Below are 72089 nucleotides of genomic sequence, written 5' to 3'. Positions count from 1 at the left end.
GCGGGCAGCCCACCCTAAGGGAAGAATCATGGGAAAGGGGCCAGCCTAAAAAGTCCTAGGATCAAGGTTAAACACGGCACTTGACTTTCACATGCCTGCCTGGGTTTCTTCCAAGGATACTTTCCTTTCTTTCCTGTTCTAAAGCCTTTTTAAATAAACTTCCACTCCTGCTCTAAAACTTGCCTCGGTCTCTTTTTCTGCCTTATGCCCCTCAGTCGAATTCTTTCTTCTGAGGAGGCAAGAATTGAGGTTGCTGCAGACCTATAGGGATTCCCCACTGGTGACTTGGTTATCTTCTGCCAGTAACATATTTGGTGCTGTGAGAGTTTGATACTTGCCACTTATAACATTCTCATCATCTTAAAACCTTTAAGAATAATTTGAACGTCTAATTAGATAAAATTTCTGGTCTTGTCTTCTAGGTTCTATTGTTCACCCTCAAGTTTGACCTTGCCAGTGACCTCTGGGAAGGTTTTTGGTTTTTATTGGTTCTATTTGTAGGTAGCTACCTGCCTCTCTCAGATATTCTAATTGACCTCATTTGGGTTTGGATTTGTTCCCACTAGTGCAACAGTGGCAGGATCATCTGGCAAGGCCCCAAGCTCTTGTGAGCCTGAGACCAAGGCTTTAGCATGTTGATTGGCTGCAGACCCCAGCAGAGCCCAGGTGCATTGGATGGGCATTTTTAAATTTCTTTTTTCATTCATTTATTTATTTATTTTTTGAGATGGAGTCTCACTCTGTCACCCTGGCTGGAGTGCAGGGGCACGATCTCAGCTCACTGCAAGCTCCGCTTCCCGGGTTCACACCATTCTCCTGCTTCAGCCTCCCAAGTAGCTGGGACTACAGGCGCCCGCCACGATGCCTGGCTATTTTTTTGTATTTTTGGTAGAGACGGAGTTTCACCATGTTAGCCAGGATGGTCTCGATCTCCTGACCTCGTGATCCGCCCGCCTCGGCCTCCCAAAGTGCTGGGATTACAGGCATGAGCCACCACGCCCAGCCTTAAATTTCTTTAATAGTTTGCTGATCTCCTCAGGGATCTTGCAAGGGATAGGAATGAGATATTCCAGCCCTTTAATCTGAGTCGTTAAGTCATTGGTCACTGAGCATCAGGAGTTAGACCCTCAGTAACCCATAGAGTTAGGGAGCAAAGAACAATAGCAACAGAAAAGGCAGCAGCAATGGGATGGCAGATCCCGACAGCATACCCTTTATGAGGTATCACGACTCCCTAGTTAGTGGGGACACCCCTCTTTCTAAGTAGGGCCTTTGTAAATCGTTCCCAATACCATCCACAGATACAGCAGAATGGGGGGTAAAGGAGTTGTCCTCTCCATATATATATATATGTATTTTTTTTTTGAAATGAAGTCTCACTCTGTCGTCCAGGCTGGAGTCCAGTGGTGCGATCTCAGCTCACTGCACCCTTCGCCTCCCAGGTTCACGCAATTGTCCTGCCTCAGCTTCCTAAGCAGCTGGGACTACAAGCACCCACCACCACACCTGGCTAACTTTTGTATTTTTAGTAGAGACAGGCTTTCGCCATGTTGTCCAGGCTGGTCTCGAACTCCTGGCCTCAGGTAATCCACCTGTCCCGGCCTCCCAATGTGCTGAGATTACAGACCTGAGCCACTGTGCCCGGCCCATCTCCATATATTTCCAAACACTAACTCAATATCTTGCCTAACAGCTTCAAGCCAGTGGGAGCTGTACACCACCTGTCCCCTAAAATATCTTGCTAGCTTGCAAGGACCTTTCATTACTCTGCAACCAATGTGACTCAGAACCATTTACTCCCAGGAGTGATGGAGGAGGTCCTCCCATTTTTCTGGGTCATAGCTGGCCAAATATACTCTGATTTTCAAATCCACAATTTAAGATAGGAGTCTTGCTAGCACTCTACGTAAGCAGCACCCAGCAGCACACAGCAGTGTGGTCCTAGGCCAGCAAGTGATTGAGCCTTCCTAGATGGTCATAGCCACTCTGGTCAGCCAGTTTGTCAGCCAAGAGCAGTCAAAAGGACTTCGAGGGTGTCCCTCACCAACAGTGAGGCCAGTTGTTACAAATTTTAAAATAATTTAAGTTAGATTTGGTACAGTCACGTGTGGCACAGTGAGGAATACTCAGACTGAAATGGCCAAAAGATAAGTTTATTACTCAGTTCAGCAAAGAGGGCAGCATGCCTCACAGGGCCAGTGGGAAAAGCGGGGCTGTCTTGGACCCACATGCTCAACTAGCGGGTGGGAAGCAAGAGAGATAAAGAGGAATCTGTAAGCTGAAGACTTTATTGGGGTCCAGGTTATTACCTAGGTGGGTTTCCTGCAACAAGGGTTGATTGATTAATTTGAAGGGAATGGAAAAGCTCAGTGCAGAAACAGGGGGATATATTATCAGGGTCACCAGGCTTAAAGCAGAAGTAAGGTGTTCAAACAGTTTATGTTATGGAGCCTTATGTATCTAGAACACAAAAATGGGAAAAATGTGGAGACTGCCTCAAAAAATGTAGCTCAAGGGCGACAAGTCAGAGACAGGACAAGCTGAATACTGAGGCAGTATTGACATGAACAAGCTATGACACTCAATTTCTTAACCCCTTATCATGCAGCATAAGATGTATTGACCGATTATCATAGTATTTAAGTATTGTTCACTTTACATCCAGCATTTAAGTTACAGAATGTCATGGAGAAGAATAAACATCACTCAAGGATTATATCTCAACTTCTGAGGAAGGGATTAATGCATTTTCAGGGTATTCAGTGTAGTTGCATCATATTTGCTGGAGGTATGACCTGTTATTGCCTTCATTTGGAGATTAAATATGATTTAAGGAGATGTGTATGAGTGGCAAGTTGGCAAGAGGTGGATGGTTAAATTTTATGTGTCAACTTGACTCAGCCATGGAGTGCCCAGCTATTTGGTTAAATATTTTACGGGATGTTTCTGGATGAAATTAACATTTTGTCTGTTGACAAGATAAAGCAGAGAACACTCTCCAGTGTGGCTGGGTCTTATCCAGACTGCTGGAGTTCTGAATAGAACAAAAGGCAGGGTAAGGGAGACTTTGCCCTGTTCATTTTTGAGCCTGGACTTCCATCTTCTCCTGTACTCAGATTGGGATTTACACCACTGGCTCTCCCAGCTTCAGGACTTCACACTTGGATGGAACTACACCACCAGCTTTCCTGGATTTCCAGCTTGCAGAAGGAAAATCATGAGACTTCTCAGCTTTTATAATTGTGTGAGCCAATTTATTGTAAGAAATCATTTATTATAGGTTCTGGTTCTGTAATCAGCCCAATTGTCCCATAGAACTGATATTTACAGGATTTTTGAATAAATATTGAAACTGTCCCTCCCTCGTCTTCAAACTTGAAACTTACCTTTGTCTCATCTGAGTTTCTTCCTCAGGAAACCAACCCACAGGCAAAGAATTGACAGATCACTGCATCCAGACAATGAGAGGCCAGACCCCTCATCCATTATGATTGCTTCCTTACTCCTCTCTAATTCCTGTTTTTCCACCTTCCTCACTACATAAACTCAATTTTAGTCGGTCAAGGAGATGGATTTGAGATTTCATCTCTAGCTCTCCTTGGCTGTACCATCTGATTAAAGCCTCCTTCCCTGGCGATATTGTCTCAGTGATTGGCTTTCTGGGTGGTGAGCAGCAGAACCTAGACCAAACCCCTAGCATTTTGGTAACAGATTTTGGTTCCCTGATCTGGAATGCATTGCTGTTGCTCATGGCTCAGCTGCTGCCAAGGGCTGGGAGTCTCAGAAGCCCTCCTAAGAAGCTGCCTGCCATTTTATGGCTGGAGGTGAGTTTTAGTCTCTCTCTCTGGCATCGCCAGTGCCGGCCTCAACCACATTCCTGATTGCCTAGGAAGAACAGCCTTTGAAATTTGACATCTGCATCTGGACAGGTGAGTGTCTTTTGTGGGCCCAGACGGTGGGGTCTGCTCCGCTCAAGTTGGGAAATTCCAAAGGCATTTTGCAGGTTTAAAAAGCCCAACTGACGGAGAGAGAAAACACCCGATTGTTTCAGTTTGGACACTCTTGGGGGCTTGTTAGTAACTGTTTGTGTGTCAGGGCAAGTATCTTTTGTGGGTACCAGAGAGCAGGTTGGGCTTCTCTCAATTTGGAAAATTGCAAAATAATTTCTGTTTGCAGGTTGAACAAGTCCATCTGATCGAGAGAGGAAATACTGTTTCAGTTTGGACACTTTGGAGGCTTGTTCATTGCTGCAGCAGTTGGATTGTATTTTCTTTGTTGTTGTTGTTTGTTTTTCTTTTCTTTTCTTTCTTTCTGTTTTTTTTTTTTTTTTTTTTTTTTTTTGAGACGGAGTCTTGCGCTGTTGCCCAGGCTGGAGTGCAGTGATCTCGACTCACTGCAAGCTCCACCTCCGGGGCTCACGCCATTCTCCTGCCTCAGCCTCTCGAGTATCTTGGACTACAGGCGCCCGCCACCCGGCCCAGCTAATTTTTTTTTTTTTTTTTTTTAGAGATGGGGTTTGACTGTGTTGGCCAGGATGGTCTCGATCTCTTGACCTCGTGATCCGCCTGTCTCAGCCTCCCAAAGTGCTGGGGTTACAGGCGTAAGCCACCGCGCCCGGCCGTTTGTTTTTTTGAGACAGAGTCTCGCTCTGTCACCCAGGCTGGGGTGCAGTGGTGTGATATCGGCTCACTGCAATCTCCGCCTCCCAGGTTCAAGCGAATGGTATTTTCTTGATTGTGTGGTTGTTGATGTAGTTGTGGGAGGTTGAGGTTCAATCCCAGGATGCAGCCCCCTCTAGTTGCACTCACTGGGGTTGATGTGAATGTAGATGTGGGCTGATGGCTAAGGCCATACGGGAACTCTGAACATGCGCTATCTTGTCTGATCTCAGAAAGTCTTTGAATTGTAGTGCTGTCTTCGTTTTGCTGTTGAATAGGAAAGCAGGATAGAGTCTCATGTATCCTGGATTTTATACTGCTGTTGTAAGCAGAGTTAGACCTGCTTAGTATGTGATGCTCTTCTGTGGTATGTTTGTCTCCAGTGTTCTCTGGGGTCTAGGAAGGTTTGGCCTTTAAAATTAAGCTACCACTGCTTTACCCAAAATGTTGTTTCACAGCTTTCATCAAATTACCTATCAGGGCAAAGTTTATCCATGTGAATAATAGAGACAGGAGGTGGCCAGGGGTCCCTGGTGAAACCCTGCCTTCAAGCCTAAAACCCTGAAGGCTGAAAAACCGGACCGCTGGTCCCAGATGAAGCCCACCATTTCCCCACTGATTCTCTCTGAGTAATGCCCACCTGAGCACTGGGAGGGCGGGGTGGAGCCTCGGGACTTTCCTGCTGTTTGCAGCGGGGAGAAGCCTGGCCTCTTCACTTCCCCTGTGGGGACCTGGGATTCAATCTATGAGGTGGAGGGCCAGTTAGCAGGACTCCATGTCCCTATGCTGAGTTCTTTTTCTTTTTCCTTTTCACCCAGTAAATTCTGCTCCTAACCCTTCTATGTATCCGTGAGCCTAATCTTTCCTGGTTATGTGACAAGAACCTGGTTTTAGCTGAACTAAGGAGAACGTTCTGCAAAATGAATATGTATGTAAACTGGTGAGTTTGTATTCTTATCTAATGGTTAGAGTTCTGAGGTAAAAGCTATTGGATCTTTGTTTATGGGTGTGTGTATGTCTAGATGAGTTTATGTGTATGAACATTTATTTTGTTTTGTGTTGTTTTAACTGGGTACCAAATTGGCTTATAAGTAAAAGAGTGCTCATAAATTCAGTCAGTCCAAGTATTTTTCAAATTGATGTGACTTAAGTAAATATTGAATCAATAAGCTGGCTTTAAGATTATTGATAAAATAAAAATTCAAATGTCTTTGAAATTGTCAGCACACATTTTTGTCCAGATTTTATATTTGTCTGTGCTAGCTATTTTAATGGGTCAGGGTATGGCACAAAAAGGTGTAAGACTGTAAACCCAGGCAAGAACAAAATAATTTTTGTGTGATTTTTAAGTAAGACTAATTTAATGTTGTTGGTTTAATGAAAACAGCTGAATCTTCTGAGTTATTGGTGAAAAGATCCATGTATTTCACTTTAAGTTTCTTTCTTAGGTGAACACCTGATATTCACACATTATAAAAATGGTTAACAAGGAAATAATGGCTAGCTCTAATATCTATATTCTTGTAAGTAATCTGAATAAATTGCTAAAAATGAATGAAATATAAATAGGGTAAATGCTGTAGGTGATCTCCTTGTGTAAGTTTAAATATTGCACATGTACCCTAAAACTTAAAGTATAATAAAAAAAAAGAAATTATCTTAGATGCTTGTTGAATGTCTGTGTTATTTTCCATTCAAAAGGATTATGGACTAGGAATGGTAGCTCACACCTGTGATCCCAGCAATTTGGGAGATCAAGGCAGAAGGATTGCTTGACCCTAGGAGTTTGAGACCAGCCTGCAACACAGAGGGAACTTGTGTCTACAAAAAATAAAAATAAAAATTAGCTGGGTGTGGCAGCACACACCTGTAGTCCCAGCTACTCGGGAGACTGAGACGGGAGGATCACTTGAGCCCAGGAATTCAAGGCTGCAGTGAGTCATGACACTGTTACTGCACCCAGCCTGAGCAACAGAGTGAATCTGAGAGACAGTCCAAGATCTCTTGCTTCCTAGGTTTTCACTAAAATTTAAGGTTACTAAGAATACAAATTCTAGTTATTATATAATTTTGCATATAAAATGTGCTGAAGAAGATGTGTTCTTATTGAGAAAGATAATTTTGTATAATTCAGAAGTTATCTAAAGGTTGATTCAAGTTATGTACTTGGAAAAGTTATTTATGAAACAAGGAAGAAAGGAACCAGTAAGTATAGGAGAGAGATGTGAAAACAGAAATTGTGGATATTAATATGTATTAGCTGGTGTGGTGACACACACCTGTAGTCCCAGCTACTCAACAGGCTGAGATGGGAGGATCACTTGAGCCCAGGTGATCCAGGTAGGAAAGGTTATAAGGAAAAGAGAATAATTTTGTATGGGAAGCAGTTTTGTGCAAGAGGTTTTGATTTTGATTCTATAATCTACTTCTTTTTAAAACTTCTCAGATTCATAGCTCAGAAGTGCAACTGTGTTGTGTCTTGCTGCTTTCAGCTTTTATGCTCTACTTGAAAAAGACTGAGATGATCATTCTCTCCAACTTTTTCATCAACTCCTGTAATTATTTTTTTCTGTCAAGTTCTAAGTGCTGTTGTGACCCGATGCTGAAATGTTTATCTTGAGGGTCTAGAAAAGCAAGCCTTTCCTCCAGTATAACTTGATTCTGTACTCAGGAGAATTAAAAAAGCCTTTTTCTTTATGTTTACATTGTTCATCAGGTTTGACTTTCAGGTTGTCTAAGTGGGCTTCTCATAAGGAGAAGCAATCACACTGCAGAAGGTCTTTCTTTGCCTTCTGGTAACTCGTTGGGCAGCAGATGTAGGGTCTAGTCCTATGGGGCTTAGTGAGTGTTTTTTTGTGTGTGTGGAGATGAGAGATTGTAATAAATAAAGATATAAGACAAAGAGATAAAGAGAAAACAGTTGGGCCCGGGGGACAACTACTATTAAGATGTGGAGACCAGTAGTGGCCCCGAACGGCTGGGCTCGCTGATATTTATTGTATATAAGACAAGGGGTAGGGTAAGAAGGGTGAATCTTTTAAGTGATTGACAAGGTGAAGTAAGTCACGTGATTATAGGATTAGGGGCCCTTTTCTTTTAGGTAGCCGAAGCAGAGAGAGAAGGCAGTATATGTCAGATGGTTTCTATTGTTTGTTTGTTTTTTTTTTTTGCACTTATAAGAAAGATTAAAGATTTTAAGACTTTTATTTTGTCACTATTTATTATGAACTTTGAGGAGGAACTAGGAGTATGGGAGGAACATGAAAGTGGACAAGGAGCGTGACTATTGAAGCACAGTACTATAGGGAGGGGTTTAGGCCTCTGGATGACTGTGGGCAGGCCTGGATAATATTTAGCCTTTTATAAGAAGTTGGTGGAGTAGAGTTTTTTGAGTTTTTTAAGGAAAGAAGACTCTCTTTTGTGGTTTGTTAAGTAATGGGTGCCTTTTTAGACACTGGCGTTATCGCTTGACTAAGGAGCTCACAAGCGGACCTTATGTGGGTGTGACAGAAGGCTCACCTCTTGTTTTTTAGGTCACGTTTTATAATGTCTCTTTAGTACTTGACCTTATATTTGCCGGTTATTTTTACGTTATATTAGTAATGTAACAAAGAGTAATATTAAAAACTAATGATTAATAATGTTTATAATAATGATTGGTAATTGTTCATGATCATCTTTATATTTAATTTGTATTATGACTATTTTTATTTTAACTATTTTTTTATTATATTGAAACAGTTTGTGCTTTTAGTCTCTTGCCTCAGCACCTAGGTAATCCTCCGCCCACAGTAACTGGCCTAAGAAACAGGTTTTACATTTTATCAAGATAATTACTATGTCATTGTTATTAGTTGTTTTTAATCATTTACGAAAACTGAGATTAAAAGAACGTTTTTACATCCATATAACTTTCTTTACTGTTTTATAATCTTTGTGCTATTAAATTACTGGGCTTTGATTCCTGGGTCTGAAAAAGGCACCAACTTCTTCTCAATCTTGAACATTGACACAACTCAAAACTTTGCCTTCAGACCAGGGAGAAAGCAACAAACAAAATGAGCTGCTTTTGTGAGACACAGGTTCAGAAATTAATATTATTCCGTCTCTCTAGGCCCAGAGACTGTCATGGAAGATGTGGGTGCATGAGATGTTGAAAGCCAATTTTGAGAGATAATTCAGAGTTTTTCTGTGAATTAAACATTAATGTCGAAAGCACAATAATGCAAAGCCAGCATCTGGGCCCCTGTATTGGAATAGCAGGGTTTTCTTGGAGCACTGATCTGCGCTATTTATTTATTTATTTATTTATTTTGAGATAAGGTCTCATTCTGTCTGCCCAGGCTGGAGTGCAGTGACACAATCCTGGCTCACTGCAGCCTTGACATCGCAGGCTCAAGTGATCATCCCACCTTAGCCTCTTGAGTGGCTGGGATTACAGGCATATACCACCAGGCCCAGCTAATTTTGTCCAAGCTGGTCTCAAACTCCTGGGCTCAAGTAATCCTCCTGCCTTGGCTTCCCAGAATGTCAGTATGAAAGGCATGAGCCACCAGAGCAGACCTGATCTATTTAATATAAAATTGTAAAATGTTATAAAAGGTTTATGGCAAATTTATCTTATGGTCAAACTGATTAAAATTAGATAGATATATTTATAAATTTGTATTAAAATTAGCTTTAACACTAATAATATACAAAGAATGTATAGAAAACAAAACAACAAAATTGTTTTTTTCTTTTGAACAAAGTTTTCATGTAATATTAGTAAGAAATAATGAAAGATTTTTGTTTAACTTTTGAGTAAACATCAGGAAAAAAAGGAGAGAGAGAGAGACTGAGTTGGTTTCATGCTGTCTTTATTAGGGCTTACTGTTTGGGAAACTATCAAAGAGTAAAAGTGTGTTTTTAAATATTTTGTCATTTTGGCTAAATGAATGACATTTGGTAGTGACCTATGATCCTATTTTGTGATATCAAGTGTTTTATACATTTGATATTTGACAAACTTTTCAAAAGCAAAATGTCAAGTTCTAACTTCAGTCTTTCTGACCTCAAACTAACTTTTTAGATATTATGGCCTCCTGAAGTCCAAGAGGCTTACACAGTATGTTAAAATTATATAGGAAGCATTGTCATGTAGGAAATGGTGTTTAACTTTCCTTCAGTTATATTTATATAAATGTGTTAGAAATGTGTTCCAAAATTGCATGAGATTCCTAAAATTCTGATATGTCTTAGTTTATGTTATCATTAATAATTATGATTATTATGATAAATTGTTGTATGCTGCAGAAATAACCACATTTCCTTGTCAATTTGTTACCAGTGCAACTCTGATGAAGTAGCTGGGAAAGTTCTTTTTCTTACTATTTTTCTTTAGTGCCTTATATATAGGCACAGCTATTTCAAGAAATCAGATGGTGCCAGAGCTTCATAACCATTAACCAGATACCAGAGGGAGATAAGACCCCAAACCTGTCCAAGCTGGAGCAGAAGACCCCCTAGTTACCTTTAAAGCATTAACATATTATTATAATGCTAAAGTTCCCTCTCCTGCAAAAAAAACCCTCCATTGTATATTTAAGTTGTATGGGCCGGGCACAGTGGCTCACGCCTGTAATCCCAGCACTTTGGGAGGGCAAGGCAGGTGGATCACCTAATGTCAGGAGTTCAAGATCACCCTGGCCAACATAGTGAAACACCGTCTTTACTAAAAGTACAAAAATTAGTCGGGGTGTGGTAGCAGGTGCCTGTAATCCCAGCTACTCGGGAGGCTAAGGCAGGAGAATCACTTGAACCCGGGAGGCGGAAGTTGCAGTGAGCCAAGATTGTGCCACTGCACTCCAGCCTGAGTGACAGAGCAAGACTGCGTCTTAAAAAAACAAAAAAAAAGATGTATGCTTATGAATGGAGCCTGTGGGTCTGGACTCCAACCCCAAATGTGCTTACATTCCTCTCCTTCTCTGTACCCAGTCCTTAAAAAACCCTTGTCTTCTATTGTTCTGGAGAAGGGGCATATTGAGTGAGAGCTTGTCTCCTCTCTTCCTGGCCAGAAATAAAAACCGCTTGCCTTTGTTTCTAATTGGGTGTTCTTTCTTTGTGGTACAAAGTAGGGAAAGAACTCACTCAACAGTGACAATTTCTGGATGCTTGTCCAGGATGGCCATGGCCTCCCTCAGCTGGGGACTGAGTGGCACCTCCTAACCAGTGACTCCCAGCAGCTGGAGCAGTGGGAAGTAGCAGCTTATCTTGGGCCAACACCCAAGTCAAATTGTCATGGCTTGGAGTGTCTGCTGGGAGTGTCTGCAGGTGGGGCTTGAGCCCATGACCATGCTACTCTGTATCGAAGCCCATCACCCTGTCAGTCCTCTCCTCATCAGGCCAGTGGCCACAACCCTGAGAGGACTGCGATAGCTGGTAACATGGGCATTTATCAAATTGGGAAAAGGCATCAGGAAAGGGCAAATCTCACTTTTGGGGCATTGGAAGATATCTCCATTGTGAGGTTTATGGATCACATTCTGGGAATTGAAAGAATACCCATGGTTTAATTGAGGCATCTAGGGAAGACCATCTGAAACAGATGGACCAGACTGGGAGACTGGGGATGCCTGATTGGACCTCAGGAAAGTGCCAGGCATGCCTGAGCTCAATGGTGTTAGTCCTGTGCATGGTTTAAATCATCTTTCTTCTCTTTTTCTGTCTCTGCTGCTGCAGCCTCTGCCTCCCTCCTGGTGCCTGTGTCCCACTGCTTCAACCACTGCCATGTCTGCCTTCCTGCCGCTGCCCATGGCTGTGCTCTCTACCCTGCCTACTCACCTCTCTTCCCTTGCTTTGGCCTATCATCACCCTGTCTGTAAAGCAATACATTTTTTCTTCCTTCCCATTTTTTCCTTCCTTCCCTCAACACCCTTAAGGACGACTTATCCCCTCCACATTGCAGCTTCTCTCACTGAGGCAGGGATACTCCAAATTCCCATCTGCACTGGCAAACATGCCCTGGGCCCCATTAGTTAGGCTCGCCTTATTTGGAGAAGATCTGCAGTGGTATCTGCGGCCCAAGGTAGCCCAAGGCCTAGGAATCATCTGGAAACTTCATATAGCATGGAGACCCCAATCCTCAGGAGAAGTGGAAAGAGCCAACGAAAGCTTAAAGAGAACCCTGGCTAAACTGTACCAAGAAACAGGAAAACTCACTCTCTTACTCATGGCTCTTCGTAGAATGAGGACTGCCCCAAAAGGCGAACTTAGAAACTGAGTACATTTGAACTGATGTGTGGGCGACCAATCCCAGAGGCAGCCACAGGGAAGGGGCTGAGTCCACAGGAACAGGAACAACTAAAATATGCATTACATATCAGGGAGATGGCCTATGTTTTTGAAGCTTACAGAAACTAGGCTTCTCTGTCATTGACAGATCTGGTTCTGCATCCTTATGTCCATGGAGATTGGGCGTATCTGAAAACCTGGAAGGTCCAAAGCCCAGAGAGGCAATTAGGTCCAAAACGGATGCGACCATACTTAGTGACTGTGACCACACATTCTGCCTTAAAACTTAAGGGCGTCACCCCACAGATTCACCACACATGAGTGAAACAGGTGGATGCACCAGTGCAGGAAACTCCCTCATACTGGGCTGTACTGGGCTGAACCCATCTCGGATTTAAAATGGCTGTTCTGAAAACCCGACCTGGACTCCCAAAAGATAAGAATACTTAGACCCATCTAAAGAGGTCACTGCTATAAAACTTACACGTCTCTACCTTCCAGGAGAGTTCTTGGTGTCACTTTAGTGCTGTCTGCTTCTGATTGCATTAGGACTTGTTCTGTAGTCCACACAGGTGGTCCCTGGCTTAGGGCGCTGTTTCCTTTTGTATTGGAACATATTGACCATGCTAGTCCTGATTGATATCCCTCTGGCATCTTGATAAAACACTGCATATAGCTCAACCACAATCCCTCAAGCACTCCCTGAAAGCCCCATGGTGTTTCCTTAAACTAGTGACCCTTCGCCTAATACCATCCTCATCTCTGAGCCACCTCTGAGTGCTTAGTCTAGATAAATACAAATGTATTCTTTCTTTTTTTCTTATGCTCTTTGGTGATTTTGATCTCAGCAGCCAAAGAACTCTGGGGCACAAAGGCAATAGTCAACTTCTACCACATTATAGCCAGCCAGAACAATCTGTCTTAATGCCGGACATATCACAGGCACCTCCAGACTTGAGGAACATTGCACACTGTGTGTCCTTGGGGAGGTGATTTCAACCTTACACAGGTGCCATGAAAATCTAAAGTCCAACCCACACCTGTTCTGTGCGATTCCCTGTCTATGGGTTGCATGGATCTTACTCCAAGAGTCAAAGACTCATACGGTCCAGCACCTACCTCAGCCAACAAGGGATACTGGGGACTCCACTACCCACCTCCAGCAATAGCTTCAGTAATAAAAATAAATTTCACCTGGACTCAAAAAGGCCCCCTGTGCCCTCATTGTCAGAAGATTCACCCTCCCCTTCAGGGCTCTTAATTACTTCATTGGCTAAACTTCCCCATTCCCACAAGGGTGTGTGCATCCGCAGGGTGTGTGTTCATTTGTGGCTCTCCCCACCACCACCTCCCTAATAGCTCCTCTGCTGCTACCTTTTCTTTTCCATCGCTAGTGGTAGTTCACCCTTGTGTAGATAATGTAATACACACAGGACAATATATAATAGGTGTTTTGGGACCCAATGGAATAACCATTCATACCAAAACCTGCCATTGCAATTAAGTCTAAGAGGGCTCTTGGGCTGATCCTGGTAGGTATAGTACTTGCTGTACGGTTGGCTGCCCCTTGAGGGGCTTCGCCTATCATGAGGCTACCCTAAGAAATATAACCCAGTCAAAAAATCTCACAGGTAATACCAGGAAGTCTCTTCAGAATATACAGCCTTCTTTCAATTCACTGGCCAGTGTAGTACTGGACAATCAGTTGGCCTTAGACTATCTACTAGCAAAACAATAAGAAGTATGTGTGATCACCAATACCTCCTGTTGCACCTGAGTAAACACCTCTGGGGAGATAGAAGTTAATATAATGGAAATGTTTAAACAAGCAGAATGGCTCTAACTCCTTTGGGGTAACCAAGATTAGCTCTAACGACACCTGGAATGCAGTAAAAGGTGTCCTTTGCCTACTGGTGATGATCATACTTTTACTGGTTTTTGGCCCTGTATTCTTAACCTTTCAGTAATCTTTATCAGCAAGGAAGTGGAAGCAATCAAGCTACAAAGGGTAATCAAGAAGGGATCTTGGCAATTAGGGTTGCAGCCTGGTGACAGTCAGACCTACCTTAGAATAGCAAAGGAAGAGTTTTTCTCCTCTAACTTATGAAATGACAATGCCTATACACAGCAGAAAGCAGTTCTAGAAGATGGACCCCACCCCTCAGCAGCCATCAAGAATGAGGAGCAAACAGAGGAGGGATTTTGTATCTAGGGCAACCCTGATGAAATAACTTGGGAAGACTCTTTTTCTTACTGATTTTCTTTAGTCCCTTACTTATAGGCATAGCAGCTTAAGAACCCAGTGGGCCTGGGATGGTGCCAGAACGTCATGACCACTGACCAGCTACCAGAGGGAGGTAAGACCCCCAAAGCACCCAAGCTGGAACAGATGATCCTAGTTGCCTTCAGATCATTAAAATATTATAATGCCAAAATTCTGCACCACCACCACCCCCGCCGCCCGCAACACACACACACAAAAGAAAATCTCCACTATTTTATGTACATGGATTGTATGAAGATGTATGTTTATGAACTGAGCCTGTGGGTCTGGAGTCCCACCCTGCACATGCTAACATTCCTCTCCCTCCCTGTATGCAGTCCTTTAAAACCCCATGCCTTCTGTTGTTCAGGGAGAAGGTGCATTCGGAGCAAGAGTTTGCCTTCTCCCTTCCTGGCCAGGAATAAAACATGCTTCACTTTGTTTCCAGCTGGGTGTTCATTCTTTGCAACTGGTACAAAGTAAGGAAAGATCCCAAGTTACCAGTGACAAGTTGTCTTTATGACTGTCTTAAGACATCTGTCATCCACAATTATTGTTTTACTTTGATTCTTCTCAAAAAGCAGCTTACAATCAGCTACAGTCCAAAACTTACTGCTGTAGGGGGGTTCATGGAAAGGACTTTTGAATACAGGTTTCTGATTACTTTGGAGATTGTGCCATTGGACTAGAGAGAAAGCATGCAGGACTCTAATTAAAAGGCTGATGTGTACATAAAGACTGCTAACCCAGTATGAAGCAGAACAAGAGTTAATTGCATGGACTGAACTAATAGAGGACTGAAATAATTTTTATGGCTTTTTTTGTTTGAAAGATTGCCAGTTCTTTTTGTTCTGTTTTTTAGAGTAAAGAAAACTTTTTCTTTTGAGCTATTTATAGTGTTTAACAACTAATAGAGTATACTCTTGTAAACAAAATTTGAAGTATTTTTTTTCTCTCCAGCTGATTTCTCCAGATTTTGGAAATTATTTACAAGTATTCTCAATTTATGGCAATATGGTTATTTGTATAAGTTAAATAAGAATCTGTTTTATTTTATAACAGGTCACAACTGGAGACACTGATTGTTTTACCAAGGCTCGGACTGGAATAACATATTTTCAGATATGAGCAGAATGCTTTGAGAAACTGAAGTTGACTTATGGAGCCGATAAAAGCTTCTTGAAAAGCCTGGCCTTATACCTTGTCTATACAGTTCCTTCGCAGGCTTTCTGACCTGTGGAAAACAAAGAATGCCACTTTCTGACAGTATCAGGAACCTCCTGTTATTTTGAGACCTCAAGAAGACAGGAATTCACCCAATTTATATAGGTATCTGCAGGCACAGATAAATCTGTTAGAAATGCTTGTTCCCTGGTGTCATTAAGAAATAGCACTTGAACATAAATTTAGTTTCCTCAGCAAGGCCATTTTTACTTTCTGCAGAAAGGGTACACTCGCCAGCAGTTTTGCCACGAGAGTACACAGAGCAAAGGAGACAGGGTCATTTATACCCTGATGCGTCCACCCCACTGCTGTGTCCGGTTTCCATTGGCTGGAACAGGACCTCACATTCCATGTTTGTCCTGATTGGCTGGCAACTTAGAACTTTTTAAAAGAGGCAAAGGCAGAGGAGAACAAAGGAAGGAGGAAGTAACTTTTGGAATCTGGAGAAAGGTAAAAACACCTTCAAATAAGGAAGAGGAACACGCTATGACCTAATGCTTGCTTGGACCAGTATAAGCATGCCAGGGCAAATATTTAGGCTAAATTGTGGGTGCTAAGAACATGAAGTACATTCATTTCTTTATTACGGCTAGCAGATATTTAAGAATATTAGCACAGTCGTGAATACATTTTGCTTCTAAGAGAAGTTACCATTTATTCCTAATTAGACGGGGAGGAAAGTCTTTGAAGAGGAGCCTCTACTTTACTTTTTATAAATCCTTGGCTGTGCTTGAAAGGCCTTTAAAATCCAAATCAGAGCTACCTTAGGAAAATTTCCAGCAAAGCCAATTTGTAAGAGCCTACAATAATTCTTGCTGCACGTTGTACAAATAATCAGGTCAAATATAAGACTAAAACTTATTTTGTAAATAAATTGGTCCCACCATGATTTGTCATTGTTAAAAATGGAGGACTAAGGAAAGAAAAATTATGTTTCAGAACAAAGCTGTAGTACACCTGTTATTGGATTAACCTTTGACTCCTGAGTGGCAATGTGGTCACCCATGGTGTGGAGCTGCAGCTGTGCTGCATTCAGTTACTAAAGGTAAAAGTTACCAATGGAATTCTGAGATGGATTCAAGTCCTGGGGAGTTGATTCAGTGGATGCATAATGAAATGCAAACTTCATAGGGAAAAGTGAAATATTCAATCCCTTTGTTATTATTATCTATAATAGCTAGAATAAAGGTAAGAGAGTGCTGAGTTGGATCTAAAAGCTAGGCCAAACTCAGACCTGGGTCTGTCTGAGCTCAGATCACCAGCTTTAAGGCTACCCACAAAAAGGGAAAATTATGCCAGGCAACCAAAAAGTATCTCTAAGACCTGTGGTTTCCAAGAAGTATCTCTGAGACCTATGGTTTCCAATGTGAGGAAAGGGCAGAACCAATTTACTACTGAAACCAGAGGGTATAATGTGAAGGAATTGTTCCATTTTACAGATTGGTATCGACAGCTTCCTGAAGACCCTTTACTACAGAGGATTGTGAAAGTAACTAATTTAGGAGCAATGTCTTTGGTTTTAAATGCTGCAGAATTGCAAAGCGTTTTTTTGGTTCATCTAGGACCCACGGCTCACTACTGAACAATTGCAGATGGGTATATGTAATCCAGACACACAGAGGGTTATTCCTGAGAGAACAGCCAGGCTGGTGGACTGGATAAAAGCCACTGCAAGATCTGTTTACTCTGAGAGGAGGGAACCTATCAAAGCCAAGTGGAGCAGCCCGGATGAAGCAGCTGATATGCTTCATATGCAAATCCTTGGGACTGGCTTTATAATGACAGGGATATTAACCTTACGTTTTGGAAATAAATTAACTAGTCTGAGTTTGCTTCCAACAGGTTCTAGTTCAAGTTAGCTGGTGTTAAGCCATAAATTCACCATACTCAGGTAAAACCAGTCCCTCTGGGGTCCCTCCAAGGGAAACAGTCATGGTCTTTTGAACCCTTAAAGACAGCCTTAAGTTAGCATTCAAAGCCCAAAGACCCAAAATAAGAAATCATTAAGGGACCACACACTTTCAGTTCGTTATTGTTCTCCCCTAAAGGATAAACCACAGCTTTCTGAAAGTGGATGTGATGAATCAGGAATTCTTTTTGGGAGGCTTAGGTTTGTTCTCTTGGGTTCCACAAGTGTGTGTGTATGTGTGTTTAATTATGGTTCTTCAGCAAGCTGGATGCTAACCAGGTACTACATTTTCATTCCTCGTCACTATCCCATGATGCCCCTCCTCAGCATGAGGCAGAGAGAAGGATCGACAACAGGGTTCCCGACATTGAGGGACGGATAAAGGTGGGGGACTATAACCAGCCCTATTATCCCATATAACTGATATTTATGGGTTTTTTGGAATAAACAGAAATTGACCCTCTCTAGTCTTAAAATTTGAAACTTACATTTGTCTTACTGACTTCCTTCCTTAGGAAACAAACCCTCTGGCAAGGAACTGAAACTCATCAGACCACTACATCCAATGAGACACCAGACCCCTCATCCATCATGATTGTTTCCTTACCCCTCTCTAATTCCTGTTTTTCCACGTTTCCCACTCCATAACCTCCTCAGTTTTACTTGGTTGGGGAGACGGATTTGACTTCATCTCCCATTTTCCCCAGGTTCAGCACTTGATTAAAGCCTTCTTCCTGGCAATAGTTGTTGCCCCAGCAATTGGCATTCTGTATGGCGAGCAGCAGGACCTAGACTGAACTGTGGTATTTTGATAAAAGTTCTGTTTCTCTGAAGAATCCTGAGAATGTAGGTTCTGATTCTGGTTCTCTGGAGAATCCTAATACAATCACCATGCCTAGCAGCATAGCTGGAACATTCAATACCTTCTGGATCATTCAACTACAGGGAGTTTTAATTAACCCAGGAGGCCCAGTTAGTATTCTCTGAAATCCATTACCACATTTTTGTCAAAGCCATACTTCCATGGGCTGCTCCCAGCTAATAACTAAATGTGACCAGGCCTATTTCTGAGAGATATAAAACTCCAGTAATGGCAGACTATGGCTTAGGGATGGCCTTGCTGAGCCTCTACTAGATTACATAGCAGTGCTTCTATCCTGCCTGCCTTCTGTCTCTCCTTCACGCAGAAACAGACATGCAGTGTGGTCCAAAGTATATCAAAGCCTTTCTGGCGTGCTCCCCATTTTCTCTCATGGGAATGCCCTCAAGTAAAATCCTTGATCATTTAATCCTGTCTTGGTGTCTGCTTCTCAGAATACCCAAATTATTACCCCTAGTTAAGAATTTGGGCAATATGTTGAAAGAGACAATATTCAAAGAAATAAGCAAAGCCACAGTTAAAGAGACTAAACCACTGGACCAGGAAACAAGGAAGCAGAGCAAGGAGAGTGCTGTTGTATGAATTTGAGGAACTAGGCATAGTGCAGGCAGTAGAACAAGTAACCTTGTTTAGAGGAAGATGAGATGAATAGATAAGACCAGGTGGATCTGGCAGTCTTCTATTCCCAGCAACTCGGCGCTTCTCTTGTGTCTGGCCCATCTACAATGAAGAAAATGTGCTTTTCTCCAAGCAGCTTTTTGTAGGCAGATTCTTCCCCACAACACCCTCCAGATCAAAAGGGTAGCAGGAAAGAAGGAGGAAGTCAACTTAGGTGTTCTGAATATAGATAACCCAAGTTCAAATCCTGGCTCCACAACTTTCTCAGTGTGGGATTGACATTGAGCATTGAGAAGTTAAGAGTTTCTTGGCCGGGCGCAGTGGCTCATGCCTGTAATCCCAGCAGGTGAGGCCGAGGTGGGCGGATCACCTGAAGTCAGGAGATTGAGACCAGCCTGGCCAATGTGGCAAAACCCCGTCTCTACTAAAAATACAAAAAATTAGCCAGGCATGGTGGTGCATGCCTGTAATCCCAGCTACTCGGGAGACTGTGCCAGGAGAATTGCTTGAACCCGGGAGGTAGAGGTTGCAGTGAGCCGAGATCACGCCACTGCACTCCAGCCTGAGCAACAGAGCAAGACTCAGTCTCAAAACAAAACAAACAAACAAAAAAAGTTTCTTAACTAGCATATTGTTCTGAGTGATGTTATAAGAATTAGATTATCCTTATCAACTCATCTGCACATTGCCTACTACACAGTAAACTTATGTGATCTATTTTTATCAGAGAGGTCATCTGGAATTCAGAGCTTTTGGCTAGGTCATCTTCCCTTTTTTGTCTACTGTCATACCATGAGAAGTGACTTTTCTCCAATGATGAGTGTAGGCGTCTAAACATGACAATTAGGTCCACTGTATTCATCGTGTCATCCAAATATAACAGTATTTTAAAATAAGTGACTACTGCATATGTTAAAAATATCTGCTAAGTTTGTAGGCTCATGGATTTCCCGTAATTGTTTTGACATTTTTTTCTTTTTCTTTTTTTTTTTGGTGGGGGTGTTGTTTTTTGAGAAGTTTTGTCCTTGTTGCCCAGGCTGGAGTGCAATGGGACAATTTTGGCTCACTGCAATCTCTGCCTCCAGCGTTCAAGTGATTCTCCTGCCTCAGCCTCCCAAGTAGCTGGAATTACAGGCATGTGCCACCATGCACAGCTAATTTTTTTGTATTTCGTGAGACAGGGTTTCACCATGTTGGTCAGACTGGTCTCCTGGTCTCGAACTCCTGACCTCAGGTGATCCACTCACCTCGGCTTCCCAAAGTGCTGGGATTACAGGTGTGAGCTACCATGCCCGGCCGTTTTGTCATTTTTTCTTTGTATATTCTGAGGCTATGTAATTATGTGGATAAAAATTTAAAATTCTCTTAAATTTCCGAGTCATTGATTGTTTTTTCATTTTCTCTACTAATACCTGTGCCTTAAAATTCACTTTGTCGGTGACAGCGCAAGACTCTGTCTCAAAAAAAAAAAAAATCACTTTGTCAAATATAAGTAAATTTAGAAAATCTTTCTTTTGGATTACTTGTGTTTAATTTCCAATATCACTTTTTTATTTCTATTTATCTTGCTTGTTCTAGGTCAATTTTCACTTCTTTACCTTCTTCCAAATTTGTTTTTATTCTTTTTCACAGATTTTTAGTCACTATTTCAATAATTTTTCAGAAAAACATCTTGTTTAGAGAGGCTCAGGAGAATATAGAATATTGAGTAGAAAGACCTGCATATCTGATTCACAGATTTTCTCACATGGCAATATCAGACAGTCCCAAGCCTGATCAGTAAACCTATGTCTATATCTGTAGGAGCACTGAGAGCCAGCTGTGGCATCATAGTGATTTAGCAGCAAAAAATCATTGCTGTGTCCTCACGATATTTACCTTAAACCACTTAAATTTTTCTCACTGCAGTCTAATCAAACACATTTTTCCCTCTTCACAAAAACTCACACTCACAAAGGAACGAAATGTTTTAACAATTGACATTCAATTTTAAGCTCTGCTTTATTTTACATGCATATATATATATATATATACACACACACACATATTCTCCTGTATTTATATATAGATATGTACACACACTTACATATTAAAGTATGTTTATACACATTGGGTTGGGTGTGTACATATTTAGATATAGATAGATAGATAGATAGATAGATAGATAGATAGATAAATTTCACCTATGTATGATTTTTCAGGAGACTTATGCACACACAAGCATAGACACCATATCTGATTATCACTGCTGTTTTTTTTTTTTCCTCGAGACAGGGTCTTGGCTCTGTCACCCAGGCTGGAGTGCAGTGGCGCAATCTTGGCTCACTGCAACCTCTGCCTCCTAGATTCAGGCAATTCTCCCGCCTCAGCCTCCCGAGTAGCTGGGATTGCACACGCCCACCAACACACCCAGCTAATATTTGTATTTTTAGTAGAGATGGGGTTTCACCATGTCAGCCAGGCTGGTCTCAAACTCCTGACCTCAAGTGATCTGCACGTCTCGGCCTCCCAAAGTGCTGGGATTACAGGTGTGAGCCACCGTGCCAGGCCTATCACTGGTTTTATATACAAATGATTTATAAACTTTAGCACATGTATATTTCCTACTTGCCACAATATTTCCAGGTCAGCCCAAGCAAATTTCCTGTTTTTATGTTTGTTTACTTTTAAAATCTTGTTTTATAATATTCCATTGTATGTCAATGCTATTTTTTAACCAGTTAACTATTGTTGGATTTGTCTTTTCTAATTTTTTCTTTTTTTTTTTTTTGACACAGTCTGGCTCTGTCACGCTGGCTAGAGTGCAGTGGCACCATCTTCACTCATATTTTTATATGTATTAAAAATATAAATGCAGATCCAAGATAAACCTAAAATAACATATATCAAAAAGATTAAAAACAAAATTATGAGTATAAAATATATATATGTGTCTCTGTCTCCAGTTTTGTTTTGTTTTTTTTTTGAGACAAAGTCTGGCCCTGTCATACGGGCTGGAAAACAGTGGCACGATCTTGGCTCACTGCAACCTAAGCCTTCTAGGTTCAGGCCGTTTTTGTGCCTCAGCCTCCCAAGTAGTTGGGACCACAGGTGTGCACCACCAGCCCTGGCTAATTTTTGTATTGTATTTTTAGTAGAGACGGGGTTTCGGCCATGTTAGCCAGGCTAGTCTGGAACTCCTGACCTCAAGTAAGCCCCTTGCCTCAGCCTCCCAAAGTGTTGCAATTATAGATGTGAGCCACTGCACCTGTTATAATGCAGGGTGAGATTAACAAACTTGTACCTGAAAGATTTTGTATGTATAGAATAAACCTGCAAGTCACATTTTTAAAAAATAGAATGGCTTGGTCAATGTGTATGCATATGTGAATTCATGATTTGATTCTCATCGAATGTTCCTCCATGGAAATTGTACCAATTATACTCCTGCAAGCAAAGTATGCCTATTCTCCCAACAGAGTGTGTTTTTAAACATCTGGGTTTTTGACAAATTGAGAGGAAACTGAAACTTCATCAATTTTAATAAGTATTATTAGTGATGCTTGACAACTTTTCCCCTCCTTCAAACTATATGCATTTTGTTTATGTGCAAGAGGTATACTTTTTGTTAAGGTTTTTGTTGATTAAGAAGCCTTTATGTATTATAGAAATAAATTCTCAACCCATTTTATGACTTTTTTATAGTTTGATACTTTTTTAGGGGTGGGGAAGTTGCTCATGTCAAATTCATTAGCTCATTTTAAACTGGTTACATTTGTAAGGCAGAGCAATTGGTGTGAGTCCCGCCCTGCAGTCAGATGGGCGAGTCTATTAACTGTGTGCCATGGACATGTCTACGAGCCTCCCTCAGCTTCAGTGCTCTCAGCTGCTACAAGGGGTTAATAGTGACTACCTCTTGGGATGGTTGGAAGGATTAAATGGGATAAACCATCTCAGAACAGCGCCTGGCACACAGTAGACCCTATGCAGTTATTGCTACAATTATGGTCAAACTTTTAAGAGTTTTATAGAATATGTCATTGTAAGACATTCTTGACTCCAAGACTTTAAAATAAAAAGAAAATCCTTTCCTGGTTTTGTATTTGTCTGAAATTTTGATGTAAGTGGAATTTATACTGCTGTTAAAATATGGTATTTGGAGCCCATGACTCCTGAATTCACCCGACAACCTTTATTAAATAATCCTGTTATTTTTATCTTTATCATCAACTCAATACATATGTCCATTTATGAACCTTTTTAGCATATATTTTTTATCAATTCAAGTCCCACTATCTGCTTTTCATATTGCTGGCAATATGACACTGTTTGAAGACCTGGTAAAGTTCATTGAATGGATGCTTTTCAATTCTAAAATATTCTGGTCCTGTTGGCTTCCTGCCCCCCCCAACAGATCAACTTTCACAATAGTTTTTTGTTTAGTTATAAAGAACTAGTTTGTACTTGTGTTGTTATGAGATACACACACACAAACACAAAACACACACACACGTTTTCATTTACGGTTCTTGGCTCATAACTCCCATAGCCCTTGTTACAGTCTTTTTAAAAAAATACTGCGTGTGTTAGGCTTCAGGAGCAGGACTTAGGAAAGAGAATCTCTCTGACCTTCTCCTGACCTCTTTTCACCCACCTCAAGGCAGGAGGATTCCAATCTCCCCCAACCTTTCTGATGTGGATCATAAGATCCTCATCTGATAAAGGGTCATACCCCCCATACCTTGGGGGAAGGAATGCTGATGTCATGAAGCTTCCATAAAAACCCCAGAGCACTGGGCTCAAAGGCTTCTGGATAGCTGAACACCGGGAGGTTCCTGGAGGGTGGCACTCCAGGAGGGCATGGGAGCTCCACCCCATTCCCCCATAGCTTCCTCAAATGCATCTCTTCATCTGCATCCTTTGTAATATCCTTTATAATAAATCAGTAAACATAAGTGTTTCACTGAGTTCTGTGAGCTGCTCCAGCAAATTAATCAAATCCAAAGAGTGGGTCGTGGGAATGCCAACTTGAAGCCCACTGGTCAGAACTTCCAGAGGCCTGGACTTTGTGACTGGTGTCTAGGGAGTGGGGGGAGTCTTGAGGCCGGCCCCTCACCTGCAGGATCTGACACTATCTCCAGGTAGATAGCCTTGGAATTAAATTGGAGGATGCCCAGCTGGTGTCTGCTGCTTGGTGTGTGTGAAATGCCCCCACATTTAGCCACTGACATTTTCTGCATTGATGATTGTTGTGATTGAGAGCACAGGAAGGACACAGTTTAAGACTTTTCCCTAAGCAGTACTTTATTAGAAATTTTGTAAATTCATTAAAAAATTGACACATTGGTGATGTTAAAGTTCCCTATCAAATTATATAGTATATATTATCATTTGTTTAAGTATTTATGGTTTCCTGAAGGCACTTAACACATTTTTAAATTTATTCCCAGTTTTTATTTATTCCTAAATTTAAAGTACATGGTTCTTGTGTACTTTAAATTATTGTTGTGATAACAAAAATAGGCATTTCATTACATTTTCTATATTATACGAAACTTATCCACATTTATTATTTTTCTCCTAGAATTTTACTGATTTTTATTTTTTAAAGTTTTACAGAAATTTTCAGATTTTCAACATACAACATCTCAGAGAGAGGAATTTAAATCCTTCTTTGAAGGATGTATCATTTATATGTCTCATTTTTTGGCCTTGTATACAATTGCATTGATTGATACATCAAAATAATAACTAACAGTGAAGAAAGGAGAGAAAAATCTAATTGTTTTTGCCTGATCAAAAGAGATGATTATATGATTACCTTTTTTGGCTAATTAAATAAATACAATGCTGAAATATTTTTATTCTAATATTTTCTTAAAATTTTGCATCATTATTCATAAACTTGATCATTAGTTTGCATGTATTTGTGAATGTGTGTTTGTGTGTGTTCACTACCTTAGTTACACTCTGATATAAAATTACGTGTCATTCATAATTAAACAAGTCAGTGACCCTTCCTTCCATTTTAAACTTCTGGATTGTGTTACATAGCACTTTAATGATTTGTTCTTTAAAGGTTTTATGACAATCCCTATTAAAATTGTGATAACCATTTTATTAATTTTATGTTAACTAGTAGGTTACATTGTCATGTTTTGTAGCCAATGTTTGATAAATTATAAATGCCTGGAAAATCATCAATTTCAGTTTTGCAATTAATCTTCATCTAGTTGAGTGATGATTTCTTATGTTTGTTTAATAGAATGTTGTGAATTCCTCCTATTGAATGTGTGTATGTGATTTTGTTTTTATTTTTTCTCATTTTCCTCATTAATTTAGTTAGTGGTTTATCTATTTTATTAATTGTTTTCAAAGTCTCAGCCTTTATATTTAATATTTTAATCTTCCTATATTTTTTATTTCTTTTCATTAGTTATGTGTTTTTGTGTGTTCATTTCTCAAAAATTTAGATTTGGGTAATATACACATATAAATATATTTATGCTCTAAATAGCTGTATTATATACACTAAAGCAAATTGATCACAAATTTGGGAGATATATGAAGTTGCTTATATGATTATTTCCTTTGATATATTAAGAAAAAATATTTTTTCATATTGTACCATCTTTGTTTTCCTGGAATATAATCCACTACTTCCTGAAGTCTTATTTTTTAACAGTGCTATTCTTTCACTTTCTAATATTTCATTTCATATTTTTTGCATCAATATTTATAAATGAGATAGATCTCTAGTTATTTTTGTATTATACTATGTTGGTACTATGGTTTGAATGTGTCCCCGCAAGAGGATGTGTTGGAAACTTAATCCCCAATATAACAGTGTTGGAAGGTAAGGCCTAATGGGAAATGTTGAGGTAATGAGAGCTCTACCCTCATGAATGGATTAATACCAATTATAAAAGGGCTTGAAGTTTTGAGTTCAGGCTATTGCTCTCTTCACTCTCATTGCCCTTTTGCCACAGGATGGTGCAACAAGAAGGCCTTCACCAGATATTGGCCCCTCAATCTTAGATTTCCCAGCCTCCATAACAATAAGCCAATAAACTTCTGTTCACTGTAAACTACCCAGTCTCAGGCACAGAGGGGCCCCAGTTTATGATGGTTCAACTTATGATTACTCAACTTTACGATGGGTGTATCAGGACATAACCCCAATGTAAATCAATGAGCATCTGGACTTAACAATGGTTTGACTTATGATTTTTTTGTCTTTATAATGGGTTTATAGGGACATTAAATGCATTTTCAACTATGATATTTTCTACTTATGATGAGTTTATTGGGACACAGCCCCATCATAAGTCAAGGAGCATGTGTATTCTGTTACAGCAGCACAAAATGAACTAGAACTGGCAATATTTTGATACCATGTTATATACCATTCATAAGTTATATAGGTGCACCTTTATTTTATAAAATAGTGCTTCTCAGTCTGTTTGTGTTGCTATAAAGAAATGCCTGAGGATGGGTAATTTATTTAAAATACAGGTTTCTTTGGCTTATGGTTCTGGAGACTGTACAAGAAGCATGGCACCAACACCTGCTTCTGGTGAGAACTTCAGGCAACTTCCACCCATGCCAGAAAGGGAAGGGGAGTAGGCATCACATGGCAAGAGAGAAACCCAGAGAGAAGAGGAGGAAATGCCAAGGTCTTTTAACAACCAGTTCTCTAGAGAACTCAAGAGTAAGAACTCACTCATCTCTGCAAGAATGGCACCAAGCCATTCATGAGGGATGCACCCCAATATTCCCAACACCTCCCACCAAGCCCCACCTCCAACACTGGTTATCAAATTACAATATGAGACTCGGTGGGGCCAAAGATACCATATCCAAACCATGGCATTCTGCCCCGACCCCCTAAAACTCAGGTTCTTCTCACATTGCCAGATAAAATCATCCTATCAACAAAGTCTTAACTTGGTCCAGCATCAACTCAAAAGTCCAAAGTCCAAAGTCTCATCTGAGACTCCAGGCAAGTTCTTTACAGCTGTGAACCTGTAAAATAAAAAACAAGATATTTACTTCCAAGATACAAACGTGATACAGGCATTGGTTAGACATTCCCATTCCAAAAGGGAGAAATCAGCCTAAAGAAAGAGGTAATACTCCCCACATTAAGTCTAGAACTCAGAAGGGCAGATATAAAAACTTAAAGCCCCAAAATGTTCTCCTTTGACTCCATGTCCCACATCCTGGGCACAACAGTATGAAGTGTGGGCTCCCAAGGCCTTGGGCAGCCCTGTCCCAGTAGCTTTGATGTGTGAAGCCCATGTGGCTCTTATCATGTACTGGAATCCAATGCTTGCAGCTTTTCCATGCTGAGAGTGCGTGCTGCTAGTGACTCTAGAATTCTGGGGTCTGGAGGATGGCAACCTTACTCCCTCAGCTCCACTAGGTGGTGCCTGGTGGAGACACTACGTGGGGGCTCCAACCCACAAAGAGCTCAGCCAATCTCACACTGTGTGCCTGCAGTCTTAGCACCACATGGAAGCCCCAAACATTACACTTTGCACCCTCTGAAGCAGTGGTCTAAACAGTAGCTTGAGCCCTTTGAGCTTTAGCTGTGGTCCGAGCAGCCAGGATGTGGGAAGCAGCTTCCCAAGATTGCACAGGGCAGCAGCACCCTGGGCCTGGCCCAGAAGTCATCTGTCCTCCTAGGCCTGTGGACCTGTAATGGGAGGAGTAAACTCAGATTCTGAAATGCCTTTGGACTTTTTTCACTGTTCTATTACCAACTGGCTCTCTTTTACCTGTGCTAATCTTTCTAGCAAGCAGTTGTTCAGCTGCGCCCCCCCTCAGATTTCCTCTCCTGAAAAATGCTCTTTCCTTCTCTTTTGCATGGACAGGCTTGAGTTTTCCAAATTTTTATGCTCTGTATCCCTTTTAACCAAAAGTTCCAACTTTAAGTCCTTCCTTTGCTCCCAATCTGTTGATTGTTGGATGCAGCCACACCACTTCTTGAATGCTTTGCTGCTTAGAAATTTCTTCTGCCAGATACTTTAGGCCGTCACTCTTAAGTTCAGCTTTCCACAAAGTGCTAGTGTATACACAATGCAGCCAAATTATTTGCTAGGGTATAACTTTGCTTCAGTTCCCAGTAAGTTCCTCATTTCCATCTGAGACCTCCTCAGCATGTCCTTTATTATCTGTATTTCTATCAGCATTTTGGTCACAACCAGTCTCTAGGAAGTTACAAGCTTTCCCTTCCTATCTTCTTCTGAGCCCTCTAGACTCTTCCAGCTTCTGCTCATTACCCAGTTCCAAAGCTGCTTCCAAATGTTTAGGTATTTTTATAGCAACGTTCCACTCCTCAGTACCAATTTTCTGTCTTAGTCCATTTTTGTTTCTATAAAGGAATATATGAAACTGAATATAATTTTTAAAAGAAGCTTATTTGGCTTATGGTTCCGGAGTCTGTAAAAAAATCATGGCACCAGCTGGGTGTGGTGGCTCATGCCTGTAATCTCAGCGCTTTTGGAGGCCCAGTCGGGTGGATCACCTGAGGTCAGGAATTCGAGACCAGCCTGACCAACATGGTGAAACCCCGTCTCTACTAAAAATACAAAAATTAGCTGGGCGTGGTGGCGGGCACCTGTAATCCCAGCTACTCGGGAGGCTAAGGCAGGAGAATTGCATGAACCCCTGAGGCAGAGGTTGCAGTGAGCCAAGAGTGTACCATTGCCCTCCAGCCTGGACAACAAGAGCAAAAATCCATCTCAAAAAACAAACAAAAAAAAAAGCGTGGCACCAATATCTGCTTCTGGTGAGGGCCTCAGCAAGTTTTCACTCATGATGAAAGAGGAAGAGGAGAAGACATCACATCATGAAAGAGAAGGCAAAGGAGTTGCCAGGTTCTTTTCCTATTTTTTTAGAGACAGGGTCTCACTCTGCAGCCCAGACCGGAGTGCAGTGGTACAATCATAGCTCGCTGCAGCCACGACCTCCTGGGCTCAATCAGTCCTCCCTCCTCAACATCCTGATTAGCTGGGACTACAGGCATGTACCACCATGTCTGGTTAATTGTTTCTATTTTTTTTATAGAGATGGGGTCTCACTATGTTGTCTAGGCTGGTCCAAACTCCTGGCCTCAAGCATTCCTTATGCCTCTGTCTCCCAAAGTGTTAGGATTACAGGCATGAGCCACTGTGCCCAGCCTAGGCTCTTTTCAACAACCAGTTCTAATGGGAATTCAGAGTGAAAATTCACTCACTTTCGTGAGGAGAGCAGCAAGCCATTCATGAAGGATCTGCTCCCATTACTCAAACACCTCCTACTGGGCCCCACCTCCAACACTGTGGATCAAATTTCAACAGGAGACTTGGCGGGCTAAATAAACCATATCCATACCATAGCAGTTCTGTATACTGAATGTCTGTGTATCTCCAAAATTTCTACGGTGAAATCTAATCTCTAAGGTAATGGTATTAGGAGATGGGACCTTTGGAAGGTGTTGGAGTCATGACGGTGGAGGCCTCATATGTGGAATTAGTGCCCTTAATAAAAGAGGTTCCAATTTGCCAGCTCAAATGGTATATACAGCTTTGTGTCTAAGCCCCCACAACTGTGATTCCCTCATCGTTTGTATTGTATTCTTGATGAACTTGCATAAAACTTTCACTATAACGTTATCATATGACATTGCTTCAAGCACTTCTCCACTGAAAAACAAACTACCCATAAAAAAGAAAACAAATATATTTATGTAATTATTTAGTTTTTAATACATTTTATTGTACATTAAAACAGCACAATTAAAGGGGTCCCAACGAGGTTGGTAGTGCCTTCCACTATGTGAGGACACTAAGAAGATGGTCATCTATGAACCAAGCTGCCGGTGCCATGCTCTTAAACCTCTCAGCCTCCAGAACTGTGAGAAATAAATTTATGTTGCTTATAAGCCACCTAGTTTATGATATTTTTTAACAGTAGCTCAAATGGACTAAGAAATGGTTTATACAGCATTGCAATATATTTAATTAAATGTTTAAGTAAATTTCAGGGGATAATGTCTTCTGTTTCTTTCTGTGTGGAGTAGGGAGTAAGTGAATTTTAGACAACTTCTTTTTTTGTTGTTGTTAGTAATAGGTTCGTTTAGATTTGTCTTCTGGATTGATGTTTGGAAATTTATATTTATGTTGAAACTGTTAAATTTTGTTTCATATTTTCAAGTACATTTCCCTCAGGTATAACAAGGATTTATTTCCCATTTCTTTAGTGTCTTTTTAGCTCTAATTACCTCTGATTAACATTTCCTATTTTAATTGCACTTTATCCTTTATTTTTTAAGTTAGTGGTTTATCTGTTTACTAATTATTTTTACAAAAAAAAAATCAGCCTTTACATTTTCATTCTCTGTTCAACAAATTTTTAGTTTAATATTTCCTAATTCCTCCTGCTTACTTTAGTTGTGTTTGTATGTGTTTGTGTATATGTGTGCATGTGTTCATGTTGTGGTCTTTTTAAAATTTAGGTTTGAATACCTAGTTAATTAGGCTCTTTGTTTTTAAGACAATATACATTAGTATTTAAAATTAGGAGTTATACTCTGAGTACAGATCCAGAAGTATCCTGTATATTACGGTGTGTATAATTTGTCATTGTCATATTATATTCTTCTAAATGATTTTGAATTCACTCCTACATCAAATTATTTATGAGAGACAATTAAAAGTGGTAGTAGCTTATTTTCTTTTCTTTGTTTTTTGTTTGAGACTGAGTCTTGCTCTGTTGCCCAGGCTGGAGTGCAGTGGCGCGATCTCGGCTCACTGCAAGCTCTACCTCCCGGGTTCACGCCATTCTCCTGCTTCAGCCTCCTGAATAGCTGGGACTACAGGCACCTGCCACCAACTCTGGCTAATTTTTTTTTTTTTTTTTTGTATTTTTAGTAGAGACAGGGTTTCACTGTGTTAGCCAGGACGGTCTCGATCTCCTGACCTCGTGATCCGCCCGCCTCGGCCTCCCAAAGTGCTGGGATTACAAGTGTGAGCCACTGTGCCCAGCCGGTAGTAGCTTATTTTCTTATATTGACCTCAGAAAATGTTGCCTGTACTACTTTTATATCTAGATCTAATTGACAGTTTCACTGTACTCTATTTCACAATTATTTTTGTTATTGTTCCATTAATATTGGAAAATGTGATATATATTTTCAAGGCAAAAATTGACATGAATTAGTTTACTTCTTTGCACTAGTACTGGCTTATTTCCCACACATCCCTGTTCCCAGCCCTACCCTAACTCTATCCCGCACTGAAGTTGTAGTTTAGTATTAGTTGTGGCAACAGAAACCATGCCTCTATGACGTTTGGAAAACTGTAAAATGGAAGAGCATATGGACATAGACCACAGACTGAAAATGTTTCCCTGTCAGTGAAATTCAGTGAATTGATTTAGTGACATGTGAGCCATGAGACAAAGTGATTTCCATATCTTCAAAGGGGAGGAATTACTAGGTAAATTTCTCTTAGTATATTTGCATGTGTGGATATCCATCAAATCGAGACACATGAAACCTAAGCAAAGCAAACCTGACTTGTTTTAGGCTTTTTAAGTTGTAGCTGAAATGATACCATTTTTGTGGACCCCAGGGCTGAGTCCTTGAGTCCTCATAGGGGCGAGGGCCAGCACACACTCTGAATCACTCACAGAGCAGACCTTTGTGTGGCAAAGGCTTCTTTGTTCCTGACTGCAGCAGGGGAGTGGTCAGATCGTGGGAAAGCCCTTGGTAACATTTCACCCAGACCTGGTGGCAGTAATACTTCTGTTATTTGACATTTTTCTGAATGAACTGATGAGGGAACAAGGAATCCCATATATTCTAAAAATGTCCCTTTGTTATTTTCCTCACCTAGAACTCTGCCAAAAATATGTATTTCTTTTGTTATATTTTAAGTAATTGAATAGCACATATTTAGTTTCAAATGAATAATTTTTGCTGAAAAAATACTTCATCTTTTTGAAATTATGAATGTGAGGGTAATATACCCCTTGCTTACCAAAATAATCATTAAATGATAACATTACATTAATACAAGTTCCAGAGATTCTCAAAAAGAAAATCTTGGTGATTAATTTCTGTGCAATCACCTTTTCATGTCCAAAAATATGCACAAATCTCATATCTATATATAATCACTAAAAAAAAAAAACCTATGTTTCAAGCTTTTTGTCCAGACTACATTTGATCCTCACAACAATCCTGCAAAAGTAGGTGGAACTGTACCCATTTCTCATATGAAGAAACTGAAGTACAGAAAATTTAAGTAACTTGCTTAGACTGTGAAACTGAATGGCTGGTAAGAAGCAGAGTCAGGATTCTAACTATCCTTGGTCTCTCAAGCCACTTTATTTTCTACTGACGATTGTCCTACTATAAATACTGAACTTTATGATTATCTGGTTCAAGATACTATTTGAATAAAAACACAATATTTCACAATGCAGGGAAGTGTACATTTGGAGAAACTTTCCACAGCTTTCTGGGCTCAGCTTAAAAACCCCTCTCTGAAAGCTTTGCCACTATTTTCTGAGACTTTGGTGTTGGCACAGTCTTTGAGAGTGCACCATCTGGTCTCATTCTTTGGTTGTTTAGTTCATCTAATCTCTCTTTCTCCTGCACGACTGCAGGGCAGGGACCTCAGATGTTTGGAATTTATTTGGAATCTGTCACTCACCTTGCATGCCAGTGATAGTCAGGCATCAAGGGTGTCCTGATTGGTGAATTCTTTGGCTAAGAGGAATCAAGAGGAAAGGAATATGGCAAAAGGTCCAGGCAAATAGGCTGAGGTACTTAATAGGAGAACCAGGAGTCATGTAAGAAGGGAGAGGCAATGTAAAAGTATAGGAGGCTGAGGCACACTCTGAAGCAGTGGACTAAAATCACTGAGCTGGCAGCCTATAGATAAAAGCCCCATGGCTCCTACATTCTGTGGGAGCTTATTCAAGTCCATCTTTGCTCCACTTGGCTGAATCATCCATATTTAAAGGCTGTACTTGCATCTCCAGCAGCTACATTCAGCTGGTCGACCTGCTCCTAGTGAACATGGTAAGTGCGAGTGCTCTGGACAAATACTGCTTGAGTTCCAGTCTTTGTTCCACTAATTCACAGCTATGGGTCGTAAACTCTACGGGCAAAACCTTTAAATTCTCTATTATTTACCTCATCATGATAATGAGAAAAACTATAGCAAGTACCACATTAGGTAGTTCTGACAAATTCATCCTTTTGCATGCAAAGTACATGGTATAAACTCTGTAAATGTGCCATCTTTGTTGGACAGTCAGGACAGTGTGAATAACCTGGGACTCAAGATTCAGACTCCCAGCATATTTTTCAGCTACTTCAGCCAAGATAAGTGCATTTGCAGTTGATGCAGATCATACGTTGTACAGGTAAATCATTAAAATGGCATCATTCTCTTTCACATTCATTTTTTCTTTGCTTGTTTGGTTACTAAAAAGATGTATTAAAATTGTCCACTAAGAGTCTGGATTTAGGATTTTCATCAGTTGTGTATCTGATACAATGTTATTAAATGTATACAAAATTTGAAGTTATATATTCCTGTGAATTACAATTTAATGTTTATGTACCATTCCTTTTTATCTCCAGCAAAGTGTTTATCCTTACTATAAACTTTGTCTACAATCAAGAGAGTCCACAGCACCTGTTCGGCTTTTTCCCATCCTACTACTTTGAGTGTTTCTGTATTTTCATGTTGTGTGTATTTTAAACAGGATGTTTCATTCTGATTGTAATGAAGTCTTATAGCCTTTGACTTTCAGTCTTTAAACTGCTTTCATTTAATCTAATTAAGTTGTATGTAGATTTTCTATATTAGTCTTACACTTAGTTTTTAGTGCTTTCTATATTTTATTATTTTATCTTTCCATTCTTTTATTCTCATTGGTTTTAATATTTTTGTTCTATTTTCCCTTTTATAATCTTGTTACTTTTATGTTGAACTCTTTTGTCAAAAGCCCCTTGTTGGGAAAGTCTAGAGACTTTGTATATCAAATACAAAGCACTGTGCCTCTGAGCCTAGGATTTGCTGTTACAAAGAATTAATGAGAAGGTGGCTAAACTGCATAGGAAAACCATTTCTGTATTTATAGAGTAAGCTATTAATGCCATTGTAAGAATTACCAATATAGTGCTTTGTAAGTCCTCTAAGATCTGCATCTGTCACATTTGGCCAGACCCACTTGAACAGTCCTTTTCATTAGATGCTAATTACTGGCTTCTGTGCGAGGGACAGAAAGATTATTCACACAACTCACATCCACACAACAGCCAATCCTGTTAGGCTTTGACCTTCAGCTTTCAGCTCTGTATTTACTTTATTACATAAACATAAATATTATATTGTGATGTATATTCTTTTATATATTTTTTTCAAATACATAACTCTTATACATATATATTTTTATATATATAATTCTTAAATATATATTTCCAAATATAAATTATTTCATGTCAAGCTAAACAGGATAAAAACATGTAAACATATACACTTGGTTTTGGTCAAGTAAAACACAAAATCACAAGTTCATCACAGTTTAACAAGTGCACTTGAAGGGGAAGGAGGGAAAGAACAAACTGTAAACAAACAGATGAGCAGCTGCAAAGCCCTGCAAGGGTCCATTTGTTAAGGCTATTATAGCACAAAGCTACTAGTTCAATTAAAACTTCTCCTTTCACTCTGCCACATTTACTCTTGAGGGTCTTCAAAATAAGTGTGGAAATTCAGTAAACACTACACTAGAACTGAGTTAATCCTGTTGACAACAGAGATGACAAAAAAAAGCCATAAGCTGACATTAATATTAATTTCACCAAAACAGTAACTTTAAGGACTTATTTTTTAACACAGATAATCACCATAATCCTAGGGGGAAAGATATGCAGAATAGACAAGAAAACAGAAGCACTGCCTCAACAGCCCCTGAAAGCAGTAAGAGTGTCAACACAGGGAAAACAGGCAATAGCAGACGACAGAACCTCAGCAGACTAGACCACATGCCACAGCACGATGCTACAGAATCAAATTGAAATATTCTTCCAGCTCATAATGAAGCAAGTCCCACTGGTCCTCAGAGAAGGGTAACTCATCTCTCAGTGAAAGAAACCGCTTAAACAACAGACTGGCCAGCCGAAGCACGACAAGCTCCTTCTTAATGCTTTTATAGAGCATGTTGCCCTCTCCCATTCGCACAGGCTCCACAAGTTGATGCCAGTATGCGCTGAATGACCCACCACCTGGCCCAGGAGGCTCATCTCCCCAGCCCTCAGGGTATTCATGCTTGTAAAAGCATGTGTCTCCAAATGGGCAGTTACCCCTGCCTTCCGCAAAATACCTGCAGGCCTTGTTGCTCATTGCCTCCTTGTATTGCTGAATAAGTTTCTGCTTCTCTTCCTCCTCCTCCACCCAGAACTCACTGGGAATGACCAATTCAGAGGTGACCCTGCACTGTGGGCAAGACTTGACGATCCTGTTCTCAAACTGTCTGGCACTTCTCCACCTGCGGATACACCTAATACAGAAGGAATGGTTGCAATTGGAAAGAATGCCAAAGCGGCGGTCATTGGGGTTGGCCTTCTCATAGACAACCTCCATGCAGATGCCACACACCTTGTCCATACCACGCTGCACAGCAAACGAGAGTTCCATATCTTTCTCGTGTGCTTCAATGCAGGCCCTCATATGTTCTTCCCTCTGGGCAGCATCCATGGGGTGCAAGGTCTGCAGCCCACACATGTCGCATATGTCTCCATGGAGGTACATACAGCTCTCCCCACGAAAGCAAACTCCCCTGGAAGCATAATAGCAAAACCGCAACCCACTGCCCACAGCCATCTGCTTCCTCTCAGTCTCTGAGCTCTGTAGAGGAGCCTCGGGGGCAGATGCAACCCAGCGGCCCCGGTAGGGCTGCCCTGGAACAAACTCAATGGCATCCGCCCAGCTTTCTACACCTGCTCCTCCAGCAGCTCCACGGTCTGCATTGTCTCTCTCGGCTTCAAAGAAACCCCTTTCAGCAGCCGAGCCAATCACAGGCAAGGAAAGGGAGGATGCAGCCGGGGGGGCTTCCGCCACTTCCTGAGTCGGGGGCTCGATGTGCGCAGCCGTGCTAGGGCCTCCACCTGCAGAGGCCCCAGGCGGCGAAACGCCACCCTCAGTGGCCATCTTCCGACCAGAAAGGTCGTGCGAATAGCGACAGTTCTCCCCCTCCTTGCACTGCCCATGTATATAATACCTGCAGATGATCTGCTTTGTCCAAATGCCGCTGCTTCGGCTTGGCAACGGACTGGGCCAGGCTCCTCCTCCTGAGGCTGGGGCAGGCCTCAGGCCTCCTCTGCGGAGGTGGGCAGGGACTGGAGCTACAGGGAAGGGGGCCCAGCCCCTTGCCGCATGTGGCAGGGCTGAATCTGGAGCAGCAGATTCCCCGGAGGGCTCACAGACGGGAAGGTCCGGCCCAGACACACCCTCCCTTGCTGCCTCAGCACCTGCCTGGGCCCCGGCTGCCTCGTGGGCTTCTGAGGGAGCTGCAGGCTCTTCCATGGCTGCTTTGGCACCCCGAAATGGTGCCAGAACCTCTCCGGTATTTTTTCTTTATGGGCTTGAGGCCCGGAATGGCGGCCGCGCTCGGAGGCTTCTCTGGGGGAAGTGTGCATCTCTTTTTCCTTCCCCCCTGCTTTTGGGTCCCTCTGACTGTGTGTTCCTACCTACTTCCGGGCACAGGCAGCATGGCGGACACTTCCTGTGGGGGCAACGTACGTGCTCTGCCTGGTTTTTACCGCAATTTTCCAATCTGACATATTTTTTCGTTCACACAGGCGGGGACCAACCCAGCCCCTTTTGTCTGCCTTCTGCCTCTGCTTCGCTGTGTTCCGGCAGTCCCTAAGTCCCTTCTCACACGATTTCCTCAGGAGAATGAGGTTTTACTTTAATCTCTTCTGGTTTCGGTCATGCACGCTTCGTTGTATTTTCGTATCTGTCTGCCTTAAAAAAAATATAATCCTATAGATTCTGAAACATTTCATCCATGAATTATATAAATTCTTTTTTTATTCACTCCATCTTATGTCTGTGGTTTTTTTCTTTTAATGCCCGATCGCGGCAGGAAGCTTTTTTCAATTCGTTCGGTTGACAAGGCGCCGTTTCTTTTGGTCTTTGTTTTCTGGGATTTCTGAGGGCTTACACTGGATACGCTTTTCACCAGCAAGGCATTAGCAGAGAGCACTTCTGATCCGAGGCTAAGTTAGCACCTTTCAGATGTCTTTCTTTATTGTGATTACTATGCTCATTTTCCCACTGTGTTAGAAGCGCCAGACTTCAACCAGTCCTGATGCTGGCCTAATAAGACACTGTCCCCTGCATGACCCAGGCTTTTATTTTCTCTACTGGTTTAATTCATGGCAGCCCTTTGTTTCCCTTCCTTTCTTTCAACCCCATCTGTGCTGTGTTGTGGCAGGACAGCCTTTCATAACATATCCTGTGCCATATTATCCACAAAGGAATGGTCTTTAATTTCCATGTATGAGCGTTTTGTCATTTTTGCAGATAAATGTAGTAGATTAATCATTTTTTTGTATTCCTACTTTGCTGAGAGTACGTATCATGACTGCATACTGAATTCTGTTATGTAGTTTTATACATTTTTTGAGACAATTTTGTTTTTCCCTTTATTCTCTTAATGTGATTATTTGCAGCTATGAGTTTCAAATATTTAACTAACCAATTTGTTTCTAATAAGAAGCCCTTCTGTCATGATATATCATTTTATATATTATTGGATTTTTTTTCTATAAGTTTCTTTGAGGAAATTTTGTTGCCTAAATCTGTAAAGTGGAAACATATCTGAATATTTATAATCACCCAAGTCAACAAATTAAATTATAATTAAGTAGGTAAAAGCAATGAAAGCAGAATGAAGCAAATAATAAGGGCAAGAAAAGCAATGAAGAAAAACAAATATTAAATAAGGGAAATAAATTAAGTAAAATCCCTTAAACTGCTTATTGAAGCCAGATAATTTCTGGTGAAATTTATCAAGGAAAAATGAAGAAGGCTCTAATACCCAAGATCAGTAATTTCAAATATGTTATCACTACATTAATAACAGACATTAAAAATCATTAGAGAATATCAGGAACAAAGTTAGGAGATAAAACTTGAAAAGTTACATGAAATAGTCATATTGGTGGAAACATCTATTAGTAAAAATGACAGGAGCAGAAATACATGTGAATATGGATCTGTTAAATTACATCTGTAATTTAGATAATTATCTAAATAAAGGTCTCTAAAACTTTCTCTCTGAAATAAATCTAAAGGCAAAAAAAATCTGTATTTATTATTGCAAGTCCTAGCTAGTGTAATAGCAAAGAAATAAAAGATGTTATAACTGGAAAGAAATTATTGATGGAATGCAACAGAAAATTGAGAATAATTTACAGATAAGCTATTAGATTTAATAGGTACATTTAGCAAGGACACTGGACAGGAGTCCAATATATGAAAATCATTTTTATTTCTCTATCATCAATAACATTTGAAGTAAACATTTAAAATTAATAACATTCATAACAACATTAAAAGTTAGCTAACCTAGGAATTAAACTAATTAAGGTTATACAATAAAATTAAAAACATTTTAGCTTCAGAAGACCTAAATAAATTGTGGGATACTTTATATATAGTCTTTATAGTCGGTCAGTAGAAGGCTCAATGTTTTTAAAAGGTAGTCTTTTCCTAATTTGATAATTATTTGAAAATGGTGCTGATTATTCATCGTGAATGTAGGAAATGTTGGATTTATCTTTCTCCTTTTCATAGTTACCAAGTTTTATATTTTGCATGCAAGCTGTCCCAAAGTCTGCCTCACTTGAACTTTCTGAAACAAACTTTCTCTTTATCAGGATTTGTTTGTCAGCCCCAGTGATTTTTACAAGAAAAAGACTTGCAGCACAGCTCTCAGGCTTCTACGCCAAGCTCTCTACAAATTCACAAACATAAGAATCCTGAATATAAAATTATTACTGGCTTAATTGTGATATTTTCCTAGCACTGCATCTATTATTTGCTTAATTGTGATATTTTCCCAGCACTGTATCTAAATCATATTTGACCCTCTCTTGATGCACCAGCACTGTCCAGAGGAACTTTCTGTGAAGAATTTATATATATGCATGCTGTACAGTATGAAAGCTAGCCCCATGGGGTTCTTGGGCACTTGAAATGAGGCTAGAGTGACGGAGGAAATGAATGTCCATTTTTTAAATTATAAATTTAAATAGCCACATGAGGCTAGTAGTTACTGCATTGGAGTGAAGTTCTATACAATATTTGACCATCTCATCTCCTAACACAAGGGAACTGAGAAGCATATGTTTCCTCACCTGCCCAAGGCTATGCAGCTGGTGCCAGGCAGTGTTTGCTTCCAAATGCCCACCTGTGTGGCTGCCACTGGTGTTCATGTCTTATAGTCTGATAGTGACTTTATCTTTTAGTTTTGTCGTGACAATATTTCATATAAACTGTTATAAGCCAATATTGTATCCCATGATTTTAAATACCATAAAAAATTGAATAACTGGAAATAACTGGGCAGTGCATCTTGAGAAAAATAAACTAGTTCCCATCCTATCCAAATGTCTTCAGAGATCATTTCCTCTGACTGCCATTGTCTATATTCCTGCCATGATATATACATATGTATATTTTTTGAGCATCAATATTGTTTTTACAGTTCTCAGAAAGTAGACATTTAGTCATTTGTCTAGTTATTTGGCTCAGCTGTGCCTTCTTTTCTAACAAAACACTGACAGCCTCAGAGGCTGGGACCTGGTTTCCTTGTGCACACACCAGTCTGCAGGGTAGCATGGGATCCCCTGGCCGGTCAGCATTTGGGGGTCCGAATGGAATGAGTGCAAGGCTGGGCGATGGCAGAGCTGAGGTGAAGTCCGGGCAGTCTAAGAATATCCTAAGAGGAGGGAGCAAGTTCAGAAGTGAACTGCAGGATGGAGAGAAGCTGCAAAGTCCTGCAGTTTTTTACTCCAAACAGCTCAGGCATGCGCTGCCTAGCCCCGTGTGGTTAACATGTCCGTATTTAAAGAACACACAATTAATTGCCTAAAAGCATTATCCTTCTCAGCACTCTCCTATCCTTCAGATCTAACCTTTAGGCACTGCCGGCTGCCGGCGGGGTCCAGGACCCAGCGGGGCTGGGCGCGCGGAGCAGCGCTGGGTGCAGCGCCTGCGCCGGCAGCTGCAAGGGCCGCAGAAATTAAACGCGAGTGTCCAGAATCGGGCATTGTGGGTTTAAATCCTGAATCCACTGGTCACTATCTGAGACTTTCCCCTGTCACAAATTAGTTACCTTCTTTTATCCCATCTGACAACGGGAATAATAACAGCAAGAATTACACCGACTAGTTCACAGGTTTGCTGTATTAATTAATTTATAATAATTCATTAATTCTTATAAAGTGATTGGAACGATGCCTGATCTTTAAGATACCTGTAAGTGTCTCTTCTATTTTAGAACCACCCAAAGAATCCTGTGACTGAAGTCTTTGTGTCAGTCCCTCTATGTGCACAGCAGTCAGATTTCTATAGGGGCCCTAGAAATTACTGGCACATGAGAGGTGGTGAATGAGTATTTATTGCCTTATATTGATAGACAAACTGATTTTTATTTTGAAATTTAAAGAGCCAGTTTTCTCCAACCCTTAGTTCAGAAGTTTAGTTGTAGAATACCTTTGTGGAGGATTTCTTGTGCTTTCATCACTTGTGGTAGCAGTAGGATTCTGGCTGGAACAGCACTCCTTTAGCTCATTGTTGGCTGTTTTGAATAGACATCTGATCACCCTGAGTGAATAACTGGATAACAAAAAGTTACTTTAAAATGGCTTTAAATTTCAATATGAATATGAAAAAGAGGTGTAAGTACTCCTACAACCACTTAAAGATCATAAAAGATACTGCTTATACTGATTTTTCTATATTGTAATCAAACACTGAAATTTTCAAGAAATCTTCTGTCTACAGATGTCAAAAATTCAACTACATTTCAACTTTAAGGTGGTTAACAGAATTTTGTCATACTGCTGTATTTTATACATACAAAACATGCTTAATGTCCAATTTGTAGTCAGATGAAATAACTTATCTCAAGCTAGTATTTTTATCCGGAACAAGGATAGAAACTGGTTACTATACATGAAGTAAATGCTTAAAAGACAGGAAATAGTTAATGTGGTGAGTGCTCAGGGGAAAAAAAAAGATGGCCTTAAGTAACCTAAATAACCTGTGGGTGGTAGAAGCAATCACAAAGAAAACTGGAAAATATTTTCAACTGAACAGTAATGAGTGTATAACATGTTAAAAGACTTAGGTTGCACTTAAAGTCATGCTTAGAGGCAAAATTTAATGCATTCTTAAATTCTTAAATGCATTCGCAAGAAAGGAAAAAGGCCCATTTCCAAAAAGGGGAAAAATGTCAAAATGAAGACAGGGCATGGGAAGAATGTCAAATGAAAATGATGGAGTCCTATTTTCTCCTTCCTCTTCAGGAAAAGGTCCAGTGAGGTGCATCCTCATAAACCATGTGCCATTCGTACACTTAGATCTGCATGCTGAGGCCACTGGGAAAAAGGACAGAATTAACTGGAATTTGGTGCTTGGAGAATGAGCAATTTTCATTAAAAAAAATACTCATAATTTTACATGTTCCTTTCCTCCTCCAAAATGTTCAGGCAGTCAGTAAAGAAAATTGTACAGTCGTACAGTCGTACAATCATACCTGCATGACCAGACAATGAAGTTCATGTCCTACATAAAAGATTAGAAAGTCCATTAATATATATGACCACGAGAGGGTGGATAGGTAATTGATTGAATAACAAAGGGAAAAGACCACAGTAATGTAAAGATATTTATTCACTTATTAATACTACTGACATAATTGATGTATGTAAAAACACTCTACTTTGTCATAGCAATATGACAAAATTCTGTTAACCACATTAACGTATAAATGTAGTTTAATTCTTGACATCTGTAGAAAAGTATCCAGAAGATTAGTTGAAAATTTGAGTACAATATAGATAAATCAGTAAAATGTTTACAAGCAATATCTTTTACGATCTTAAAACTAAGTGGTTGTAGGAGTATTTACACCTCTTTTTAGAGTGTGCAATATATAAAAAGTTATGACATATTGAACTTAAAGCATGTCCCCACATATTCCAAAGATCGAAATAATTCAGAGTATATTCTGACTCTAGATTGAAATGGAACCAGAAATCACAAAATATAAATAGAAAATAGATTCTTTATTTGGATATTAATAACTATATTTCTAAATGACCCACATGTCTAAGAACAAATACAAAATAATTCAGAAAATATTCTAATTTGACTAATAATGAAGGTGCTATATATAAAATTTTGTGTGCTAGTTGAAAAGCAATGCTTTTTAGGGCAAATTTTATAACAGGATATATAATACATGTTTCTAATATGTAATACATTACAAAATGATAAATTCTGATTTCCTCTGACATAATTATTCAATTCAGAAATTTACAAAAAAGATAAGACATTTAAACAAAATAAAATATATGAAGGAAATAAGAAAAATAACAGAAATTAATTTTTAAAGTCCAAACATATAACAAGAAGAATAGTGAGAGTTTGGTTCTTTAAAAGGATTCGTATACAGGTATTAAAATACCACATGTACTCCCAAAATATTTACAACTATTATATATCAATTTTTGAAAACAGTTAGTAAAACTGATAAACCTCTGGTGAGGTTCACTGAAGAAAAATGATGATTACTCAACTAACCAATATGAAGAATAAAAAGTGATGACATCCTTAATATGCATACAGACTTTAATGAGATCGTAGAAAGATATATACAACTTAGGTCATTAATATGGAAATGTACTTGAAATGGTTAACTTTCTAGAAAACCCACAAATTATCAAAAGTAAAACAAAAGTAAATGGTAAAAATGAATAGCCCTCTAGCTATTAAAGGAAATTAATTACAATTAACAATTTTCTTAAAACAAAAACTCTAGGACCAGAGAGTTTCACAATAAATTCTATTACCTTTTTAAGAAAGAACATTACAGATCCATGTTGCTCATAATCTTTGATGCAAATCTACAAAAGATTAAAAAATGCAAAGAAGGATTCATTCTAGTTATTAAAGGTAATTTAAATATTTGAAAATCAATAGTGTCAATAATCACATTAAGATATTATGTCAGGCAAGGTGGCTCAAGCTTGTAATCCCAGCAGTTTGGGAGACAAAGACGGGTGGATCACTTGAGGTCAGGAGTTGAAGACAAGCCTGGCCAACATGGCGAAACCCTATCTCTACTAAAAATACAAAAATCAGCTGCCAAGTGCCTGTAATTCCAGCTACTTGGGAGGCTGAGGCAGGAGAATTGCTTGAGCCCAGGAGGTGGAGGTTGCAGTGAGCCAAAATTGTGCCACAGCACTCCAGTCTTGGTGACAGAGCAAGACTGTCTCAAAAAAAAAAAAAAAAAAAGATATTAAATGAGAAAAGTCAAGTAATAAGGTCTCAAAATTCCATATTTTTCTGTTAAAATAATAGCTATTTATGAGAAAACTCTTAGGACAATAAGAATAGAATTTCCTTGTTCTTAAAAAAGGAATATTTTTCTCTAATAATCAGTGAAGTTTTGGGAACTTCAAGATTATTTTCAACTAAACGAAATAAAATATCAAGAATAATTTTGAAAAAAATAGGAGCTCTATGATTCCTTTTATCAACAAGTCCTTTTTGATATCAGTAAAATGAAACTGTGGTTTTTCAGTCTTTTTCTTAATGTCCTCATATGACACAGGGATAGGACACAACAGACCTTAAGATATGAATCAATACTATTAAGAAAAAATTGTCCTTAGCATTAGAAATTAAAATAATTATAATGAATTTAACCTTAGACATCATTGGTATACAAGATACGATTTTTTAAATCCATTAAATATTTTTTTTAAAAATTTCTTCATATATAATTGGCATACCATCATAAAATGTTTTAGATGCATAATTCAATGACTTTAATAGATTTATAGATTTTTGCAACCCTATTCACAATATAATTTTGGAATATTCTCACCCTCAGCCTTAGCTAAACTTTAATCTTTTTCCATCTCCATGAATCTGCCAATTATGGATATTTCTTATAAAGAGAATCATGTGATGTGTGGTCTCTTGTGTCCGAATTCTTTCACTTTACATTTCGAGGTTCATTCTGTACATATCATTTCATTTACTTTGATTTTAGAACATTTCATTGTATGAATATACTACATATTGTTTCTCCTTTCAGGAGTTGATAGATATTTGTTTTTTGTTTTTTTCGCATTTTGGCTATTATGAATAGCACTGCTGTGGACATTCACACAAGCTTTTATGTGGCCATGTGTTTTCCTTTTTGTGGGTACATACCCAGGAGTGGAATTGCAAGGAATTATATGTATAACATTCTGAGAAACTACTAGTTTCTTAATGTGGTTGCTGTATTCCATAGTTAAATTAGCAATACATAAGGGCTCCATATCATCCACAGTCTTGCTATTACTTGTCATCTTTAAAAAAATAATTTCCGGCCGGGCACGGTGGCTCATGCCGGTAATCCCAGCACTTTGGGAGGTCGAGGCAGGCAGATCCCGAGGTCAGGAGATCAAGACCATCTTGGCTAACATGGTAAAACCCCATCTCTACTAAAAATACAAAAAATTAGCCGAGCATGGTGGCGGGTGCCTATAGTCCCAGCTACTCCAGAGGCTGAGGCAGGAGAATGGTATGAACCTGGGAGGCAGAGCTTGCAGTGAGCTGAGATCACGCCACTGCACTCCAGCCTGGGTGACAGAGCAAGATTCCATCTCAGAAAATAATAACAATAATAATAATAATAATAATAATTTCGGCCAGGCATGGTGGCTCACACCTGTAATCCCAGCGCTTTGGGAGGCTGAGGCAGGCGGATCACCTGAGGTCTAGAGTTCGAGACCAGCCTGACCAACACGGAGAAACCCCGTCTCCACTAAAAATACAAAATTAGCTGGGCATGGTGGTGGGCGCCTGTAATCTCAGCTACTTGGGAGGCTGAGGCAGGAGAATCGCTTGAACCTGGGAGGTGGAGGTTGCAGTGGGCCGAGATCGTACCCTTGCACTCCGGCCTGGGCAACAAGTGTGAAACTCTGTCTCAAATAATAATAATAATAATAGTAATAATTTCAACTTTTATTTTAGATTCAGGGGATACCTGTGCCAGTTTGTTACATGGGTATATTGTGCGTTGCTGAGGTTTGGGATATGATTGATCATGTCACCCAGCTAGTAAGCATAGAACCCAGTAGTTTTTCAATCCTTTCCCCGTTCCTCCCTCCCCACTCTAGTAGTACCCAGTGTCTGTTGTTCCCATCTTTATGTCCATGAATAACCAATATTTAATTCCCAGTTGTAAGTGAGAATATATAGTATTCGGTTTTCTGTTCCTGCATTAATTCGTTTAAAATAATGGCCTCTAGCTACATCCATGTTGCTGCAAAGGACATAATTTTGTTCTTTATCATGGCTGTATAATATCCCATGGTATGTATGTACCACATTTTATTTATCCAGACCACCATTGTAAGGCATCTGGGATTATTCTCTATCTTTGCTATTGTGAATAGTGCTGTGATGAACATACATGTGTCCTTTTGATAGAATGATTTATTTTCTTTTGGATATAAAACCAGGAATGGGATTGCTGGGTCAAATGGTGGTTCTAAGTTCCTGGAGAAATCTCCAAACTGCTTTCCACAATGGCTGAAGTAATTTATATTCCCACTAAGAGTGTATAATTCTCTTTGCTCTGTAGCCTCACCAATATCTGGTGTTTTGTTTGTTTGTTTTTCAGTTTTTAATAATTGCCATTCTGATCGATATGAGGTGGTATCTCATGGTATTGACTTGTATTTCTCTGAAGATTAGTGTATTAGTCCATTTTCACACTGCTGATAAAGATATACCCAAGACTGGGCAATTTACAAAAGAAAGAGGTTTATTGGACTTACAGTTCCACATGGCTGGGGAGACCTCACAATCATGGTGGGAGGTGAAAGGCGTGTCTCATATGGCGGCGGTGTGGTGTGGTGCTGCATGCCTGTAACTCCAGCTACCTGGGAGGCTGAGGTAGGAGAATCACTTGAACCAGGAAGCAGAGGTTGCAGTGAGCTGAGATCACAACACTGCACTCCTGCCTGGGAGACAGAGTGAGGGGAAAAAAAGTGTCTGTTCCTGTCTTTTGCCCATCTAACATATTAATTTTTTAGTTGGGTTGTTTATTTCTTACTAAGTTCCTTATAGATTCTGGATATTAGACCTTTGCTGTATGCATAGTTTGCAAATTTTTTTTCCCATTCTGTAGGTTGTCTATTTACTCTGTCAATAGTTATTTTGCTGTGCAGAAGCTCTTTAGTTTAACTAGTTCCCACTTGGCAATTTTTGTTTTTGTTACAGTTGATTTTGAGGACTTAGTCATACATTCTTTTCCAAGGCTAATGGCCAGAAATGGTATGGCTTAGGTTTTCTTCTAGGATTTGTATAGTTTGGGGTTTTACATTTAAATCTGTAATCTATCTTGAGTTAATTTTCGTATATGGTGAGAGGTAGGAGTCCAGTTTCATTCTTCTGCATGTGGCTACCAAGTTATCCCAACACCATTTACTGAATAAGGAGTCCTTTCTCCATTGCTTATTTTATTTATTTATTTATTTATTTATTATTTTTTGAGATGGAGTTTCACTCTTCTTGCCCAGGTTGGAGTGCAATGGCACAATCTCGGCTCACCACAACCTCCGCCTCCTGGGTTCAAATGATTCTCCTGCCTCAGCCTCCCGAGTAGCTGGAATTACAGGCATGCACCATCACACCCAGCTAATTTTATATTTTTAGTAGAGACAGGGTTTCTCCATGTTGGTCAGGCTAGTCTGAAACTCCTGACCTCAGGTGATCCATCTGCCTTGGTCTCCCAAAGTGCTGGGATTACAGGCGTGAGCCACCATGCCCAGCCTCCATTGCTTATTTTTGTCAATTCTGTTCAAAGATCAAGTGAGTATAGATGTGCAGCTTTCTTTCTGGGTTCTCTGCTCTGTTCCATTGCTCTATGCATCTGTTTTTGTACCAGTACCGTGCTGTTTTGGTAACCGTAGTCTTAAAATATAGTTTGAAGTCAGGTAATGTGATACCTCTGGCTTTGTTCTTTTTGCTTAGGATAGCTTTGGCTATTTAGGCTCTAAAATAACTAAGCATGTTTACATATTGTCCTTTGAAACTGCTTTATATTATTCAGGAAGCACATTCATATTGCTGGGTGGAATTAAGAAAAAGATTTATCATTTTGACACCAGGTAAAATATGAAAAGTAGAAATAACAAATCCTTATAAACAGTACTGGTATCCATGAACCAAAGCATCCCCTTTATACATACATGATATGGTTTGGCTGTGTCTCCACCCAAATCTCATCTTAAATTCCCACATGTTGTAGCAGACACCTGGTGGGAGGTAACTGAATCATGGGGGCAGGTCTTTCCCATGCTGTTCTTGTGATAGTGAATAAGTCTTATGAGACCTGATGGCTTTATAAGGCAGAGTTTCCCTGCACAAGCTCTCTCTCTCTTTGCCTGCTGCCATCCATGTAAGACATGACTTGCTCCTCCTTGCCTACTGCCATGATTATGAGGCTTCCCCAGCCACATGGAACTGTAAGTCTATTAAACCTCTTTCTTTTGCAAATTGCCCAGTCTTGGGTATGTCTTTATCAGCAGCATGAAAATGGACTAATATGCTGCACATTTTATTTGGCACAAATAATGTTTTCAGTATTTCTGTATATTCAAAGCAACACTGACAGCGGAGTATAATTTTCAAAGTGAAAATTTATACAATATCTATCACACACAGAGAGACAGAGAGAGAGAGAGAGAGAGACAGAGAGAGAAAATAGGTAAATATGTCTGTAGATAACTTAACCTAGTTGTAAAACTGCAGGCCAACCCTATCCAAAAGGCAATAATTACCTAACTCATGTGTCTGCTATAACAGAATTCCATAGACTGGTGGCTTAAACAAATAAACAACAAATAAACAAAAGCCATTTGTTTCTCCCAGTTCTTCACAGTTCTGAACCTGGGAAGTCCATGATCAAGGAAGTGGCAAATCTAGTCTGTGGTGAGGGCTTGATTCCTGGTTTGCAAATGGCCATCTTCTCTCTGTATCCTCACATGGCAGAGAGAGAAATCACCTCTCTCATTTTTTCTTGTAAGGGCACTAATACAATTTATGAGCACTCTACCTGCCTGACCTAATTACCCCACAAAGGTGCCACCTCTAAATACCATCACATTGGGCCACTATACTACACATATGGATTTGGGGTGGGGGACACAAACATTCAGTCACTAGCATGGGGCGATTCAAGGGCCTTTCAGGGGAAAAGGAGGGGGGTGGACCAGCATCCAGCATGCAGACCTCTCAGTGCATTGCTAGGAAAAAGAATGGTAGCTCTGAAAGACTGGGTGAAAGGCATAACCCTGAGATTCCCCTCCCGACAAGAAGCACCAAGAATACTAGTCCCAGAAAAAAATGTCCTTATAAACCAAAAGAGAGATGAAGACTTTCCCAGACAAAGGCTGAGGGAGTTCATCACCACTAGACCTACCTAACAGGAAATGCTAAAGGGAGTACTTTGAGTTGAAACAAAAGGATGCTAAACAGCAACACAAAAGTATAAAACACACTGGTTAAGGTAAATATACATATACATACAAATGCACAGATACATATACTCTATTGATGGTGTATAAATCACTTAATTTTAGTATAAAAGTTAAAAGATAAAAGCATAAAGAATAACTATAACTACAAAAATATGTTAATGGATATATGATATAAAACATGTAGATTGTGACATCAATAACAAAATGTGTGGGGGAAGAAGTAAGGTTATAGAGGGTTTTTTTTGTTTTGTTTTTTGAGACAGAGTCTCGCTTTTTCACCAGGCTTGGAGTGCAGTGGCACGATCTTGGTTCACTGTAACCTCCACCTCCCAGGTTCAGGCAATTCTCCTACCTCAGCCTCACAAGTAGCTGGGATTACAGGCACCTGCCACCACGCCCGGCTAATTTTTTGTATTTTTAGTAGAGACAGGGTTGACCAGGATGTTGACCAGGATGGTCTCGATCTCTTAACCTCATGATCTGCCCACCTTGGCCTCCGAAAGTGCTGGGATTACAGGCATGAGCCACTGCGCCCAGCCAAGTTATAGAGTTTTTGTTTGTGATCAAAGTTAAATGTTGTCAGCTCAAAACTGCTGATTAAAAGATGTTTTATGTAGGCCTCATGGTAACCATAAAGATACTTACAGAAGATATGCAAAAGAGAAAGAAAAAGGAATCACAACATATCATTGCAAAAAATTCCATAAAACACATAGAAAGACAGCAAGAGAGGAAAACAGGAACAAAATAACTACAAGACTGACAGAAAATAATTAAAAATATGACAATAGTAAATCTTTCAACATAAATTATTAAGTAAAAACAAAATAAACTCACTAATCACATAGTTGAATGGATTATAAAAACACAAGACTCATCTACATGCTGTCTACGAGAGAGACTTACTTCAGATGTAAGGAGACACATAGGCTGGAAGTAAAAGGATAGACTAAGATATCCCATACAACTGATAAAAGTAAGCAGGAGTGGCTATATTTATAACAGGCCAAATAGACCTTAAATACAAAACTATCACAAGAGAAAGAAACATATTATATAATGATTAAATGCTCAATTCATTAGGAAATATAAAATTATAATTATATGTGGACCCCAATCAAAATACCTACATATATAAAGCAAACATGACAGAATTGGAGGCAGAAGTACACAGCGATACAATAGTAGAAGGAGACTTTAATGTCACATATTCAGTTATGGATAGAACATCCAGACAGAAAATCAATAAGGAAATAGCAGGCTTTAATGATGTTATAGACCAAATGGACCTATAACATATATACAGAACATCCCACTCAGCATCAGTTGAAGTAATATCACAAACAACCTAACTTTATAACACAATGACCTAGAAAAAGAAGTTAAGGCCAAAGTTAGTTGAAGGAAGGAAATAAATATTAGAGCAGGAGTAAATAAAATAGAGAATAAAAACAACAGAAAAATCAATAAAATTTAGTTTTTTTTTGAAACATAAGCAGAATTTATAAAGCTTTAGATACACAAATAAAAAAAGGAGGACTCAAAATCAGATATGAAAGAGGAGATATTACAGCTGATGTTACTGAGAAAAGGAATCATAGTGATTACTGTCATTATATGACAACAAATTGGATAACATAGTAATGAATACATTTCTAAAACCGTAAAACCTTAAAACTAAAACAGGAAAAAAAAATCAAAACCGTAACAAATCAGTAATGAGTAAAGAGATTGAATTAGTAATCAAAAACTTCCCAAGAACAACAACAACAAAATGCCAAAGACCAGATGATTCACTGGTATGTTCTACTAAACATCTAAGAAGGAACCAATGTCAGTCCTTCTCAAACTCTTCCAAAAAACTGAAGATGAAGGAATACTTCCAAACTCATTTTATGAGGCCAGCATTGCTTGATGCCAAAGCCATATAAAGACACTACAAGAAAATAAAACTATGGGCCAATATCCTTGATGAATATAGACACAAAAATCCTCAATAATATACTATCAAACCAATTCCAGAACCACATGAAAATTATATGCTATGACCAGGTAGGATTAATTACTGGGATGCAAGAAGGATTCAACACATAGAAATCAGTAAATGTGAGATACCACATTAACTGAATGAATAAAAGTCACTTGACCATCTCAATAGCTGCAGAAAAAGGATTTGACAATATTGACTACTCTGTGATAAACTCTTAGCAAACTGGTTATGGAATAAATATAACTCAACATATTTAGGCTTTATATAAAAATCCCAGAGCTAACGTCACACTCAATGATGAAAAACTGAAAGCTTTAAGATCAGGAACAAGGCAAGGATGCCTACTCTTGTCACTTCTATTCAACATAGTGTTAGAAGTCTTAGAGAAATTAGAAAAGGAAATGCAAAGCATCCAAATCAGAAAGAAGACAATTATCTGTTTATAAATATGATATTTTATGTAGAAAATCTTAAAATCTTCACAAAAACACTGTTAGTTAATAAAATAAGTTGCAGCATACAAAATCAATAAACAAAAATTAGTGATGTTTCTATACACTAATAATAAATTATCAAAAAACTATAAAACAAAACTTATAAATTAAGTTGCAGCATACAAAACATACAAAAATCAGTGACATTTCTATATACTAAAAATAAACTATACAAAAAGGACATAAGAATCCCATTTACAATAGGATTAAAAATAATAAAATAGGAATAAACTTAAGAAAGTGTAAGACTTGTACACTGGAAACTAAAAAACCTTGATGAAGGAAATTAAAGCAGATACAAATAAAAGGAAAGACATCCCATGTTCACAGGTTGAAAGACTTAATATTGTTAAAATGTCCATAATACCCAAATGATCTACAGATTTAATACTATCCTCATCAAAATTCCAATGACATTATTTTACAGAAATAAAAAAGCAATCCCAAAATTAATATAGAACCACTAAGACCCTGAATAGCCAAAGCAATCTTGCAAAATAATAACAAAGCTAGAGGCATCACACTTCCTGATTTCAAAACATAGTACAAAGCTAAGTAATTAAAACAGTAAAATACTGGCATAAAAACAGACATACAGACCAATGAAACAGAATGGAAATCTTAAATCAACTCCTCCATATATAGGCAACTGTCCTTCTACAAGGGTGCTGAGAATACAAAATGGGGAAATGATAGTCTCTTTAAAGAAACGAGCTGGAAATGCTAGATACCTATACTAAAAAAGAATAAAACTGAACCCTTAGATTACACCATGCACAAAAATTAACTCAAAATGGACTAACAACTTAAATTTATGATGTGAAACTGAAAATCCTAGAAGAGGGGTAAAAAGCTTCTTTCAGATTTCCAATTGGATTAAATTATGAATCTTTGTTTTAATTTAGTTTTTATATGTATGAAATTTATTTACTCTATTTTATAAAAACATTAAAATAGGCCAGGCACAATGGCTTACTCCTATAATCCTAGCAGGTGTGAGTCACACCTGGAGGGAAGTCACACCTGGTTCCCTCTGGTGGTGCCATTCAATAACTTATCTAGTCAGTAAAAACTGGGAGGGGGGATGTGGTGAATCACACCTGTAATCTCTATAATTTGGAAGGCCAAGGTGGAAAGTTCCTTGAGGCCAGGAGTTTTGAGACCAGCCTAGGCAACATAGCAAAACCTTGTCTCTATGATGTACACCTGTGTTCCCAGCTATTAAAGAGACTGAGGTGGGAGGATCACTTGAGTCCAGCAGTTTGAGGCTGCAGTGAGCTAAGATCTCATCACTGCACTCCAGCCTGGGCAACAGAGTGAGAACCTGAGTCAGTCAGCCAGCCTGTCAGTCAGTAAATCAACCAGTCAATCAATAAAATGTAATATACTTATTTACTTTTTATTTTTCCTCTTGTTTTTAGAGATTTCTCTTTTTTTCTGTTTTAGTTTTTAGCAACCTGAAGCCACAGTTTTTAGTTTTTGTCTCTGGCTAATAAGAGGAAAAAGAAAGGAGTGGAAAGATCTTGGTGTCCTCCTTTAGACAGAAGCCTCCTCTTGGGTCCAAACCTTTACACAGTTGAATCAGTCCCCTTCCTCATCTATTTTTTTCTTTTCTTCTTTCTTTTTTGTCAACTTGTTAGAATGGCTTGTATTTCTAGGTAGATAATATTTCATCCTTTTTTATCTTCTGTCTGTTCCTGATCCCCACCTCCCCCTTTTTTATCCTTTTGGTGTTTACCTGATAAACTTGTGGCAGTCTGAATAATGTCTGCTATGAGTAGCATCTTCCCTTTATTGGGTGTCCCACTAAACCTCAGAGGCATGGCTGGTCTCAATATCCAGGACAGCAAGTGTGGCCTTGGTTTTCTTTCAATCTCTTTGAGTATGAGACCCTTTGTATGATGGTAAGCAGCAGCACTTAAGAGAGCCTGTGAGCATTGATTGAGTGTTTTGCAATCTTTCGTTCATGAGTCACCTCTTCAGAAGGCTTGAGAGAAACTAGAACCAAATGTTGCTTTCCTTTCCCCCTTTCCGTTAAATATTGAGCCACTAGTCTCCAGGGATGGGATCCGCCATATCCCACTGCATTTAGAGACGAAATACAATAGCAAGAAGGCAAATAACAACACAACAGGTTACATCCAGAACAACATCTTTTGTGGGGTGGCACGGTCCTGGAGGTAAAGGCAAACACTGATCCCATGTGTGGCTCGCAACTTATTAGTGCTGCAAAGATCACACTCCTTCTACTAAGCAGAGCAGGCTGAAATGTACAGGAAAATAGCAACTTTCCTTGTCTCAATATTAATCTGTGCTGCCTGTTTGACTGATCAGGTCCATTTCATGGTCCTTGGAGGAAAGTCACACCTGGTCCCCTCTGGTGGTGCCATTCAAGAACTTACCTAGTCAATAAAAACTAGGAGGCAGGACGTGGTGGCTCCCACCTATAATCCTAGCTCTTTGGGAGGCTGAGGCTGGAGGAAATGCTTGAGGCCAGGAATTTGAGAACAAGGTGGCCAACATATCGAGACCCCCGTCTCTTTAAAAACAAAAACAAAAACAACAACAAAAACATAACAAAAAAAAAACAAAAACAGAAGAGTGTTCCTTATCCCAGAATCTAGGCAAGTAGCACACTCAGACCAGAACTCAGGAGCACTCAGCTTTCTAGTTTCGAATTTAGGATTTGAATCCACAGCCACCTGACCAATGCCCAAATAGCAGCTGTGCCAGGGACAAGCAGGAGGCAGAGGGAGTGGGAGGAAAACGTGGACAATAGACTTCATTGTGGCTTCTGTAGGAAGGATATCAAAAGGCAAGAGAAGCAGGCTTTGGATTGGTTAGTTTACGTAGGAAAATCACACTCATCTTTTACTATATTTAGAAATTTGTTAGCCCTGGTTGGGGTATCTCTTCAGGTTCAGTAAGGCCCCAGATGTCAAAGCATCAGAATTAAGAAGATGTTCTTAATATGTTTGATTACCCTGTGTAAACTTCAAAGTGCTAGTAGGGTAGAAAAAATTAATGCAAACAAGATCCAGGGAAGTAAATGAGTGAAATGGCTGGTGAGAATGAGGAAGGATCTGTCCAAGTCTGAAAAGGGCAGATACTACTGAGCCATTGCCAGTTGTTGCTATATGAGAATTTGGGCTCAGGAGTGCCAGTTCTAAATTTTCACAGGAAGCTAAAAGTTACATTTTTATGTAATACTTCACAATTTTAAAGATTGGGAGCTGATTTAATTTGTCTTTGCAAAAGCCACCAGAAGTAGTTGTTTTCAGCTGTCAAGGTTAGTGATACACTCTTACCGTCCCACCTCAGCATTATATTGATATTCCATTCCTATGCCATAATTTAGTTTTCAGGGATCTTGATAATCATTCCCTTCCATAAGACATCATACTGGTCTATTACATTGATGATATGATGCTGATTTGACCTAGTGAGCAAAACAAAGCAACTACTCTAGACTTATTGATAAGACATTTGCAGTCAGAGAGGAGTGAATAAATATGATGCATATTAGGGGCCTTCTACTTCAGTGAAATTGCTGGTAGTCAGTGTTGTGGGTCATGTTGAGATGTCCCTTCTAAGGTGAAAGATAAGTTTTTACATCTAACCCTTCCTATACTTCCCCCACCCAAAAAAAAGAGGCACAACATTGACTGGGCTCCTTGAATTTTAGACGGAACGTATTTCTCATTTTAATGTGTTTGTACAGCCCATTTACAGAGTGACACCAAAAGGCTTCTGGATTTGAGTAAAGCTCATAGTAAGAGAAGGCTCTGCAACAGATGCAGGTTGCTGTGCAAGCTGCTTGGCTGCTCAGACCATATGATCCAGCAGATCCACTGGTAATTGAAGTATCCGTGACAGATAAGGATGCTGTTTGGTGTCTGCAGCAGGCCTCTACACGCGAATGTCAGCACATATCCATAGGATTTTGAAGCAAAGCCCTGCCTTCCTCCACAGGTTACTGCTCTCTTTTGAGAAATGGCTGTTGGCCTACCATGGGGTCTTAGCTGAGACTGAATGCTTAACTCTGGCCCACCAGTAACCTTGCAACATTTGCTGCCCATGTGTAATCTGACCAACAAGTAATAAAGTTGGATGTGCTCAGCAACACTTCATCAATTGGAAGTAGCACATATCTGATCGGGTCTTAGCAGGTACTAAAGGCACAAGTAAGCTACACAAAGAAGTGGCCTAAATGCCCATGGACCACACTTCTGCTGCACTGCCTCTTGTCTCCCAGCCTGCACCTATGGCCTCCTCACTGGGGAGTTTCTTATAATCAGTAGACAGAGGTTGATAAGTCTCAGTCATGGTTTACAGACGGTTGTATATGATATGCAACTACCCCCAAAAATAGACATCTGCAGCACTATAAATTCTTTTTTGGGACATCCGTAAAGGAACTCGATGAAGGGAAATCCTCTCTGTGGGCAGAATTTTGGCCAGTTCACCCAGCTATTTGTCTAAAAGGAGAAAAACCAACACTTAGTCCCTGATATGGCACCACTTTCTGGAGGGATCAGCCAGCTACCCAGTGGCAGGTTGATTATATTAAAGTGCTTCCCTCATGGAAGGGCTAGTGTTTTGTTCTTATTGGACTAGACACTTACTTTAGATACATATTTGCCTTTCCTGCACACAGTGCTTCTGCCAAAACTAATATCCATGGATTTACTGGATGACTATTAACTGCCACAGTATTTTCCAGAGCATTTCTTCTGGTCAAGGAAGTCACTTTACAGAAAATGAAATGGGACTATGGGTCTATGTGCATGGAGTTTATTGGTCTTACTATGTTCCCTTTATCCTTAAGCAGCAGCCTTGATAGAAAACTGGAATGGCCTTTTCAATTCTAAGTTACAGGACCAGCTAATTAGTAGTACCTTGAGGTGCTGGAGCAAGGTTCTCCAGGGAGCTGTATATGCTCTGAATCAGCATTCGATATACAGTGCTATTTCTCTGATAGCCGGGGTACATGAGTCCAGCAATCAAATGTAAAAATGCAAGTGGCACCACTTACTATCACCCTTAGTAATTCACTAACAGGCTTTTTTTCTTTCTGTTCTCATGACCTTATGCTTTGCTGACCTGAAGGTCTTAATTCCAAAGGGAGGAATTCTTCTACCAATGGATATCATGATTCCATTGAATTGAAAATTATGATTGACACTTGGCTACTTTAGACTACCTATGCCCAGGATCAATAGGCAAAGAAAGGAGACCTGCACTCTGAGGTTACTGATCTTGATTGCCAAGGGGAAATTAGACTGACACTCCATAGTGGAGGTTTTGGAAGAGTATGTCTTGAATATAAACTAACATGACACTGCTAGGGTATCTCTTAATGCTACCATGCCCTTTGATTAAAGTCAATATAAAACCATAACAACCCAATCCAGGCAGGACTACTAATGGCTGAGACCCTACAGGAGTGAAGCTTTGAGTTATTCTTCCAGATAAAAACCATAACAAGCTAAAGTGCACAGGACTAGTTACTCTACCAGATAAAAAACATAAACTTCAGCTGGTTATTCTACAGATAAAAAGCATAACCTGCTGAGAGCACAGGACTAAGGAATGGGAAGTGGAAGGTGGTTATAAATCCCAACTATGAACACATGACCATTTACAGAAACACAGGATTTAATTAGGATTTTTCTTATTTTGTTATAAATTCATTTGTTTGAGTGGCATATATATATATATATACACACACACATATATACACATATATATACACACATATATATAACTCATGCAAATATCTTTGTTTTCTCACTCTCATATCCCCTTATCATATACAATGTGATATATTTAACTTACATAATTTTTTTTTTTTTTTTGAGACAGAGTATCACTCTGTTGCCCAGGCTGGAGTGCAGTGGCATGATCTTGGCTCACTGCAAGCTCCGCCTCATGGGTTCACACCATTCTCCTGCCTCAGCCTCCCGAGTAGCTGGGACTACAGGCGCTTGCCACCACGCCTGGCTAATTTTTTTGTATTTTTAGTAGAGACGGGGTTTCACCGTGTTAGGCAAGATGGTCTCGATCTCCTCACCTCGTGATCCACCTGCCTCGGCCTCCCAAGGCCCTGGGATTACAGGCGTGAGCCACCTCGCCCGGCCTGAAGGCATTGTTAACATGTGATTAACACTGAAAAGAGTAGGCTTTGAATAAAGCATATTACTCCCCATAAATTGGGTAGGCCTCATCCTCATCCAATTATTTAAAGATCTTTAGAGAAAAGACTGAGGCACTCTGGGGAAGCAGGAATCCTGCTTTCTGACTGTCCTCAGGCTCCATCTGCAACATAGAGTCTTATCTGGGTCTGCAGCCTGCTGGCCTGCCCTGTACCACCATCTCAATAGATGCAGGAAAAAACATTTGACAAAATTCAACATCCTTTCATGTTAAAGGAACTTAACCTACTAGGAATAGAAGGTAACATCCTCAACCTGATAAAAACAATCAGTGAAAAGTACACAGTAAGAAATCATATTTAATGATGAAAATGTGGATGCTTTCCCCATAATATCAGGAATAAGAGGAGGATGTTTGCTCTTGCTACTTCTATTCAACATTGTACTGTATGTTTTAGTCAGGACAATTAAGCAATAAAAAGAAAAAAAAAGGCTTCCAGTTTGAAAAGGAAAAAGTAAAATTAACCCATTTCACAGATGACTTGGTCTTGTATATAGAAATTCCTAAGGCATCCACCAAAAAAACTAGTAGAACTAATAAACTAACTCAGCAAGTTTGCAGGATACAAGATACATGTGCAAAATCAATTGAACTTCTATACACTTGCAATGAACGAGCCAAAAATAAAATTAAGAAAACAATTCAGCTGGGCACAGTGGCTCACGCCTGTAATGCCAGCACTTTGAGAAGCTGAGGCAGGCAGATCACTTGAGGTCAGGAGTTCGAGACCAGCCTGGCCGACATGGCGAAAACCCATCTCTCCTAAAAATACAAAAAGTAGCCAGGCATGTTGGTGTGTGCCTGTAATTCCAGCTACTCAGGAGGCTGAGGCAGCATAAATCACTTGAACCCAAGAGGTGGAGGCTGCAGTGAGCAGAGATTGCACCACTGCACTCAGTCTGGGTGACAGAACGAGACCAAAATTATATTAAATACTTAGGAATAAATTTAACAAAAGTGTTCAAAACGTTTGCTTTGAAAATTATAAAACACTGTGGAAATAAATTAAATAGTATATTAATAAAAAAGAAATACATTCCATAATTGATCAGAAGACTTAACATTAAGATGGCAACACTTCCCGAATAGATGTGCTAATTCCACACAATCCCTATCAGAATCCCAGACAACTTCTTTGTAGAAATGTACAAGTTGATTCTAAAATTCATATGAAACTGCGAAGGACCCCAAAATAGCCAAAACAATCTTGAAAATAAGCAGACTCCAAGGTCTTGCACTTTCTGATTTCAAAACTTAGTATTAAGTAATGGTACATCAAGACACTATATTACAGGCAACAAATAGACATATAGAGCAATGTAATAGAATTGAGAGTCCAGAAAAACCCCCATAACATCTATGATCAATTGGTGTTTGACAAGAGCCAAAACCACTCAAGGGGGAAATAGTCTTTCAATAAATGGTGCTAGGGCAAGTAAAGCTGCACCATTATCTTACACCATATACAAAAATTAAAATGGATCAGAAATCTACCTACCTGAAAGAACTAAATCTCCTAGAAGAAAACACAGGGTATATCTTATAACCTCAAATTTGGCAAAGGATTTTTAGACTCTGACAACAAAGGCAGGAGAAACAAAATAAAAGGTAGGTAAGTGAGGCATCATCAAAATTAAAAATATTTGTTCTTCAAATGACACCATATAGGAGTGAAAAAGCAAGACATAGATCATCAGAAACATTTGCAAATCGTACAATTGATAACACATTGTACTGAGAGTATATAAGTAATCTTTACAATGCAATAAAAGAAGGAAGAACCCAATAAAAAATGGACAAAGGATTTGAATAGGCATCTGTCTAAGTAAAATGCACAAATGGCCAATAAGCACTGGAAAAGATGTTTGAAATCATTAATCATCAAGAAAATGCAAATGGAAACCTCAGTGAGCTATCACTTCGTACTCAGTTGAATGACTAGAATAAAAAAGCCAGATAACAAGTGTGAGAAGAATGTGGGGAAATCAGAATCCTCATATACTGCTGGAAGAAATGTAAGATACTACTGCCACCTTGGAAAAAAGTCTGGCAGTTCCTCAAATAATGGCAAAGTTACTTCACAACTCAGCAATTCTACTCCTAGGAGTAGAGAAACAAAACAAGAATATGTATAGCAGCATTATTCATAACAGGCAAAGGGTGGAAACAACCCAAATGCCTCAACTGATGAATGGATAAAAATAATTTGGTATATTTACACAGCAGAATATTACTCAGCCATAAAAAAGGATAGAAGTATGGATATAGGATGAATTATGAACCTTGAAAACATTATGCAAAACAAAATAAGCCAATTGCAAACAGCTACATATTATATGATTGTGTTCATAAGAAGTGCCCAGAGTAGGGAAATCTATAAAGACAAAAAGTAGATTAGTGATTGGTTAGGGCTGGGAAGGGTGTGGGGAACAAGAGGATGATAGGTAAAGAATACAGAGTTTCTTTTAGAGTTGAAAAAATATACATAAAACTGACCATGGTAATGGTAACACATACATGCTAAAAAAACATCGAATTGTACACTTTAAATGGGTGAATTGTATGTCATGTGAATTATATCTCAACATGACTACTTAGTCATTATACTATTTAAATTATTATTTATAATTCTAAATCAAAGTATTTCCTTCTAATATAAATTCTTTACAGGACCACTGCAGTTACAGCTTTAACTTACATTCTGTAAATCACATATCACATTTCTTAGTAATTTTGTACCAGCTGATGTTTCATATCTATAATGTATGTACTGTGAAATAAGAAATTATATATATTATATATATATATATATAATGTGTATTTGTGTGTGTATGTGTGTGTGTGTTTTCAGTTCCTGACACAGAGCTCCTAGAATCTCGTAATTTTATGAGTGATAAGGGTGCTACGAAAAGCTTCTGTTTAATATTTGGTCTTTGACCCCAGTTTCTAACACAGGTTTCCTAAAACCTCTGTAATTTCCTGAGTGGTAAAAGTATCTGGCACAGAGCTCCTAAATCCCTTGGAATTTTCTGGGTTATAGGAGCATCTTTTGTTTTAATAAGGTGATCGTTGGTGGGATCCTAGATGGGGCTGGTCACCAGAAAGACCAAGTCACCGTTTGAAGCTTTGAAGCTTAGAACTTTCAGTTCCACCTACCCCCGGCCCCACGCTCCACTCCATTCTCCAGGGAGGCAAGAGGGGCTAGAAAGGGAGTTCATAATCCATTGTGCCTATATGATAAACCTACATTTAAAAAATTCCAAAAGTACAAATGTTATGATTTTTATTGTTACTGTTTCTTTTTATTTATTGATTGATTGATTGAGATGGAGTCTCGCTCTGTTACTCAGGCTGGAGGGCAGTGGCGCCATCTTGGGTCATTGCAAGCTCCGCCTCCCGGGTACAAGCGATTCTCCTGCCTCAGCCTCCCAAGTAGCTGGGATTACAGGCTCTGGCCACCATGCCCGGATAATTTATGGTTTCTTTCTAATTTGAGGTCTCTCTCCTGAAGTGGCTGTAAGTCAAGATAGCCACTCTCTCCAGGGAGCTCTAACCAGGGGAACATTAGGCTTCGATGTGTTGGTCAGCTGAAGTATAATGAAACAGGAGAAATGTGTTACTCACAGTTCCAGAGAGGTCGGGAGTGCTTCTGGGGGCGCTGATAGGATGTCCAGGAGTGGCAGATAGCTCTCCTAGTGTGTGGAGAGTTGGGGGAGAGGAGGAGGGCCTGTGGGGCCAGGCCTAAGCTCCGTGGGCGTTATCCCTTAGGCTTTCCTGCTGGAGTTGCGGACTGGGGAGTTTAAAGTAAACATGTGTGAAGAGGGGACTTATTTACATGACTCCGGTGTGGGCCATTAGGTTTGCTCATGGTCAGCAGCTTTGGGGTTCCTTGGGCTGCGTCAGTGGCGTGAGGAACAAGTGGGTTAAGCAGCCGCAGAAGGAGGACGAGATTTTAACTCCGCCAAAGGTGACAGAGTAGCCCTGGGTGTCAAACAACTTCTGTCAGGCCTGAAAAGGGAAGTCAAATTAAATAATATTCAGCACTGATATTAAACAAATGTATGAAAATCCCTCCTTTAGTCCCTGGAATCACCTTCTGAATGTAAGACAGTTACAGTTTGAGTGGTGGAGATACAAACTATAAGGGGAACAGTATCATTTAACAAACAATTTATGCATTTTAGTAGGGAAGTTATGTTGTTTTGTGTTATGTTGAACTGATAAAGTATATGTAAAGATTAGTAGCATTACATGAAACCAAGGGGCAGAGCTGTTTGGAAATGCAAATTGAGAGATTTGTTTGGATATGCAAATTGAGAGATTGTGGCAGAAAGCTGGAGGGTGTAGTAGGAAACCCATCATGGAGTGGATGGTCCTCTCTCCCAGGAGATTGCCTTAAATGAGGCAGGTGCCACCCAGGGGGAAGAAATAATCTCATTGATTTTAGTAACAGATTCTCCTTTAGGTATGGGAATGTATGGGTGGACATGTGAGCAGACAGCAAGGAGTATACTGGGATCATTGGCTAAGCAGAGAGTGAGTCCAGGAAGAAAAGCAAAAATAAATCCTGTGTCCATTCATGCCTTAGGAGAGGCAGCCCATAGGTGTTGGTGGGGCAGAGTTTTTAGTGTCAGGTGAAATTATTTCCATGCAGAGGGCGAAGTCATCTGCAATGACAGGGTCTTTGGTTGGAGCAATATTGTCTGAGGTTGATGTCGTCATCAGGGGTGGGATTTTGGGCCAGGGTGATGTCATCTGGGATGTGGGACTAGGGTATCCTTTTAAAGTGTGTACCCACTCTTACGTTAGTTTACAATCTTACTTGGTTCACAGTCGGGTCACCAGATTGCAAACCAATGAAAGTGCTCAAATTGGTAGTAATAACACCAGGAGTTAATAGAATGGTGTATAGTTGCACCCAACAGGGCTTTTGTTTCTGGTGGAAGTTTAGGTTCAAATGGATCCCATATCAGATGAGCAGCTGCCTAGTTGTGAGTCTATGGTTAATCATTCCTAGGAGAGAATGTGCCCTTGATCTCACCTCCAATCCTTGTGGGACAGGGACAAGATCAAAAATGTATAATGATAGGTTAAGGTCAGAGAGTTAAGATAGAGAAGTTTAGAGGTTTATTTGTTGTACTGGAATTTGAAAAGAAGTTGTTTGAGGAGACTATTCTGTCTCTCAGTTAAAGCAGTTACTGGTTCGTATCAGGGACATGGAAGGTCTATTGAGTGCCTTCCTCAAGAGCCCAGCATGGTGTGTTCTAAGAAGTGCTATGTGTGTCTTGGTTAGTACCAACAAAGCCTGTAACTCTGAAGGGAAAAAGGGATGTCCTGGCAAAGTTTTGTATTGTGGCCTTGTTATAGGTGGAGATGTGATTTTTATTTATATTTTGGGTGTCCATCAGGCAAAAGATTACTAAAGTGTTTTTGTGTTTTGTTTTGTTTTTTTTACCTTGGAGAGAACAATTTTTAAGTAATGGCCTAATAGTTTATGATAAACATGAGGATGGGGTCATCACTTCGTCAGGGCATCCAGTGCTAAGATGACTGCCTGAACTTGGTCCAAGTCTGTTGGTTTTTGTCCCATCATTTATCAGAGACATCCTGGCTAAGGGATGGGAAGCAGCAGCTCTCCCCTTAGCCTCACCACATAGAATGTTCATCAGTGCTATCTGCCTAGTGTACAAACTTCCATTGCTATTCACTCAGTGAATCCCAAGGGGCTTCCCAGATGGTAAAGAGGTGTGGGGAAAGGATAGCCATATCTAATACCCTGGCATCTGACAAGGGATAGAGGACAGGGAAGAGTCTCCGTCCACAGGTGCATATATCAGAGGGCCCAGGTTTCGCTCCACCCTCTCTTTAGGAGGCCTCTGTAGCCATGCTGAGCTTGTCAGGGCTGTTTCCGTGAACCAAAGGATAATGGGCAGCTGGATGTGGAAGGTCACAGGCTCAGGATCTGTTCTGTGAAAGCCTCTATTTCCAGCCAGTCATTTGTTGTTTTAATGGTGTATAGCACGAGGCTGAGAGAGGCAATTTCTTCCATTAGAAGCCTGGGGCAATTAATGACCATTATAAGTGGTTCAGAGACTCCAGGAGGCCTGGGAAGAGGTTGTCAAAGCCTTTGCCATAAAAGGGTTTTTTTTCTTTTTTTGAAAGCACTAACAGGAGTGTCTATTGATTTTTAATTTATGCCACAGTATTAAGTCCATTAATTTTTTTATCAGTTGGTGCATTTTAGCAGTTGTTAAAGGTGAGTTAGAATCTATGTCATAGAGGCACAAAAGCCTATCAGTGTCCCATTTTATCTTTTTGTTATGTGAATTACTTATATAAAATCCTGTTTCCAGTTGGATAAAATTATAAAAATTTCTTTAAATTTATATTTTATATATACAAGTTATTAATTTATTATATATGTATATTAAAATATATGTATACACAATTTATGCATTGATCTTTTACTTTCCCCTCTGTGTCTAGGGATATGATCTAGGGCTATTATTATATTTGCCTTACTGGTATTTGTTCCGTACTTAAAGTTCATCTTCTTATTTTTTTTTTCTGACTTGTAATCACATGAAGTGGCAATCTTTTTTTGTTTGTTTGTCTTGTTTTCTGTTTTAGGTTTTTAGCCACTTGAAACCATGATTCCTAGTTCTGTCTCTGGCTGATAAAAGAGGGAAGAGAAAATGACCCAGTGTCTCTTAGCAACATTCTTTCCCCAGCTATCAGCCCCTTTTCTTCTTTTTTCCCCCAATTTTTAAATAAAACCTTATAAGGGCTTATATCTTTAAGTGGCTATTTTTTTTCCTTTCTCTTTGAATGTTTATCTGACAAGCTTCTGGTGGGTCCCAGGTGGTCCCTGTTGTGATCAGTGGTCTCCATTTGTGGTTTCCATCAGCCCCATTTGTAGGCAGCCACCTCCCTCTCTAGGGTGTCTGCATTGCATTGAATAGGCTGCAAGGAGCTACGGAAGCAAGGAAAAACAGTGACATAAGGCTCGCAGAGCCTAGCAGCACCACTGCCTGTGGAAGTTCATGGATTCCTGTGGAGGGGGCCCCACTTATTGGATGGTGCGAATACACCATCCACCAACACTGGGCTCTAATACATGGGAGTCTCCCAGCTTCTGTGTCTAGGTTTTGCCAAGCACCTGGTGTCTGTGCCCAATAGCCTCAGCACCAAGGTAGGGGTTGCCAATTTCTTCTCCCAGAACTTTATGACACAAATTGGGACCTTTGAATAGTTTAGCTACCTTGATTCTGACCAGTAGTTCCCATTTAGGGGAATGACAGCAACTATGGTTGCCCCTCTTGCAGTGCTAAGGCTGGCAATTTGTAGATCTTGGAGAGGACTCAGTTTTTTAAAAGCCACAGTTTATAGTCGGAAGTCTTGGTCACACTGGACAGATGCAACAAGGGATGGTGCACAGAAGCACAGATGCAAGTCAGCAAGCAGCAGAACCATCTGGATGGTGTTACACAGGCAGGAGAGCCAGCTGGGAAGTGATGTGCAACTTACCAGCATTCTGTTTCCTTTCTTGTGGTCCTGACCACGTACCCTGTCCGCTGCACCCATTTTTATGATCTTTATTGTTATGGTTTCTTTCCAACTTGACCTTGAAGTTTCTTTGTTGACAGTGGTAATAAGCCAAGATGGTTACCTCTAGGGAAGTCCTGACAAGGGGCAGAGGTGGAGTTCAGTTTGGGTGTGTGGGTCAGGTGAGACATAATGAGGAAGGGAAACCAAAAGCCATGAAATGCAGTAATTTGTTACTTACAAATCCCAGAGAGGTTAGGGCTGTCCACAGGGGCTGCAGGGAACTCAACCAGTGTGAGGAGAGCAAGAGACAGAAAGAGCAAATGACCTGTGAGCCAAAGCCTTTCCTGGGATCCATGGCATCGCTAGGCAGGTTTCCTGTGGGGAGTCCCAACTGGTGGGTTTAGAGCAGGAAGTCACACTGTGACTGACAGGGGATTACTGTGGCCTATCTGTGCAGTCCATATGGCGTGGACTCTCTCTTAATGTCCACTCAGAAATGATTTTGGAAGTATCTACCACTGACACTTACGCAGACTGGAGCTTATGTCAAAAGCCTGTGATCTCTTCCTGCAAGGACTGAGGGGATTTGGGGCCAGGAAATTTCCAGATGCTGCTACCTGGCACACACTATTTGAAAGATAATTGCTAGCTTGCTATTGGGCATCAGTTGAGACTGCCTCAATGACTGAAGGACACAAAATAATCATGAAACCTGAGAAATCCATATTTTGGGTGATATCAGAGAAACACTCTAGTAAGGAAGGCAGTGTCCAGAAGATTTCCATGATAAAAAGGAAATGGCTCAAACAGAAGCATACTACTGGAGAATGAAAGGAGAAAACCATCATATTCCCGAGCAGATGGCACCTTTTCCCCCAGGACCAACTTTGGAACCCTCAGAGGAGCTGCTGGATCAACAGAACCTGAAGAACAGCTTTTGATTGACTAACAAGCTGTTGCTTGGTTTAAAAATGGCGGTTACATGATGAACACACAACATCTTGTTCGGAAAGTTGCAGCCTAAAGACCAGCGGGTGGAAAGGCTCTGATTGAAGATGAGAATAAATCAGCTCAATAGGCTGAATTGCATGCTTTTTTCCTAGCAGTGATGGAAGACATTAACAATGGCACAGGCTCCAATGTTTGGGTTTTTACAGACTCGTGGGCAGAGCCCAAATCCTGATCATATGGTCAGGTAGCTGGGTGATGGAGAACTGGACCATTAAAGGGATGCCTGCATGGGCCATAGCCCTATGAAAGTCTTTCTGTGAATTTAAGGGGGCATTACAGTAAGACTTGTTAATGCCCATCAAGAGAACTCCTTTCCAGGTTTGCCGAGTGATTGGAACCACCAAGTGGACCCTTTGACGTGCTCCCCTGAGATCCATGGAATGAGTGAACATGGGGGTGGGGATGCTGCAGCAATGCAGGGATGGCTGAATCCAGACATGTTACTCTTATACAAGCTGAGGCACAAAATGACAGCAAGAACTATTCTGTGTGCCAGCAAGAGAAACAGAGACCAAAGATGGCTATGGGGAAGGTCACCCAGGGAGAAGCACATAGCTGGCAAGTTGATTACATTGGACCAATGCCAATAGTTCTGGGGGCTGTAAATTTGTCCTGACAGGAATAGATTTTTACCCTGCTGTGTTCTGCATACCTGGTTGTAGACGCAAATGCTCAAAATACTATTAAAGAATCAGAACAGCAGCTACTGTACCAATTTGGGACCTCAAGTTACATTTTGTCAAATCAAACCGATAGCATGCAACAAGGGGCAAAGATGTCACATCAAATGAACACATCATGTTGCATATCATCCTAGGAGTAATGGTTTAATAGAAAATTGGAACAGGCAGTCAAAATAGTTGCTGTTTAAAACAGGGGGAGATAAAAGCATATGGAGCTGGTTGACCGGGCATGGTGGCTCACCCCGTAATCCCAGCACTTTGGGAGGCCGAGGCCGGTGGATCACGAGGTCAGGAGATTGAGACCATCGTGGCTAACACGGTGAAACCCTGTCTCCACTAAAAATACAAAAACAAAAAATTAGCCAGGTGTGGTGGCTGGCGCCTGTAGTCCCAGCTACTTGGGAGGCTGAGATGGGAGAACGGCGTGAACCTGGGAGATGGAGCTTGCAGTGAGCCAAGATTGGGCCACTGCATTCCAGCCTGAGCGACAGAGCAAGACTCTGTCTCAAAAGAAAGAAAAAAAAAAGCATAGGGAGCTGGCTGACCTGCTTCACAAGTGTGTGCTCACACTCAACATGAGGGGGCCCAAGGGAGGGTGTCCACTGGCTAGAAAGGCTAAACCATTAATAAGGGGTCCACCCTCATAACTCAAACAGCTACCACTAGGCCCACCTCCAACATTGGAGGTCCCATTTTACATGAGATTTGGAAAGGACACACATCCAGATTTTATCATTCCACCCCGGCCCTCCAAATCTCATGTTTTCCTCACATTGCAAAATACAATTTTGCCTTGCCAGTACTCAAAGTCTTAATTCCTCTCAGCATCACCTCAAAAGTCCAAAATCTCATCGGAGACTCAAGGTAGATTCCTTCCACCTATGAGCCTGTAAGATCAAAAACAAGTTATTTACTTCGAAGATATGATGGTGGTACAGGCATTAGGTAGATATCCCCATTCCAAAGAGGATAAATCAGACAAAAGTGCCAAAAATGCTTTTGTTTTTGGGAAAACTCCCTTTTGACTCCTGACATGATATTGAAATGGCTACGTTGTCTAGGGGTATGTACTGAAACAGCTACATTGTCTGGGGTATATACCCTGGGGTTTGTTGTCTTGCCCTGAGAAAGAATTCAAGACAGAGACACATGTGAGTGGGTTAAGGAGTGGAAAGTTTAATAGAAGAAAGGAGAGAGGAGAGCAGCTCTGAGAGACAGAGAGAGAGAGAGAGAGAGAGACATCCAAAAAGCGGGGAGGGGACAGGCCACAACAAATTTTATAGGCACCCTAATCTTACTATGCAAATGGACTTTCCAGTTGATGGGTGCCATCTTGTTTTCTTCTTACTGTAAACTTGGCTGACAAAGAGAAAGGAAGATGGAGCTGCCATCTTGAACATGATTGGCACAACTGCTGGTATCTATGTCTGCCGCTCGATTTTACAGGCTGATCCTCATTAGAAAGGAAAATAACTTGGAGCTGGTTTTCATTAAAAAGAAAAGCCTTACCAAGGACTCCTATACCTTTACTATCTGCCTAAGTAATTTATTCTTAACTCCTATAAATGTCTGCTGCCTTCAACACTTTGCTGGTACAAAGAAAGTGACCTCCAAAAAAATGGGCAAACTTTGGAATGGATTAAGTTGGTCAGAATGCCCCCGACCACTCTCTGCCTCTTTTGAGGTGTTGTTGGGGACCTGCTGTACTTAAGACTTGGCTGCTGGTGACACCATTTGAGCATTTGTATTTGTCTGCCTGTGCAGTACCATAGGAGCTTTGCTCAGCTTGGACTCAGCTGTCTATGGAGACATTTGGACCTAGGGAGCAGGATTTAGGACCTCACCCAACCCCTTGACTGCGGACTCATTTGGAAGCATGCTATTTGTTTGCATGTGTTGATAGATTACTTTGTGTGTGTGCCTTGATTCCTCCTGTACTCTCCACCTCCAGTTTCACCCTCCTGATCATCTGGGAGAGCTGCCCACCTGGGGTACTGAGACTTCCTGATGGAAGATAAATGAGAATGGTGGGGCAGTCACCCCACACTTTCTAGGGGCTGGAAGGCTCCAGAATTTCCTGTTGGTTGCTTGAGTATTTTTGTTCCCCTCTTTTCTTTCTCACACTCTACTTGTAGAAGTTGGTTCTTATGCAGAGGTCGGCCAGGCTACAGCTTTCTCTGTTTTCTTTTCTGCATGCTTTAAATCTGCTGTTACTTTTCTGCTGGTGCAATGATAAAACCACTGTTTGGATCCAACTTTTTTTTTTTTTTTTTTTTTTGGAAACTGGTGAGTTTGTATTGATATCTTATGGCTAGAGTTCTGAAATAGAAGCTATAGGAAAGTTAAGGAGTATTCATAAATTAAGTGAATAAGCCCCAGTGCTTTACAAGTTCACGTGACTTAAGTAAAATCTTTAATAAATAAGCTGACTTTAAAATTATTGGTAAAATAATATGAGAAATGTCTTGAGAATTGCCAACATACAAAATACAGACCCAGCCCCAAACAGAAAGATCTTTCTATAATTTTTATAAGACGTTTGATATTATTTAATGAAAACAGCCAAATCTTCTGAGTTATCAACAAAATGCCCACGTATTTAACTTTACAATTCTTACTTAGATAAACACCTGATGTTCACAAGCTTTAAAAATGGTTAACATGGAAGTAACTTTAAATAATGACTGACCTTGTGTAAAATATCAGTTTTCAGAAGTAATATAATAAATGGTTAAAAATGGGAAAATTAGGTTTATATAAATGATATAAATGCTTGTCAGTAAACTTTTTGTATAATTGAAAATCTTAAAATCATTTTGAATGGTTATTGGATGTCTGGGTTATTTCCAGTTAAGAAAGAGTTATTATACGGGAAACATGTTCCAAAATTGTGGAATGGTTTTCATCTGTAAAATGCTAATATCTGATAAGCAGTTTAGGATTTCTTGCTTCCTAGGTTTGTATCAAATGTGCCGAAGAAGACATCTTCTTATTGAGAAAAAGAACATTGTCTAATTTGAAAGTTATCTAAAAGTTCATTCAAATTATGGACTTGAAAACATTATTGCCTCCATGTAACTGTCTGTTGCTTTAAAAGTTCTCATGCTGTTAAATTATAAGGCTTTGACTCTTGAGTCTGAAAAGAGGACATGATAATATTATGGCTAGCCTTAATTCTCTTGAGTAGTTAAAATCCTTTGCAAGCTCAAAAATGACTGCTTTAGACACCATCTGGGAAAAGCACCAGCTGTTGCCTTGTGCTACAGCTCAGTAGCTTAGGCTTTGCTCTTTCACATGGGAATGGTAGGTTCAATTCCTAGATTCGAGAATGAGTCATTTCTGTTTTCATAGTTGTGAAACTTTTGCCTCTTGTTGATTGTTTTTCCCTCCGGGGACAGCTTCTGATTTTCTGTCTTGAATTTTCTTTTATCTGAGCTACCCTGGGGCAATTCTGGACCTTGTGAAAATTGTTTGCCATCTCTTTGGAGACACCTCACGCATCCGTGGTTAAGTCATAACTTTAGTGAAGGCTTATTGGGCTCACTTGGGAGCACAACTTTTGGGGAAAAAAAAGAGCTTAAAAGTCAGAAGTATCAGCTATTTGTCCCAGTTAGAGTCTGGTAATAAGAGATTTTAAAAGATTTTCTTTAAAAAGCTCTATGGTTAAAAGTCAGCTTAACTAGGATAGGCAGCGTGGCTCACGCCTGTAATCCCAGCACTATGGGAGACCAAGGCGGGCGGATCACGAGGTCAAGAGATCAAGACCATCCTGGCCAACATGATGAAACCCCGTCTCCACTAAAAACACAAAAATTAGCTGGGCGTGGTGGTGCGCGCCTGTAGTCCCAGCTACTCAGGAGGCTGAGGCAGGAGAATTGCTTGAACCTGGGAGGTGGAGGTTGCAGTGAGTCGAGATTGCGCCACTGCACTCCAGCCTGGCGACAGAGTGGGACTCCGTCTCAAAAAAAAAAGAAAAAAAAGTCAGCTTAACTGAAAATTGATAGCCAGCTCTCTCTCTGTATATATAAATTTAAAACGCCTTTATGCTTTTCCTCTTCTTGGATCTCTTTTTTTTTTTTTAGTGTTTTTTTTTTCTTTTCTTCTTTTCAGTCAATCGAATTCCGTTTGCTTTCTTGCCACCTTTGATGCCCACATTAGAGGACCTAAGGTAATTTCTGACAGTCTGGGACTCCTTGAGATAAACAGAGTAGGTGCCACACACTCTATTTTGGGAGAAACCTTTGTTTTCCTCATGGAACCCCAGAAATTATAAATGGACAGATCCCTCTCAAAATCTAAGGCTCTGTTCTATTTTGCATCGTGTTACCTGCGTTTTTTGACTCTGGGGGGGACAACAGAAATTACTTTGCATTATGAGAGGACTTTTAGCCTTGGTGTGTAATAGTGAGGTAGGAGATGTGTTTTTAGGGAAGACCAATGGCAGTTGCTTACAGTGAATGGTCATTACTGTAGGCTGATATTCCTTTCTTCTCATGCTTAAATGAAAAAATAATGCTCTAGGGCAACTGAAAGGTATGGAATGGGGGATGAGCTGATTACAGAATGGGCTGATTGGCTTGGCTTTGCCCACCAGCCATGGGGGAATGTTCTTGACGTGAGATGCATGGTAAAAGCACTGCACTTTGTTCTGTAGCATTTCGCTCTTTTTTGAGACTCAGGATTCAGTATAAAAATGGGGTCTTTAATTTTTTTTTTTAAATCTGTTCTGCTTTCTAGCAGTGCCTCCTTCTCAGGTATGTAAATGTTACGTCCTTAAAACTGCATGCCGGGCCGGGCATGGTGGCTCACGCCTGTAATCCCAGCACTTTGGGAGGCCGAGGCAGGCAGATCACAAGGTCAGGAGATCGAGACCACCCTGGCTAACATGGTGAAACCCCGTCTCTACTAAAAATAAAAAAAAATTAGCTGGGCGTGGTGGCGGGCGCCCGTAGTCCCAGCTACTCGAGAGGCTGAGGCGGGAGAATAGCGTGAACCCGGGAGGCGGAGCTTGCAGTGAGCCGAGATAGCGCCACTGCACTCCAGCCTGGGCAACAGAGCGAGACTCCCATCTCAAAAAAATAAACAAACAAACAAAAAAAAACTGCATGCCTTCTCAGTTCGTCAAAGGGCTCCACCATGAAGCCAGCAATCCAATTAAGAAACTTAAAAACCAGCAAATGAAAAATCGTGCAACTAGTGATTTTCTTCTGCCTGTCTGTGTATTTATATATTTGTGTTGTGTATGTGAACTTGTATATATAAGAGCTCTAATTATTTGGCTTAAAGAAAAATAAGTGCTTAAATGAAACATACCGGTCAGAAAAAATAGAAACTTGAATGACTTTAGGTCACATGACCCTAATAACCTTTGAAAAATAAAGACAGTTCAAAAGGTTATTGGTAAATAAAATAAACAATTCTTCGACATTTAGATGTTTGGTTTAAATTAGGCAGGTCAGGTACTGTTTGCTAGATGCTTTGAGGTCATGAACTGCTTTT

General features: G+C 40.1%; 1 protein-coding gene and 1 non-coding gene across 2 annotated transcripts; one reads left to right on the top strand and one right to left on the bottom strand.

The window, feature by feature from the left end:
* Positions 34130-36500, bottom strand: MKRN3 (makorin ring finger protein 3). Its single transcript, NM_005664.4, has one exon. The coding sequence runs from the start codon at positions 36389-36391 to the stop codon at positions 34868-34870; it is 1524 nt and encodes a 507-aa protein (NP_005655.1). The 5' UTR covers positions 36392-36500; the 3' UTR covers positions 34130-34867.
* MIR4508 (microRNA 4508) lies at positions 40043-40112 on the top strand. Its single transcript, NR_039731.1, has one exon. It is a non-coding gene; the product is annotated as a microRNA 4508 (primary transcript).

Source organism: Homo sapiens, chromosome 15, assembly GCF_000001405.40.
Source record: "Homo sapiens chromosome 15, GRCh38.p14 Primary Assembly".
In the NCBI taxonomy this organism is placed as follows: domain Eukaryota; kingdom Metazoa; phylum Chordata; class Mammalia; order Primates; family Hominidae; genus Homo; species Homo sapiens.
The sequence above is the reverse complement of the archived record's forward strand: the minus strand, read 5'-3'. Positions and strand labels throughout refer to the sequence as shown.

Excerpts from the sequence above, each read along its gene's own strand:
- MKRN3 (NM_005664.4), bottom strand. The coding sequence starts at position 36,391 with ATGGAAGAGCCTGCAGCTCCCTCAGAAGCCCACGAGGCAGCCGGGGCC.